Genomic DNA, 71,773 nt, shown 5'->3' on the forward strand with positions numbered 1-71,773 from the left:
AGGTCGTCCATCTGGCAAGGACGCTGAATTTAGAACCTGATTTCACCGGTGTGGAAAGGCAGATAGATCACGAAGAAGGGAAACTGACCAATCAGGACTCTCTCGGTTATCTAGTGCTTCTAAGAAAGAGAAACCACTATGGATGGCTTTCGGAGAAATGTATTCTCTCCCAGTTTAGGAGGGTACAAGTCCAAGTTGAGGGCCCCATCTTCAGGGGAAAGTTCTCTTTCTCTCTCTCTTTCTCTCTCTTTCTCTCGGTCAGCTCTTGGATTAAGATCCTCCATAACGATCTTCCCCTGGGTCTAGGCGTTTGTCAGAGAAAGGACTCTGGGTCAAAAGAGATTGACTCCGGATATAAGCTAACGCAGTATTTGAGTCCTGCCTCATTCAAATAACTGCCTCTAATCCCACCTCATTAACATCTTGGAGGGTAGGATTTACAAAACACAGTATCATAACATCCAATCAGAAAAAGGACAACCACACAATTCTGGGAACCCTGGCCTAGCCAAGTGGAGGCATAGAGGTGGGGGTGGGGGGTGGAAATGTGATCCATGATAAGGACTTAATGGATTCTGAGGATGAAAGAAATGTTAAAGAGGAAAGACCTCATGAGAGAAGAGGGAGGAGATAGACTGTCAAAACATTTGACCCTGAAAGGGTTAGCTGGGGTGTTTCCTCAACTAAATCGGGGGCTGCATGTGCCAGAAAATGTGGACCCAAATGCCGATCGATTTGATAGAGTTGACAGATTCATGAAACAGGGAGACGTTTTCGTGACATACGTGTGGGGAAAAAAAGAAATAAGGCCCCTAGCGAAAACTCTCACTCGTTTTCTGACTAGCAACCCCACGACCGTTCCCCGGGATAACCCAGATGATGGTGAAACTTCCACAAGTTCAAAGGGGAATGTCTTTTCTACTCAGAAAATGAGTGAGAGGAAAAGGAGGGAGCCGCTGAGGCCATCCTAGGACGATGTAGGCTTGACCGGTGGGGAATGGTGTTGGGTAAGGTGGTGTGCGAACTGAGCTGTGCCGTGATCCTGAGTAGTTCGGTAGATCGTTTCTTGTTTGGCAGTTCCATACTAACGCAATCATGTCCATGATGAGATGGAAGATTACGTACTGACTTCGGTGATGAGATCTGCCATGAGCAGCCAATCAGTTGAGAGGGGGATTTGTTGGAGGGGGGTGTGTGTGCGTGTGTGTGAGTGGCCTGCCTCCAGTATATAGGGGGCTGTTCGTGCAAGGCTGCCTTCACTCAGGATCCTGCATCCAGCTCGTCACCAGCTGCCCTGCGGTTCTTGGGACTTGAGGCAGCCAGCGGCGGTCTTCCCTGCTGACGTCAGATTCCTGCTCCTTCGCGGCCCGTGAGCCTGTTGCAGCGGTCTGGCCAGCAGATCTTGGGTTCTTCAGCCCCTGCAGCTACGTGAATCAGGAGAAGCCTCCAGCCTGACATCTGACCCATGAACTTTGGACTTGCCAGACCCTACCACCGTGGCTTGAAAGCAGACAGGTTTCTTTCGAAAGGCTTCTGAGGAGCTAAGGAGGGACCCAGAACACGGAGTGCTGGAGTCATCACCTTGGCTCTCCCCGAGGCCTTAGAAGACCCTTCCCGCCCAGCCCAGGTCAGGATTGCTTTTGGAGCAGATATCGATCGGCATGAGCAGCCGAAGCCCAGCCAGGCTCTTGGACCTTGCCAACCAGAGCCTGCTGCAGAACGAAGCCTTGGCCGTTGCCTCTCTGGAGTCACTGCCCGCGCAACTCTTCCTGCCCTTGTTCCTGGAGGCTGTTGCTGGGAGACACAGCGAGACTCTGAAGGCAATGGTGCGGGCCTGGCCCTTCAGTCACCTTGCCCTGGGGGCTCTGATGAAGGCTCAGCAGCCTCAGCAGGACATCTTAAAAGCTGCGCTGGATGGGCTCGATGACCTGCTTGCCCACAAGATCCGTCCCAGAAGATGGAAACTGCAAGTGCTGGATTTACGGCTGAATGCTAATACCAACTTCTGGGACGTAGCGCCTAGAACCTGGGACTGGTCCTCCGTGCGCTCGTTCGAGGAGCCGGAGGCTGCCCAGCCTAAGACGAAGAGGCCAAAGGTGGACGACTCAAGGAAGGAGGAGAAAGAGCTCTTGGCCCCTGTGCAGGTGCTCCTAGAAGACTTTTGTCTCCAGAAAGCCACCCCCGATGAATTCCTCACCTTCCTCATGAAGAGGGTCAAGCAGGGAAAAGGTCTGCCACAGCTGTGCTGTAGGAAGCTGGAGTTTCTTGATATGCCACTCGGACACATCCAGAAGATCCTGAGAATGGTGCAGCTGGACTGTGTCCAAGAGGTGGAAGTGAATGGCCACTGGGACCTGCTCACCCTGGCCAGCTTTGCTCCTCACCTCAGCCAGATGGTGAATGTGAGCAGACTGCGCGTCTCTCACATCATGATGATCTCCTTCATTCCCTGGGCGGCGGAGGAAGTGGACAAGCTACTTTCCCAGTTCAGCGCTCAGTTGCTCAGTCTGCACCAGCTCCAGGAGCTCCACCTAGACTCTGTCTTCTTCCTGGAAGGCCGCCTAGACCAGGTGCTCAGGTGCCTGAAGAGCCCTCTGGTGACCCTCTCGCTGACTAATTGCTTGCTTTTGGAGTCTGACTTGACCCACCTGGCGTCCTGCCTGAACACCAGCCACCTAAGGTACCTGAATTTGAGTGAGGTCAACATGATGGCCTTAAGTCCCAAGTTCCTCCAAGTTGTGCTAGAGAGAGCCTCAGCCACCCTCCACCGCCTGGCATTAGATGGGTGCGGGATCAGGGACTCCCAGCTCATGTCCATCTTGCCTGCTCTGGGCCACTGCTCCCAGCTCACCAGCTTCAGCTTCCGTGGAAACCCAGTCTCCGTGGCGGCCCTGCAGAGCCTGCTGCGGCACACCGTCCTGCTGAGCAGGTTCAGACTCGGACTTTTTCCTGTCCCTCTGGAGTGCTATGTGGGCCTCCAAGGCACCGTTGACCTGGGCAATCTTCGACGGTCTCTGGCCGAGCTGAGACTGATACTGCAGGACTTAGGGCGGCCCAATTCGGTCTTATTGTTCAGGGACAGCGCCTGCACCTATGATGTGATTCTCCTCTATTGCGTGGCCTGATGTCATTTTCACTTGTGCTTTAGACGAGGGCTTGCAGGGCAGACGTGTTTCTCATGAAACAATTCATACACATATTGTGTTGTGACACTTATCGCCAAGCCCACGGTACGGCAACACTCTCCCTTTCTCCACCTCGGGTATCCCGTTACCGGCTCTCCTGTCACCCCCTGCCTTCTCATTCGTGCCCCTGGACTGGTGTGCCCATTTGGTCTCCTTTGGTTTGAGGGTCAGTGGAATCTTTGGCTGAGGGGTGGACTTCGGGAGTGACTTCCATACTGAGTTGAAAGGGTGTCCGGGGGCCATCGACTCGGGGTTGTTCTAGCCTAGTAGCCTTGAAGTCCAAATTCAGGGCACCAGCTCCGGGGAAGGCTTTCTCCCTCTGTTGGCTCTGGAGGAAGATCCTTGTCATCAGTCTTCCCTTGGCCTGGGAGTTTGTCCGTGCAGGAACCCCGGGTCCAAAGCACACGCTCTCTTCCCGGCGCTGCTTTCTTGGTGCTGTGACGTGCCCGGCTCTCTGCTCGCTCGTCTCTCCTTTCATCTCTTGGAAGACAAAAGGTGACGCAGGCCCTCCCCAGGGAACCTCTCTTTCCATTGGGATCAGGATGAGATCTCAGAAAGAGTTTTACATCCCACCCTAAGCCTCCTCAACAGGGCCCAATGCTGCCTCGTTCGGCAGGGCCAGACATTAGGATTTCCAACACATAGGCCAGTTGCATCAATTCACAAAATGGAGGACAGCATCCTGGCAATCGTGGCCTAGGCAAAGTGATACACATATTCTAGGGGGACCAAAGTGAACCCCCGACACTCTGTTCTGCCCGTCGAGCTACATGTTCTCCAAGACCACGGTCCCCAGCTGTCAGCCGAGTCATTCGCTCCCTCAGGGAGTTTGGGTGTATCTAGGAATCATCCGTGACCTTTCCTTGGTCAAGCTGTGCTGCTCTCCCCAGTAGTGTGTCCAGCCTACCAAACGAACAAGCAAAGAAACAGACAAACCCCCAACCAAACCCGTTGTTCTCGAGTGGTTTCCAACTCATCGCAACCCTATAGGAAAGGGTAGAACTGCCCCATACGGCTTCCAAGGAGCCGCTGGTGGAGTTGAACTGCCAGCCTTTTGCTTAGCTGCCGAGATCTTTACCACTGGGCCAGCGGGGTTCCACCGTGTGCTGTCTTACCCTTCTCCGAAAAACAAAAGGCACCACTTATCTCTTGTCTAGTTAGTTTTTTTTCCCTTCCCGCGCCTCCCCTCCCCTCCCTAGAAGATTGTTTCTTTCTCTTGGTAAACCTTTTCATGAGTTGTTCTGGGTGTATTTATCTGTCCTTTTGGGATTGATTGATTGCACTCAACAGAATGCCTTCCACATTCATCCATGTTGTGAGAAGTGTCGCGGATGCTTCACTGTGCTTTGTCATTGCGTGCTATTCCCTTGTGTGATGTACCGGACTCATAGAGACCCCGTAGCATAGTTCTTTCAAGAGAAGTTGTGCGCATGTGATGAGTTGGAGGGAGCTGAGTCAACTTGCTCCAAGCATCAGGTGGGGATAACATGGTGGAAGAGATCGGGGAAAAGTCGTCCATCTGGCAAGGACGCTGAATTTAGAACCTGATTTCGCCGGTGTGGAAAGGCAGATAGATCACGAAGAAGGGAAACTGACCAATCAGGACTCTCTCGGTTATCTAGTGCTTCTAAGAAAGAGAAACCACTATGGATGGCTTTCGGAGAAATGTATTCTCTCCCAGTTTAGGAGGGTACAAGTCCAAGTTGAGGGCCCCAGCTTCAGGGGAAAGTTCTCTTTCTCTCTCTCTTTCTCTCTCTTTCTCTCGGTCAGCTCTTGGATTAAGATCCTCCATAACGATCTTCCCCTGGGTCTAGGCGTTTGTCAGAGAAAGGACTCTGGGTCAAAAGAGATTGACTCCGGATATAAGCTAACGCAGTATTTGAGTCCTGCCTCATTCAAATAACTGCCTCTAATCCCACCTCATTAACATCTTGGAGGGTAGGATTTACAAAACACAGTATCATAACATCCAATCAGAAAAAGGACAACCACACAATTCTGGGAACCCTGGCCTAGCCAAGTGGAGGCATAGAGGTGGGGGTGGGGGGTGGAAATGTGATCCATGATAAGGACTTAATGGATTCTGAGGATGAAAGAAATGTTAAAGAGGAAAGACCTCATGAGAGAAGCGGGAGGAGATAGACTGTCAAAACATTTGACCCTGAAAGGGTTAGCTGGGGTGTTTCCTCAACTAAATCGGGGGCTGCATGTGCCAGAAAATGTGGACCCAAATGCCGATCGATTTGATAGAGTTGACAGATTCATGAAACAGGGAGACGTTTTCGTGACATACGTGTGGGGAAAAAAAGAAATAAGGCCCCTAGCGAAAACTCTCACTCGTTTTCTGACTAGCAACCCCACGACCGTTCCCCGGGATAACCCAGAAGATGGTGAAACTTCCACAAGTTCAAAGGGGAATGTCTTTTCTACTCAGAAAATGAGTGAGAGGAAAAGGAGGGAGCCGCTGAGGCCATCCTAGGACGATGTAGGCTTGACCGGTGGGGAATGGTGTTGGGTAAGGTGGTGTGCGAACTGAGCTGTGCCGTGATCCTGAGTAGTTCGGTAGATCGTTTCTTGTTTGGCAGTTCCATACTAACGCAATCATGTCCATGATGAGATGGAAGATTACGTACTGACTTCGGTGATGAGATCTGCCATGAGCAGCCAATCAGTTGAGAGGGGGATTTGTTGGAGGGGGGTGTGTGTGCGTGTGTGTGAGTGGCCTGCCTCCACTATATAGGGGGCTGTTCGTGCAAGGCTGCCTTCACTCAGGATCCTGCATCCAGCTCGTCACCAGCTGCCCTGCGGTTCTTGGGACTTGAGGCAGCCAGCGGCGGTCTTCCCTGCTGACGTCGGATTCCTGCTCCTTCGCGGCCCGTGAGCCTGTTGCAGCGGTCTGGCCAGCAGATCTTGGGTTCTTCAGCCCCTGCAGCTACGTGAATCAGGAGAAGCCTCCAGCCTGACATCTGACCCATGAACTTTGGACTTGCCAGACCCTACCACCGTGGCTTGAAAGCAGACAGGTTTCTTTCGAAAGGCTTCTGAGGAGCTAAGGAGGGACCCAGAACACGGAGTGCTGGAGTCATCACCTTGGCTCTCCCCGAGGCCTTAGAAGACCCTTCCCGCCCAGCCCAGGTCAGGATTGCTTTTGGAGCAGATATCGATCGGCATGAGCAGCCGAAGCCCAGCCAGGCTCTTGGACCTTGCCAACCAGAGCCTGCTGCAGAACGAAGCCTTGGCCGTTGCCTCTCTGGAGTCACTGCCCGCGCAACTCTTCCTGCCCTTGTTCCTGGAGGCTGTTGCTGGGAGACACAGCGAGACTCTGAAGGCAATGGTGCGGGCCTGGCCCTTCAGTCACCTTGCCCTGGGGGCTCTGATGAAGGCTCAGCAGACTCAGCAGGACATCTTAAAAGCTGCGCTGGATGGGCTCGATGACCTGCTTGCCCACAAGATCCGCCCCAGAAGATGGAAACTGAAAGTGCTGGATTTAAGGCTGAATGCTAATACCAACTTCTGGGACGTAGCGCCTAGAACCTGGGACTGGTCCTCCGTGCGCTCGTTGGAGGAGCCGGAGGCCGCCCAGCCTAAGGCGAAGAGGCCAAAAGTGGACGACTCAAGGAAGGAGGAGAAAGAGCTCTTGGCCCCTGTGCAGGTGCTCCTAGAAGACTTTTGTCTCCAGAAAGCCACCCCCGATGAATTCCTCACCTTCCTCATGAAGAGGGTCAAGCAGGGAAAAGGTCTGCCACAGCTGTGCTGTAGGAAGCTGGAGTTTCTTGATATGCCACTCGGACACATTCAGAAGATCCTGAGAATGGTGCAGCTGGACTGTGTCCAAGAGGTAGAAGTGAATGGCCACTGGGACCTGCTCACCCTGGCCAGCTTTGCTCCTCACCTCAGCCAGATGGTGAATGTGAGCAGACTGCGCGTCTCTCACATCATGACGATCTCCTTCATTCCCTGGGCGGCGGAGGAAGTGGACAAGCTACTTTCCCAGTTCAGCGCTCAGTTGCTCAGTCTGCACCAGCTCCAGGAGCTCCACCTAGACTCTGTCTTCTTCCTGGAAGGCCGCCTAGACCAGGTGCTCAGGTGCCTGAAGAGCCCTCTGGTGACCCTCTCGCTGACTAATTGCTTGCTTTTGGAGTCTGACTTGACCCACCTGGCGTCCTGCCTGAACACCAGCCACCTAAGGTACCTGAATTTGAGTGAGGTCAACATGATGGCCTTAAGTCCCGAGTTCCTCCAAGTTGTGCTAGAGAGAGCCTCAGCCACCCTCCACCGCCTGGCATTAGATGGGTGCGGGATCAGGGACTCCCAGCTCATGTCCATCTTGCCTGCTCTGGGCCACTGCTCCCAGCTCACCAGCTTCAGCTTCCGTGGAAACCCAGTCTCCGTGGCGGCCCTGCAGAGCCTGCTGCGGCACACCGTTCCGCTGAGCAGGTTCAGACTCGGACTTTTTCCTGTCCCTCTGGAGTGCTATGTGGGCCTCCAAGGCACCGTTGACCTGGGCAATCTTCGACGGTCTCTGGCCGAGCTGAGACTGATACTGCAGGACTTAGGGCGGCCCAATTCGGTCTTATTGTTCAGCGACAGCGCCTGGACCTATGATGTGATTCTCCTCTATTGCGTGGCCTGATGTCATTTTCACTTGTGCTTTAGACGAGGGCTTGCAGGGCAGACGTGTTTCTCATGAAACAATTCATACACATATTGTGTTGTGACACTTATCGCCAAGCCCACGGTACGGCAACACTCTCCCTTTCTCCACCTCGGGTATCCCGTTACCGGCTCTCCTGTCACCCCCTGCCTTCTCATTCGTGCCCCTGGACTGGTGTGCCCATTTGGTCTCCTTTGGTTTGAGGGTCAGTGGAATCTTTGGCTGAGGGGTGGACTTCGGGAGTGACTTCCATACTGAGTTGAAAGGGTGTCCGCGGGCCATCGACTCGGGGTTGTTCTAGCCTAGTAGCCTTGAAGTCCAAATTCAGGGCACCAGCTCCGGGGAAGGCTTTCTCCCTCTGTTGGCTCTGGAGGAAGATCCTTGTCATCAGTCTTCCCTTGGCCTGGGAGTTTGTCCGTGCAGGAACCCCGGGTCCAAAGCACACGCTCTCTTCCCGGCGCTGCTTTCTTGGTGCTGTGACGCCCCCGGCTCTCTGCTCGCTCGTCTCTCCTTTCATCTCTTGGAAGACAAAAGGTGACGCAGGCCCTCCCCAGGGAACCTCTCTTTCCATTGGGATCAGGATGAGATCTCAGAAAGAGTTTTACATCCCACCCTAAGCCTCCTCAACAGGGCCCAATGCTGCCTCGTTCGGCAGGGCCAGAGATTAGGATTTCCAACACATAGGCCAGTTGCATCAATTCACAAAATGGAGGACAGCATCCTGGCAATCGTGACCTAGGCAAAGTGATACACATATTCTAGGGGGACCAAAGTGAACCCCCGACACTCTGTTCTGCCCGTCGAGCTACATGTTCTCCAAGACCACGGTCCCCAGCTGTCAGCCGAGTCATTCGCTCCCTCAGGGAGTTTGGGTGTATCTAGGAATCATCCGTGACCTTTCCTTGGTCAAGCTGTGCTGCTCTCCCCAGTAGTGTGTCCAGCCTACCAAACGAACAAGCAAAGAAACAGACAAATCCCCAACCAAACCCGTTGTTCTCGAGTGGTTTCCAACTCATCGCAACCCTATAGGAAAGGGTAGAACTGCCCCATACGGCTTCCAAGGAGCCGCTGGTGGAGTTGAACTGTCAGCCTTTTGCTTAGCTGCCGAGATCTTTACCACTGGGCCAGCGGGGTTCCACCGTGTGCTGTCTTACCCTTCTCCGAAAAACAAAAGGCACCACTTATCTCTTGTCTAGTTAGTTTTTTTTCCCTTCCCGCGCCTCCCCTCCCCTCCCTAGAAGATTGTTTCTTTCTCTTGGTAAACCTTTTCATGAGTTGTTCTGGGTGTATTTATCTGTCCTTTTGGGATTGATTGATTGCACTCAACAGAATGCCTTCCACATTCATCCATGTTGTGAGAAGTGTCGCGGATGCTTCACTGTGCTTTGTCATTGCGTGCTATTCCCTTGTGTGATGTACCGGACTCATAGAGACCCCGTAGCATAGTTCTTTCAAGAGAAGTTGTGCGCATGTGATGAGTTGGAGGGAGCTGAGTCAACTTGCTCCAAGCATCAGGTGGGGATAACATGGTGGAAGAGATCGGGGAAAAGTCGTCCATCTGGCAAGGACGCTGAATTTAGAACCTGATTTCGCCGGTGTGGAAAGGCAGATAGATCACGAAGAAGGGAAACTGACCAATCAGGACTCTCTCGGTTATCTAGTGCTTCTAAGAAAGAGAAACCACTATGGATGGCTTTCGGAGAAATGTATTCTCTCCCAGTTTAGGAGGGTACAAGTCCAAGTTGAGGGCCCCAGCTTCAGGGGAAAGTTCTCTTTCTCTCTCTCTTTCTCTCTCTTTCTCTCGGTCAGCTCTTGGATTAAGATCCTCCATAACGATCTTCCCCTGGGTCTAGGCGTTTGTCAGAGAAAGGACTCTGGGTCAAAAGAGATTGAGCCCGGATATAAGCTAACGCAGTATTTGAGTCCTGCCTCATTCAAATAACTGCCTCTAATCCCACCTCATTAACATCTTGGAGGGTAGGATTTACAAAACACAGTATCATAACATCCAATCAGAAAAAGGACAACCACACAATTCTGGGAACACTGGCCTAGCCAAGTGGAGGCATAGAGGTGGGGGTGGGGGGTGGAAATGTGATCCATGATAAGGACTTAATGGATTCTGAGGATGAAAGAAATGTTAAAGAGGAAAGACCTCATGAGAGAAGCGGGAGGAGATAGACTGTCAAAACATTTGACCCTGAAAGGGTTAGCTGGGGTGTTTCCTCAACTAAATCGGGGGCTGCATGTGCCAGAAAATGTGGACCCAAATGCCGATCGATTTGATAGAGTTGACAGATTCATGAAACAGGGAGACGTTTTCGTGACATACGTGTGGGGAAAAAAAGAAATAAGGCCCCTAGCGAAAACTCTCACTCGTTTTCTGACTAGCAACCCCACGACCGTTCCCCGGGATAACCCAGATGATGGTGAAACTTCCACAAGTTCAAAGGGGAATGTCTTTTCTACTCAGAAAATGAGTGAGAGGAAAAGGAGGGAGCCGCTGAGGCCATCCTAGGACGATGTAGGCTTGACCGGTGGGGAATGGTGTTGGGTAAGGTGGTGTGCGAACTGAGCTGTGCCGTGATCCTGAGTAGTTCGGTAGATCGTTTCTTGTTTGGCAGTTCCATACTAACGCAATCATGTCCATGATGAGATGGAAGATTACGTACTGACTTCGGTGATGAGATCTGCCATGAGCAGCCAATCAGTTGAGAGGGGGATTTGTTGGCGGGGGGTGTGTGTGCGTGTGTGTGAGTGGCCTGCCTCCACTATATAGGGGGCTGTTCGTGCAAGGCTGCCTTCACTCAGGATCCTGCATCCAGCTCGTCACCAGCTGCCCTGCGGTTCTTGGGACTTGAGGCAGCCAGCGGCGGTCTTCCCTGCTGACGTCGTATTCCTGCTCCTTCGCGGCCCGTGAGCCTGTTGCAGCGGTCTGGCCAGCAGATCTTGGGTTCTTCAGCCCCTGCAGCTACGTGAATCAGGAGAAGCCTCCAGCCTGACATCTGACCCATGAACTTTGGACTTGCCAGACCCTACCACCGTGGCTTGAAAGCAGACAGGTTTCTTTCGAAAGGCTTCTGAGGAGCTAAGGAGGGACCCAGAACACGGAGTGCTGGAGTCATCACCTTGGCTCTCCCCGAGGCCTTAGAAGACCCTTCCCGCCCAGCCCAGGTCAGGATTGCTTTTGGAGCAGATATCGATCGGCATGAGCAGCCGAAGCCCAGCCAGGCTCTTGGACCTTGCCAACCAGAGCCTGCTGCAGAACGAAGCCTTGGCCGTTGCCTCTCTGGAGTCACTGCCCGCGCAACTCTTCCTGCCCTTGTTCCTGGAGGCTGTTGCTGGGAGACACAGCGAGACTCTGAAGGCAATGGTGCGGGCCTGGCCCTTCAGCCACCTTGCCCTGGGGGCTCTGATGAAGGCTAGGCAGCCTCAGCAGGACATCTTAAAAGCTGCGCTGGATGGGCTCGATGACCTGCTTGCCCACAAGATCCGCCCCAGAAGATGGAAACTGCAAGTGCTGGATTTACGGCTGAATGCTAATACCAACTTCTGGGACGTAGCGCCTAGAACCTGGGACTGGTCCTCCGTGTGCTCGTTCGAGGAGCCGGAGGCCGCCCAGCCTAAGACGAAGAGGCCAAAGGTGGACGACTCAAGGAAGGTAGAGAAAGAGCTCTTGGCCCCTGTGCAGGTGCTCCTAGAAGACTTTTGTCTCCAGAAAGCCACCCCCGATGAATTCCTCACCTTCCTCATGAAGAGGGTCAAGCAGGGAAAAGGTCTGCCACAGCTGTGCTGTAGGAAGCTGGAGTTTCTTGATATGCCACTCGGACACATTCAGAAGATCCTGAGAATGGTGCAGCTGGACTGTGTCTGAGAGGTGGAAGTGAATGGCCACTGGGACCTGCTCACCCTGGCCAGCTTTACTCCTCACCTCAGCCAGATGGTGAATGTGAGCAGACTGCGCGTCTCTCACATCTTGACGATCTCCTTCATTCCCTGGGCGGCGGAGGAAGTGGACAAGCTACTTTCCCAGTTCAGCGCTCAGTTGCTCAGTCTGCACCAGCTCCAGGAGCTCCACCTAGACTCTGTCTTCTTCCTGGAAGGCCGCCTAGACCAGGTGCTCAGGTGCCTGAAGAGCCCTTTGGTGACCCTCTCGCTGACTAATTGCTTGCTTTTGGAGTCTGACTTGACCCACCTGGCGTCCTGCCTGAACACCAGCCACCTAAGGTACCTGAATTTGAGTGAGGTCAACATGATGGCCTTCAGTCCCGAGTTCCTCCAAGTTGTGCTAGAGAGAGCCTCAGCCACCCTCCACCGCCTGGCATTAGATGGGTGCGGGATCAGGGACTCCCAGCTCATGTCCATCTTGCCTGCTCTGGGCCACTGCTCCCAGCTCACCAGCTTCAGCTTCCGTGGAAACCCAGTCTCCGTGGCGGCCCTGGAGAACCTGCTGCGGCACACCGTCCTGCTGAGCAGGTTCAGACTCGGACTTTTTCCTGTCCCTCTGGAGTGCTATGTGGGCCTCCAAGGCACCGTCGACCTGGGCAATCTTCGACGGTCTCTGGCCGAGCTGAGACTGATACTGCAGGACTTAGGGCGGCCCAATTCCGTCTTATTGTTCAGCGACAGCGCCTGCACCTATGATGTGATTCTCCTCTATTGCGTGGCCTGATGTCATTTTCACTTGTGCTTTAGACGAGGGCTTGCAGGGCAGACGTGTTTCTCATGAAACAATTCATACACATATTGTGTTGTGACACTTATCGCCAAGCCCACGGTACGGCAACACTCTCCCTTTCTCCACCTCGGGTATCCCGTTACCGGCTCTCCTGTCACCCCCTGCCTTCTCATTCGTGCCCCTGGACTGGTGTGCCCATTTGGTCTCCTTTGGTTTGAGGGTCAGTGGAATCTTTGGCTGAGGGGTGGACTTCGGGAGTGACTTCCATACTGAGTTGAAAGGGTGTCCGGGGGCCATCGACTCGGGGTTGTTCTAGCCTAGTAGCCTTGAAGTCCAAATTCAGGGCACCAGCTCCGGGGAAGGCTTTCTCCCTCTGTTGGCTCTGGAGGAAGATCCTTGTCATCAGTCTTCCCTTGGCCTGGGAGTTTGTCCGTGCAGGAACCCCGGGTCCAAAGCACACGCTCTCTTCCCAGCGCTGCTTTCTTGGTGCTGTGACGTCCCCGGCTCTCTGCTCGCTCGTCTCTCCTTTCATCTCTTGGAAGACAAAAGGTGACGCAGGCCCTCCCCAGGGAACCTCTCTTTGCATTGGGATCAGGATGTGATCTCAGAAAGGGTTTTACATCCCACCCTAAGCCTCCTCAACAGGGCCCAATGCTGCCTCGTTCGGCAGGGCCAGAGATTAGGATTTCCAACACATAGGCCAGTTGCATCAATTCACAAAATGGAGGACAGCATCCTGGCAATCGTGGCCTAGGCAAAGTGATACACATATTCTAGAGGGACCAAAGTGAACCCCCGACACTCTGTTCTGCCCGTCGAGCTACATGTTCTCCGAGACCACGGTCTCTAGCTGTCAGCCGAGTCATTCGCTCCCTCAGGGAGTTTGGGTGTATCTAGGAATCATCCGTGACCTTTCCTTGGTCAAGCTGTGCTGCTCTCCCCAGTAGTGTGTCCAGCCTACCAAACGAACAAGCAAAGAAACAGACAAACCCCCAACCAAACCCGTTGTTCTCGAGTGGTTTCCAACTCATCGCAACCCTATAGGAAAGGGTAGAACTGCCCGATACGGCTTCCAAGGAGCCGCTGGTGGAGTTGAACTGCCAGCCTTTTGCTTAGCTGCCGAGATCTTTACCACTGGGCCAGCGGGGTTCCACCGTGTGCTGTCTTACCCTTCTCCGAAATAAAAGGCACCACTTATCTCTTGTCTAGTTAGTTGTTTTCGAGTGGTTTCCAAAACGAGGGAGCCACTGAGGGGCATGTATGCTTGAGAGGTGGGGAATGGTGATGGGTAAGGTGGTGTGCAAGCTTAACTGTTCCCTTATCCTGAGTGGTTCGGTAGATGGTTTGTAGTTTGGCAGTCATGTAATAGTACAATCATCTCCATGATGAGATCGAAGATTACGGACTGACTTCCGTGATGAGATCTGCCATGAGCAGCCAATCAGTTGACAGGGGGATTTAGAACAGAAAGCAAATTTTATCAATCGCAAAATGGATGACAGCGTACTGGGAATTGTGGCCTAGCCAAAGTGGTACAAATGTTTTTTAGGGACCAAATTCGATCCATGACACTCTGCATTGCCAGTTGAGCTACATGACCCCTGAGACCAATGTCTCCAACTGTCACACCAGTCATTTGTTTCTTCGGGGAGTTTGGATATATCTATGCAGGATCCATGGTTTTCCTTGTCAAGTTGTGCTGCTCTCCCCAGTCTGTTGAGATATCACGTATGTCATTTCTTCTTCAGTTTATTTGCTTCCTCTCTTGTTTTCCTTTTGTCAGTTTGGCCAGTCGTTTATGGATTTTGTTTATCTTTTCAAGGAACCAGCTTTTCTTCTCATTAACTCTTTCAGTTGTTTCTCTATTCATTATTACATTTAATTCCGTCAAAGTTTTATTTGCTTTTTTTGTGGTGTCGCAAGGCCTGTTTTGGTGCTGTCTTTCTATTTTTTCGTGTTGTAGGTTAATGTTTTGATTTTGTCTTTTTCTTCTTTTTGGATGTGTGCATTTATCTGTATAAATTGACCTTTGAGCACTGGTTTTGCTGTGTCCCAGAGTTCTGGTAGGATGTTCTTTCATTCTCATTTGATTTTGTGAATTTCTGTATTCCGTCCTTAATTTCTTCTATAACCCACTAGTTTTTGTTTTTCAGTTTCCCTGTACTTGATTTTTTTTCCCTTGATTTTTCTGTTATTGATTTCTACTTTCATGGCTTTATGGTCAGAAAAGATATTTTGTAATACTTGGATGTTTTGGATTCTGTCAAGGCTTGCTTTATAGCCTAATACATGGTCTATCCTGGAGAATGTTCCATGTGAGTTGGGAAGAAAGCATACTTGGCTGCTGTTGGGTGGAGTTTTCTGGATATGCCGATGAGGTGAAGTTGTTTGATTGTGGCATTTAGATCTTCCGTGTCTTTATTGAGCTTCTTTCTGGATGTTCTGTCCTTCACCGAAAGTGGTGTGTTGAATTCTCCTACTATGATTGTAGAGCTGTCTGTCTCACTTTTCAATGCTGTTAGAGTTTGTTTTATGTATTTGAAGGCCTGTCATTGGGTGCATAAGTATTTAATATGGTTATAGCTTCCCGGTATACTGTCCCTTTAATCATTCTGTAGTGTTCTTCCTTATCCTTTGTGGTAGATTTAGCTTTAACGTCTGTTTTGTCAGAAATTAATATTGCCATTCCTGATTTTTGTTGTTTGCTTGACGTATTTTTTTTCATCTTTTGACCTTTAGTTTGTTTGTGTCTCTAAGTCTAAGGCATGTCTCTTGGAGGCAGCATTCAGATGGATCATGGTTTTTAAATCCATTCTGCCACTCTCTGTCTCTTTATTGGTGCATTTAGTCCATTTACATTCAGCATAATTATGGATACATATGAGCTTTTTTTATGAGTTTAGTGCTGTCATTTTGATATCTTTTTGTGTGTGTTGTTGACAGTTTCTTTTTCCCACTTAATTTTTTTGTGCCGAGTAGTTTATCTTTATATATTGTCCTTTCCTCTTATTTGTTGTTGTTGATTTTGTTTCTGCAGAGCCTCTATTTTTTTCTTGTTTTTTTATTTTGATGTGTAGGATTGTTAGTCTCTTTTGTAGCTGCCTTTTTTAAAATATTTACCCTATTTTTCTAAGTTTAAACCTAACTTTTATTTCCTTATGTCATATTGTCTTCCTCTCCATATGAAAGATCTATGACTACATTTCTTAATCCCTCTTTATTGTTTTCATGTTGTCTTCTTTTACATAATGGCTTCACGGCTTCCCTGCTTTGAGCTTTTTTCACCTTGATTTATTTTTGTGATTCCCCTATCTGGGTTGATATCTGGTTGCCCTGTCCTGTATTCTAGTCTTGGGTCGATATCTGATATTATTGATTTTCTAACCAGAGAACTCCCTTTAGGATTTCTTGTAGCTTTGGTTTGGTTTTTACAAATTCCCTAAACTTCTGTTTATCTGGAAATGTCCTAATTTCACCTTTATATTTGAGAAACAGTTTTTCCGGGTATACGATTCTTGGCTGCCAATTTTTTTCCTTCAGTGCTGTATATAAGTCATCCCATTGCCTTCTTGCCTGCATGGTTTCTGCCGAGTAGTCTGAGCTTATTCCTATTACCTCTTCTTTGTAGGTGACTTTTCTTTTATCCCTAGGTGTTCTTAAAATTCTCTCTTTACCTTTGGTTTTGGCAAGTTTGGTTATAATGTGTCTTGGTGGCTTTCTTTTAAGATCTACCTTATGTGGAGTTTTATGAGCATCTTGGATAGATATCTTCGTATATTTCACGATATCGGGGAAGTTTTCTGCCAACAAATCTTCAAAATTCTCTCTGTATTTTCTGTTCTCCCTCCCTGTCTGGTACTCCAAGCACTCATAGGTTGTTTCTCTTGATAGAGTCCCACATGATTCTTAGGGTTTCTTCATTTTTTTAAGTTCTTTTTTTACGATTTTTCTTCAAATATGTTGGTGCCAAGTGTTTTATCTTCAAACTCACTAACTCTGCCTTCCACTTCCACAATTCTGCACCTCTGACTTTCTATTGAGTTGTCTAATTCTGTAATTTTATTGTTAATCTTCTCGATTTCTGATTGCTGTCTCTCTATCGATTCCTGTAGCTTATTAAATTTTTCATCATGTTCTTGAATAACCTTTTTAATTTCTTCAACTACTTTCTCTGTGTGCTCCTTGGCTTGTTCTGTGTGTTGCCTGATCTCCTTCCTGATCTCGTTCCTGATGTCTTGAAGGGTTCTGTATATCAATTGTTTGTATTCTGCATCTGGTAATTCCAGGAAGGCACCTTCATTCTGAAAATCCCTTGATTCTTTGTTCTGAGAGCTTATTGAAGCGATCATGGTCAGCTTCTTTCTGTGATTTTATATTGGCTGCTGTCTCCGAGCCATCTATAAGTTATTGTATTAGTTTATTTTATGTTTGCTTACTGTATCCTAGCTTCTGGCTTTGTTTTGTTTTGATATGCCCAGATAGGTTGCTTGAGTGAGCTAGCTTGATTATTTTTGCCTTTGAAGTTCTAACGTCTTGTCACCAGAGGACTAGAGCTGTTATCAGGTCTATGAACCTCGGAGTCCATTCATTTTTCTTGTATGGCTTCAGCTCAAGTGTCCAGGTGTTTGGTCATCAAGTGTGTGGTACAGGCTCTGTCCTACAGTCCTGGGTGGGGGGTTGATTGGTGTCGGTACCAGTATTTGATTGCAGCAGGAGGTCATGCTGTCAACAATGCAGGGGGCTTACAACCATCCACCAAGTGTCTGTGAGGGAAGGGCGTCCCTGTTCCCTTGAGCGCACAAGTGGCTGGGTTCTGCAGATGGATCATGGGCCCCCATTGATTTTGGTTGTAAGGACTGGGAAGTACCAGTTACCCTTGGATCCCTGTCATGGGTGGCTGGATAATGTGAGTAGTGCCACCAATCCTTAGGCACCTGATGTGGTAGTTGAGGGCCCTGTTTAATAGGCAAAGTGGTGTAAACCATCTAACACCCACCTCTTCACTGCACAGCTGAAACAGTTGAAGTCTGCCAACAGGGGCCTATTCTCCTGAAATAGGCCCACAGAGATCTACGTGGGGGGAAAGGTATTCAAAGTCTGTGGACCGTTTATGCCTGAACAGCAGCCACTGCTGTCCTGAGCTCCCCAGGTTAGTGGAGTCGTCAGATTATCTTTTCCCCTAATTGTGAATTTATTCCTTTTCCAGGCAGGGAGAATGGCTCAGGGTGCTCAGCAGAGCCTATCTCAGGCCCAGGGAAATCGATAGCCACTGAAGCTGGCTTGGGGGCAGGGAGCACAGCAAAATAAATGCAAGTACTTAGCTTTTGCCGAGAGCACCACTCTTCTCTGGTTCTGGAGGTGTGAGTAGGCTGTGTGGCTGGCTGTTTCTCCCTGAGGAAACTACAGCTGAATGCTACCACCAGCCTGTCACGGTCACTCCCAGGAATGTTGCCTGAAGGTTCCCGGTGACTCAAGTCTGGCAACCTTCACTGCTTCTGAACAATCTCTCCCTCCCCCTGCCCCTCAGTCCATTTTCTAACTTTGCCTTTTATGTTCAAGGTCCCTAGCTTGTCATAAATATAATTCTTTCACTTGTTTGTTCAGGTTTTTCTCATAAAAGGGATCCCCGAAAGCGTCTGACTACTTCACCATCTTGGCCCCCCTCAGCACTATATTTTTTTATTTCTTTATCTTTTCCCTTCTCCCTCCCACCTAGGCCAAGAGGTACCTTTGCACCTTCCTGAGGGGTCATGCCTAACCACCCAGTGAGAAAGACATCAATTTACCACCACCCCAATTCCACCCTGCACCAAACAGACCACTCACCCACCATATTTATTTATTTTGCTGCTGTTTTTATATTTCTTTTTTGTTGTTGATTGTTTTCTTCTCTCTCTTTCCCGTCTTTCTTTTCCTTCTCTGACCCACCTAGCCCCATGCACCCCTCAAGCCCCTTCTTGACAGGTTGAGCCACACTGCTCAGTTAGAGATTCATCAGTGCACAGTCTGATAGTGTATGCTTGACACACACTTGGTGAATCTCACTGTGCTACCATTTTATTTAGTTTTTTCTTATTTCCTTCATCTTTATCTTGTTTTGCTTTTGTTTCTCTCCTTTCTCTTCTTTCACTACCCACTTAGCTCTGTGCATCACATCCACTCCCTACCCTCCTGCCTACCAGCACTGCCCACTAAGCTCTGTGCCCCAGAGGAGCACTCACATAGGTTCCTGGACCCAGGCCTGCACTGCCCTTCAGTCCTGCTCACTTGGCTTCAGTTTGTGCCACGAACTATTGATCCTGGTCCCTTCCCCCACTGGACTCATCCAGCAGCACCATAGCTGAGTGATCAGCCCTGCTCACTTGGACAAGTTGTTGAGAAACATCATTCCCACAGCAAGCAAGCAACAAATCACACCCAGCCCTCATGCCCAGACATAATAGTATAAAACAAAAAGCAAGATGAAACAAATAATTCTGTAATAATAAATGAATGTCCCAGAGACAGCAGACAATATCAAAAGACTTTTTTAAAAAAGAAACGAGGACAGAAAGACGCCAGAAAGTGACCAAAATTAAACACCAGATGAACCAGCTGAAATAAAAAAAAAAAGCACAAGCAAAAGTAATTCAGCACAGAAGAATGAGAGGGACAAAGAAAAAAGTCAGCTTCACCAAAAAAGCATTACAAAATGACAGAAATAAACTTACACTTATCAATAATGACACTGAACTTAAATGTCTTAAATGCACCCAAAGACAGAGAGTCATAGAATGGATAAAAAAAAGAGAGAGAGACAGCCCATCGATATGCTGTCTAAAAGAGACACACCTTGGGAACAAAGACATAAATATATTAAATAACAAAGCATTGAAAAAATCAAACAAACAGCAACCAAAAAAAGAGCAAGAGTGGCAATATTAATTTCAGATAAAATAGACTTCAAATCAAAATCCACCATAAAAGACAAGGAAAGATATTATATAACGATTAAAGGGACAATCCACCATGAGGACAGAAGCCTACTAAATACCTGTGCACCTAATTACAGGACTCCAAAATACAAGAAAGAAACTCTAACAGCACTGAAAAGAGAAATTGACGGTTCCACAATAATAGTAGGACACTTCAATATACCACTTACGGGAAAGGACAGCACATCTGGAAAGAAATTCAACAAAGATACAGAAGATCTAAAAGCCAAAATCAGCTAACTTAACCTCATAGGAATGTATATAACGCTCCACCCAGCAGCTGCAAAGTACACATTCTTTTCAAACACACATAGAACGTTCTCTAGAATAGACCATATCTTAGGCAACAAAGGAACCCTCAAAAAATCCACAACAATAAGATAATACAAAGTGTATTCTCTGATCACAGTGCCATAAAAGTAGAAATTAACAAAAGGAAGAGCAAGGGAAAAAAATAAAATATATAGAAACTGAATAACACCCTGCTTAAAAAACACTGGGTAATAAAAGAAGTCAAAGATGGAATAAAAAAAAATTCCTAGAATCAAACAAGAATGAAAACACATCATATGAAAACATTTGGGACACAGCAAAGGCAATGCTCAGAGGTCAATTTACAGCAATAGATGCACATATCAAAAAGGGGGGTCAAAATCAAAACATTAGCTCCATGACTCAAACAAACAGAAAGAGAACAGTAAAAGAAGCCCACAGCCACCAGAAGAAAGGAAATAATAAAGATCAGAGCAGAAATAATTGAAATAGATGATAGCAAAACAATAGAAAGAATCAACAAAACAAAAAGTTGATCCCTTTGAAAAGATCAACAAAATCGATAAGCCCTTGGATAACCGTGCCTGTTCTGATCAACCCTACATAGCCCCGCCCATACAGGAAAGTAGGTGAGAACCTGCACGACACACTCAGTGACTGACTACCTAGACGCCAGAGCTGAATTCACACAAGAAAAGTAAATGGACTCCTGGCCTCACACACCTAGTAGCAGCTCTAACCACCAGGTGACAAGACATGAGAGATTCAAAGAAGCCAATAACAGAGGTAGCTCATACGCCCAGCCTATTTGGTCTCATAAAAACAAAGCAAGATTAAAAAAAAAAAAAAAAAAACTAGGACACAGTAAGCAAACATACAATAAATACAGTGACTTATTGATGGCTTGGAGACATCAGTCGATATCAAATCACATACAGAGGCAGACCATGATGGCTTCAGCAAGCTCCCAAAACAGAGAATCAAGAAATCCTTCAGAGGAAGATAATTTCTTGGAATTACTGGAGGTAGAATACAAACGGTTAATATACAGAACTCTCCAAGAGATCAGGAAGGAGATCAGGCAAATGCAGAACAAGCCAAGGAGCACACAGACAAAGCAAAAGAGAAACTTCAGAAGGTTATAGAAAAGCATAATGACAAATTTAAGAGGTTGTGAGAATCCATAGAGAGGCAGCAAATAGAAATAAAAAGATTAAAAATAAAACTTCAGAACTAGACAACTCAATAGAAAGTCATAGGAGAAGGATTGAGGCAATGGAAGTCAGAAATAGTGAGGGTGAAGAGAAAGCACTTGGCACCAATTTATTTGAGGAAAAATCAGATAAAACAATTTAAAAAAAAATGAACAAAATCTAAGAATTATGTGGGGCACTATCAAGCAGCAGAACCTGTGAGGAATTCCAGTACCAAAACAGGGGGAGATGATAGAAAATACAAAGACAATTGTTGAAGATTAGCTGTCAGAAATATTCCCTGATATCGTGATAAACGAGAAGATATCTATCCAAGAAGTTCATCGAACCCCACACAGAGCAGACTCCCAGAGAAAGTCTCCAAGACATTTTATAATCAAACTTGCCAAAACCAAAGATAAAGAGAAAATCTGAAGAGCACTGTGGGATAAACAAAAGTCACTTACAAAGGACAGTCACTAAGACTAAATTCTGACTACTCAGCAAAAACCATGCAGGCAAGAAGGCAATGGGATAATACATATAAATCCTTGAAGGAAAAGAAAATTGCCAGCTCAGAATTATACATCAAGCAACACTGTCTCTCAATATGAAGGTGAAATTAGGGCATTTCCAGATAAACAAAACTTAAGGGGGTTTGTAAAAACAAAATTACAAGAAATATTAAAGAGATTCTTCTGACTAGAGTACCAACAATATCAGATAACAATACAAGACTCTAGCACAGGACAGAACAACCAGATATCAACCCAGATAAGGAAGTCAAAAAAATAAGTTAAAGCTAAAACACTAAAAATAGGGAAACATTGATGTCAATATGTAAAAGATGACAGCATTAAAACAAAAAAAGAGGGATGAAAGAGTGCACTTACAGAGCTTTCATATGGAGAGAAAGTTAAGGCAATATCTGGTCATAAAATACTGGTTTAAACTTACAAAAATAGAGGTAAATTTTAAGGGAACCACAAATGAAATTAACAAATCTACCCATCAAAATAGAAGAAAAACATACAGACTCAGCAAATACGAAATCAACAACAATGAAAAAGATGAAAAGAAAATACGTAAAGAAACACAACTCAGCACAGAAAATTAAGTGGAACAAAGAAACTGTCAACACGACACACACACACACACGCAAATCAAAATAACAGCACTAAACTCATACCTATCTATGATACGGTAAATGTTAATGGATGAAATGCACCGATTAAGAGACAGAGAGTGGCAAAATGGATTTAAAAACACAATCTGTCTATATGCTGCTTACAAGAAAGACACCTTAGACTCAAAGACACAAACAACCTAAAACTCAAAGGATGAGGGAGATGGGACTAAGACAGCAGAGTAGTCAGATGCTTCGTAGGATCGCTCTTACACAAAGACCCCAAAAAACAAGTGAGTTGATTATATATGCCAATGTAGGAGCCCTTAACATCAAAGGCAAAGTTGAGGAATTGCACTGAGTGGCCAGGAGAGGGAGAGATGGTTTAGAGACAGCAAGAAGATGCCAGACCTGACCCAGCAGGAACCAGCACCCTGCAGGTCAGATTGGCTGGCATGCGAGGTGAGGCAAGAAGTGGCACTTGGGATGTGTTTTCCACATCGGGAGAGGCTGAGCAGCAGAGTGGCTACTCAAGCCTCAAGAACCAGTGAAAAGCGGCCTTCAGTTAGCAAAAGAGAAGTACATGAATCTAACCTACAACATGGATCAAAAAACACCCCTTTGGGAAATACCTCTTTCCCATTTACCTGCCCCTTCCCTGCTCTACATTGTGCCCTGAGCCAGCTTCAGAGATTGCCATATTCCATGGGCTGGAAGTAGGACCTGTCAAGTGCCCTGAGCCATTCACCCAGCCTTGGAGAGGGAAGAAATGAACACACATGAAAATAAATAATCTGCCAGCTCCCCTAAGCTGGAAACTCAGGGCAGGCACAGCTCCTTTGCCTAGGCACAGGTATAAAGGGCTCACAGACTTCGAATGCCTCTCCCCCCTGCATTGACCTGTGTAGGTATATTTCAACAGTGTAGGCCCTTGTTAACACAGTACAACAGGGTGTATACCTAAAGCCTAACTTCAACTGTATCAGCTATATGGTGGAGTGGGAAGTTTGTGACATTTGATACCCCTTGGCCCACTAAGGACTTTAGCAGCTGTAGCACTTAACCACTACGCCACCAGGGTTAGATGCTACAGCTGCTAACCAAAAGGTCAGCAGTTCAAATCCACCAGGCGCTGTTTGAAAACTCCATGGGGCAGTTCTACTCTGCTCTATAAGGTGGCTATGAGTTGGAATTGACTCGGGAGCAATGGATTTGGTTTTGGTTTTTCACCTACCCACATCGGGGACCTGAGGACTGGAGGCTGCACCCACGCCACCTACCCACCCACCACAGGCGTCCAAGAATAAGTCGTGCCTCCCAGTCCTTACAGCCAACAGCACTGGGTGCCCATACTCCAGCTGCAAAACCCAGCCACCTAAGCACTCTAGAGAACAGGGACACGATTTCCTCCCAGACACTCAGGGGCAGCTGTCAGCCCCTTGTCTTGCTCATCAAGTGACAGACTACTGCAACCAGATAGCTGTGTCTACTCCAATTACGCTTCCCCACCTAGGATTGTAGATGAGAGTGTGCACCACACACTTGGTGAATGACTTCCTGGATACCACAGCTGAATACATACAAGGAAAGTAAACAGACTCCTGGCCTCACACACCTACTAGTAGCTCTAACCACCAGGTGACAAGACATGAGAGCTTCAAAGATGCCAATAACCAAGGTAGCTCACTCATTCAGCCGAATGGGAATATAAAAACCAAACAAAATAAAAAACTAGGACACAGCAAGAGAACATACGATAAATGAACATAGTAACTTATTCATGGCTTGGAGACAACAGTCAATATCAAATCCCATACAGAGGCAGACCATGATGGCTTCAGCAAGCTCCCAAAACAAAGAATCAAGAAATCTTTCAGGAGGAAGAGAATTTCTTGGAATTACCAGAAGTAGAATACAAAAGATAAACATGCAGAGCTCCAAGAAATCAGGAAGGAGATCAGGCAAAATGCAGAACAAGCCAAGAAGCACATAGGCAAAGCAATAGAGGAATTTAAGAAGAATAGAGACGAGCACAATGACAAATTTAATAGGCTGCAAGAATCCATAGAAAGTAAACAGAAGATTAACAATAAAATTTCAGCATTTGACAACTCAATACAAAGTCAAAGGAGAAGAAGAGAGGCAATGGAAGTCAGAATTAGTGAGAGTGAAGATAAAGCATTTGACACCAACTTATTTGAGGAAAGATCAGTTAAATAATTAAAAAAGGAAGAAATCGTAGAATTATGTGGGATTCTATCAAGAGGAATAACCTACATGTGATTGGAGTACCAGAACGGGGGGTAACAGAAAATACAGAGAGAATTATTGAAGATTTGTTGTCAGAAAACTTCCCCAATATCATGAAAGATGAGAAGATACCTCTCCAAGACGCTTATCAACACCACACAAGGTAGATTAGAAAAGAAAGTCACCAAGACATATCGTAATCAAACTTGCCAAGACCAAACATGAAGACAGAAATTTAAGAGTGGCTCTTTATATTTTTTAGGGATAAATGAAAGTCGTTACAAAAGAGAATCAGTAAGACTAAGTTTGGACTACTCAGCAGAAACCACGCAGGCAAGAAGGCAATGGAATGCCATATATAAAGCTTTGAAAGAAAAACAATTGCCAACCAAGAATTATATATCCAGCAAAGCTGTATCTCAAATATAATGGCAAAATTAGGGCATTCAGATAAACAGAAATTTAGGGAATCAGCAAAACAAAACCGAAATTAAAAGAAATACTAAAGGGAGTCCTCCGGTTAGAAAATCAACAACATCACGTAACAACCCAAGACTAGAACACAGGACACGGTAACCAGATAAGGAAGTCACAAAAATTAGTCAAAGCAAAAACATTCCAAATAGGGAAGCTGAGACGTCAATATGTAAAAGATGACAACGTTAAAGTAAAAAAGAGGGGCTAAAAAATGTAGTCATAGATCATTCTTATGGAAAGGAAGTCAAGGCGATATAAAGAAATAAAAGATATGTTTCCGATTAGAAAAATAGGGTTAAATATTAAGGTAGCCACGAAGGAAACTACCAACCCTACACACCAAAATAAAAAACAAGAAAAACATAAAGACTCAGGCAAATACAAAATCAACACAATGAAAAGAAAATACAGAAAGAAAAACAACTCAGCACAAAAAATTAAGTGGAACAAAGAAACTGAAAAATACACACACACACAAAACATCAAAATGACAGCACTAAACTCATACCTGTCAATAATTACACTAAATGTAAATGCTCTAACTACACCAATAAAGAGACAGGAAGTGGCAGAATGGATTAAAAAAAACCACAATCCATCTACATGCGGCCTACAAGAGACACACCTTAGGCTTAAAGGCAAAAAACAGACTAAAACCTCAAATGTGGAAAAAAATATATCTCAAGCAAACGACAATCAAAAAAGAGCAGGAGTGGCAATATTAATCTGACAAAATAGACTTTAAAGTAAAATCCACCACAAAGGATAAGGAAGGACACTATACAATGACTAAAGGATCAATACATCAGGAGGGCATAAACATAATACTTACACACCCAGTGATAGGACTCCAAAATACATAAATCAAACTCTAACAGCATTGAAAAGTGAGATAGATACTGGGGCTGATAATAGTAGGAGACTTCAAAACACCACGTTCGGTGAAGGACAAGACATCCAGAAAGAAGCTCAATAAACACACAGAAGAACTAAATGCCACAATCAACCAACTTGACCTTACAGACATATACAGAACACTCCACACAACAGCAGCCAAGTATACTTTCTTTTCTAGTGCACATGGGAAATTCTCTAGAATAGACCACATATTAGGTCACAAGGCAAGCATTAGCAGAATCCAAAATAATGAAATATTGCAAAGCATCTTCTCTGACCATAAGGCCATAAAAGTAGAAATCAATAACAGAAAAAGTAGGGAAGAGAAATCAAACACTTGGAAACTGAACAATACCCTGCTCAAAAACGACTGGGTTATAGAAGATGGTAAGGATGGCATGAAGAAATTCAGAGAATCCAATGAGAATGAAAACACTTCCTATCAGAACCTTTGGGACACAGTGAAAGCAGTGTTCAGAGGTCAATTTAGATCAATAAATGCACACATCCAAAAAGAAGAAAGGACCAAAATCAAAGAATTATCCCTACACCCTGAATAAAGAGAAAGAGAGCAACAAAAGAAACCTCCAGGTACCAGAAGAAAGCAAATAATAGAAATTAGAGCAGAATTAAATGAAATAGAAAACAGGAAAACAATTGAAAGAGTTAACGAGATCAAAAGCTGGTTCTCTGAAAAGACTGACAAAACCGATAAACTATTGACCAGACTGACAAAAGAAAAACAGGAGATGAAGCAAATAATCCAAATAAGAAATGAGACAGGCGATATCGCAACAGACCCAACTGAAATTAAAAGAGTCATATCAGATTACTAAGAAAAATTGTACTCTAACAAATTTGAAAACCTAGAAGAAATGGATGAATTCCTAGAAACACACTACCTACTTCAACTAACTCAATAAACCCATAACAAAAGAAGAGATTGAAAAGGTAATTTAAAAACTCCCAACTAAAAAAAGCCCTGGTTGGGATGGCTTCACTGAAGAGTCCTACCAAACTTTCAGAGAAAAGTTAACACCACTACTACTAATGGTATTTCAGAGCACAGAAGAGGACGGAGTACTCCCAAACTCATTCTGTGAAGCCAGCATATCCCTGATACCAAAACCAGGTAAAGACAACACACAAACAGAAAATTACAGATCTATATCCCTCATGAACTTAGATGCAAAAATCGTCAACAAAATTCTAGCCAATAGAATTCAACAACACATATAAAAAAAATGCGCCATGACTAAGTGGGGTTCATGCAGGGATCATTGAATATTAGAAAAACAATCAATGTATTCCATGATATAAATAAAACAAAAGACAAGAACCACATGATCTTATCAATTGATGCAGAAAAAGTGTTTAACAAAGTTCAACAGCCATTCGTGATAAAAACTCTCAGCAAAATAGGAACAGAAGGAAAATTCCTCAACATAATAAAGGGCATTTATACAAAGCCAACGGCCAACATCATCCTAAATGAAGAGAGTCTGAAAGCATGCCCCTTGAGATGGAGAATCAGACAAGGATGGCCTTTATCACCACTCTTATTTAACACTGTGCTGGAGGTCCTAGCCAGAGCAACTAGGCTAGAGAAAGAAATAAAGTGCATTCAGATTGCTAAGGAAGAAGTAAAATTAACTCTATTTGCAGGTGACACGATCTTATACACAGAAAACCCTAAAGACTCCTCAAGAAAACTACTGAAACTAATAGAAGCATTCAGCAGAGTATTGGGATACAAGATAAACATACAAAAATCAGTTGGATTCCTCTACACTAACAAAAAGAACATCGAAGAGGAACTCACCGTATCAATACCATTTACAGTAGCCCCCCAAAAGATAAAATACTTAGGAATAAATCTTACCAGAGACATAAAATACCTATACAAAGAAAACTACAAGACACCACTCCAAGAAGCCAAAAGAGACCTGCATAAGTGGAAAAACATACTTTGCTCATTGATAGGAAGACTTACAATTGCAAAAATGTCTACTCTACCAAAAGCTATCTATAAATACAATTCCGATCCAAATTCCAACGACATTTTTTATTAACTTTTATTGAGCTTCAGGTGAACGTTTACAAATCAAGTCAGACTGTCACATATAAGTTTATTTTTTTTTACTCCGTACTCCCACTTGCTCTCCCCCTAATGAGTCAGCCCTTCCAGTCTCTCCTTTCGTGACAATTTTGCCAGCTTCCAACTCTCTCTATCCTCCCATCCCTCCTCCAGACAGGAGATGCCAACACAGTCTCAAGTGACCACTTGATATAATTAGCTCACTCTTCATCAGCATCTCTCACCTACCCACTGTCCAGTCCGTTTCATGTCTGATGAGTTGTCTTTGGGGATGGTTCCTGTCCTGTGCCAACAGAAGGTTTGGGGACCATGACCGCCGGGATTCCTCTAGTCTCAGTCAGACCATTAAGTATGGTCTTCTTATGCGAATTTCGGGTCTGCATCCCACTGATCTCCTGCTCCCTCAGGGGTTCTCTGTTGCGCTCCCTGTCAGGGCAGTCGTCAATTGTGGTCGGGCACCAACTAGTTCTTCTGGTCTCAGGATGATGTAGGTCTCAGGTACTTGTGGCCCTTTCTGTCTCTTGGGCTCTTAGTTGTTGTGTGGCCTTGGTGTTCTTCATTCTCCTTTGCTCCAGGTGGGTTGAGGCCAATTGATGCATCTTAGATGGCCGATTGGTAGCATTTAAGACCCCAGACACCACATTTCAAAGTGGGATGCAGAATGTTTTCATAATAGAATTCTTTTGCCAATTGACTTAGAAGTCCCCTTAAACCATGGTCCCAAAACCCCCGCCCTTGCTCTGCTGACCTTTGAAGCATTCATTTTATCCCGGAAACTTCTTTGCTTTTGGTCCAGTCCAGTTGAGCTGACCTTCCATGTATTGAGTATTGTCCTTCCCTTCACCTAAAGCAGTTCTTATCTACTAATTAATCAGTAAAAAAACCCTCTCCCACCCTCCCTCCCTCCCCCCGCCTCGTAACCACAGAAGTATGTGTTCTTCTCAGTTTATACTATTTCTCAAGATCTTATAATAGTGGTCTTATACAATATTTGTCCTTTTGCCTCTGACTAATTTCGCTCAGCATAATGCCTTCCAGGTTCCTCCATGTTATGAAATGTTTCATAGAATCGTCACTATTCTTTATCGACGCGTAGTATTCCATTGTGTGAATATACCACAATTTATTTAGCCATTCATCCGTTGATGGACACCTTGGTTGATTCCAGCTTTTTGCTATTGTAAACAGAGCTGCAATAAACATGGGTGTGCATATATCTATTTGTGTGAAGGCTCTTATTTCTCTAGGGTATATTCCGAGGAGTGGGATTTCTGGGTTGTATGGTAGTTCTATTTCTAACTGTTTAAGATAACGCCAGATAGATTTCCAAAGTGGTTGTACCATTTTACATTCCCACCAGCAGTGTATAAGAGTTCCAATCTCTCCGCAGCCTCTCCAACATTTATTTTTTTGTGTTTTTTGGATTAATGCCAGCCTTGTTGGAGTGAGATGGAATCTCATCGTAGTTTTAATTTGCATTTCTCTTATGGCTAATGATCGAGAGCATTTTCTCATGTATCTGTTAGCGGCCTGAATATCTTCTTTAGTGAAGTGTGTGTTCATATCCTTTGCCCACTTCTTGATTGGGTTGTTTGTCTTTTTGTGGTTGAGTTTTGACAGAATCATACAGATTTTAGAAATCAGGCGCTGGTCGGAGATGTCATAGCTGAAAATCCTTTCCCAGTCTGTAGGTGGTCTTTTTACTCTTTTGGTGAAGTCTTTAAATGAGCATAGGTGTTTGATTTTTAGGAGCTCCCAGTTATCTGGTTTCTCTTCGTCATTTTTGGTAATGTTTTGTATTCTGTTTATGCCTTGTATTAGGGCTCCTAAGGTTGTCCCAATTTTTTCTTCCATGATCTTTATCGTTTTAGTCTTTATGTTTAGGTCTTTGATCCACTTGGAGTTAGTTTTTGTGCTTGGTGTGAGGTATGGGTCCTGTTTCATTTTTTTGCAAATGGATATCCAGTTATGCCAGCACCATTTGTTAAAAAGACTATCTTTTCCCCAATTAACTGACTCTGAGTCTTTGTCAAATATCAGCTGCTCGTATGTGGATGGATTTATATCTGGGTTCTCAATTCTGTTCCATTGGTCTATGTGCCTGTTGTTGTACCAGTACCAGGCTGTTTTGACTACTGTGGCTGTATAATAGGTTCTGAAATCAGGTAGAGTGAGGCCTCCCACTTTCTTCTTTTTCAGTAATGCTTTGCTTATCCGAGGCTTCTTTCCCTTGCATACGAAGTTGGTGATTTGTTTCTCTATCACCTTAAAAAAAGACATTGGAATTTGGATCGGAAGTGCATTGTATGTATAGATGGCTTTTGGTAGAATAGACATTTTTACTATGTTAAGTCTTCCTATCCATGAGCAAGGTATGTTTTTCCACTTAAGTATGTCCTTTTGAATTTCTTGTAGTAGAGCTTTGTAGTTTTCTTTGTGTAGGTCTTTTACATCCTTGGTAAGATTTATTCCTAAGTATTTTATCTTCTTGGGGGCTACTGTGAATGGTATTGATTTGGTGATTTCCTCTTCGATGTTCTTTTTGTTGATCTAGAGGAATCCAAGTGATTTTTGTATGTTTATCTTATAACCTGAGACTCTGCCAAACTCTTCTATTAGTTTCAGTAGTTTTCTGGTGGATTTGTTGGGGTTTTCTGTGTATAAGATCATGGTATCTGCAAATAGAGATAATTTTACTTCCTCTTTGCCAATCCGGATGCCCTTTATTTCTTTGTCTAGCCTAATTGCTCTGGCTAGGACCTCTAGCACAATGTTGAATAAGAGCGGTGATAAAGGGCATCCTTGTCTGGTTCCCGTTCTCAAGGGAAATGCTTTCAGGTTCTCTCCATTTAGAGTGATGTTGGCTGTTGGCTTTGCATAGATGCCCCTTATTATGTTGGGGAATTTTCCTTCAATTCCTATTTTGCTGAGAGTTTTTATCATAAATGGGTGTTGGGCTTTGTCAAATGCCTTTTCTGCATCAATTGATAAGATCATGTGGTTTTTGTCTTTTGTTTTATTTATGTGGTGGATTACATTAATGGGTTTTCTAATATTAAACCAGCCTTGCATACCTGGTATAAATCCCACTTGGTCGTGGTGAATTATTTTTTTGATATGTTGTTGAATTCTATTGGCTAGAATTTTGTTGAGGATTTTTGCATCTATGTTCATGAGGGATATAGGTCTGTAATTTTCTTTTTTTGTAATGTCTTTACCTGGTTTTGGTATCAGGGAGATGGTGGCTTCATAGAATGAGTTAGGTAGTATTCCGTCATTTTCTATGTTTTGAAATACCTTTAGTAGTACTGGTGTTAACTCTTCTCTGAAAGTTTGGTAGAACTCTGCAGTGAAGCTGTCCGGGCCAGGGCTTTTTTTTTATTGGGAGTTTTTTGATAACCGTTTCAATCTCTTTTTTTGTTATGGGTCTATTTAGTTGTTCTACTTCTGAATGTGTTAGTTTAGGTAGGTAGTGTTTTTCCAGGAATTCATCCATTTCTTTTAGGTTTGCAAATTTGTTGGAGTAGAATTTTTCGTAATAATCTGATATGATTCTTTTAATTTCAGTTGGGTCTGTTGTGATGTGGCCCATCTTGTTTCTTATTCGGGTTATTTGTTTCCTTTCCTGTATTTCTTTAGTCAGTCTAGCCAATGGTTTATCAATTTTGTTAATTTTTTCAAAGAACCAGCTTTTAGCTTTGTTAATTCTTTCAATTGTTTCTCTGTTCTCTAATTCATTTAGTTCAGCTCTAATTTTTAGTATTTGTTTTCTTCTGGTGCCTGATGGATTCTTTTGTTGCTCACTTTCTATTTGTTCAAGTTGTAGGGACAGTTCTCTGATTTGGGCTCTTTCTTCTTTTTGTATGTGTGCATTTATCGATATAAATTGGCCTCTGAGCACTGCTTTCTTGTGTCCCAGAGGTTTTCATAGGAAGTATTTTCATTCTCGTTGCATTCTATGAATTTCCTTATTCCCTCCTTGATGTCTTCTATAACCCAGTCTTTTTTCAGGAGGGTATTGTTCAGTTTCCAAGTATTTGATTTCTTTTCCCTAGTTTTTCTGTTATTGATTTCTACTTTTATTGCCTTGTGGTCTGAGAAGATGCTTTGTAATATTTCGATGTTTTGGATTCTGCAAAGGTTTGTTTTATGACCTAGTATGTGGTCTATTCTAGGGAATGTTCCATGTGCGCTAGAAAAAAAAGTATACTTTGCAACAGTTGGGTGGAGAGTTCTGTCTAAGTCAATGAGGTCAAGTTGGTTGATTGTTGTAATTAGGTCTTCCATGTCTCTATTGAGCTTCTTACTGGATGTCCTGTCCTTCTCCGAAAGTGGTGTGTTGAAGTCTCCTACTATAATTGTGGAGGTGTCTATTTCACTTTTCAGTTCTGTTAAAGTTTATGTATCTTGCAGCCCTGTCATTGGGTGCATAAATATTTAAGATGGTTATATCTTCCTGATCAATTGTCCCTTTTATCATTATGTAGTGTCCTTCTTTATCCTTTGTGGTGGATTTAAGTCTAAAGTCTATTTTGTCAGAAATTGATATTGCTACTCCTCTTCTTTTTTGCTTAATGTTTGCTTGATATATTTTTTTCCATCCTTTAGTTTTAGTTTGCTTGTGTCTCTAAGTTTAAGGTGTGTCTCTTGTAGGCAGCATATAGATGGATCGTGTTTCTTTATCCAGTCCGAGACTCTCTGTCTCTTTATTGATGCATTTAATCCATTTACATTCAGCGTAATTATAGATAAATAATATTTCAGAGAGAGTTTTGCTGGATATATGATCCTTGGCTGGCAGTTTTTCGCCTTCAGTGCTCTGTATATGTCATCCCATTGCCTTTTTGTCTGCATGGTTTCTACTGAGTAGTCTGAACTTATTCTTATTGATTCTCCCTTGAAGGAGACCTTTCTTTTTGATGTCTTTTTATATGTGTTGTTGACCATTTCATTTTTCACTTACTTTTTTGTGCTGAGACGTTTTTCTTAGTAAATTGGGAGATCCTCATTTTCATAGTGTTTGACTTTATGTTTGTTGAGTCGTTACGTTTTTCTTGGCTTTTATCTTGAGTTATGGAGTTGTTATACATCTTTGTGGTTCCCTTAATATTTACCCTATTTTTCTAAGTAAAAACCTAACTTGTATTGTCCTATATCACCTTGTATCACTCTCCATATGGTAGTTCTATGCCACCTATATTTAGTCCCTCTTTCTGATTATTGTGATCTTTTACATATTGACTTCAATGATTCCTTGTTATGAGCATTCTTTTTTTAATTAATCTTAATTTGTTTTTGTGATTTCCCTATTTGAGTTGATATCAGGATGTTCTGTTTTGTGACCTTGTGTTGTGCTGGTATCTGATATTATTGGTTTTCTGACCAAACAATTTCCTTTAGTATTTCTTGTAGCTTTGGTTTGGTTTATGCAAATTCTCTAAGCTTGTGTTTATCTGTAAATATCTGAATTTTGCCTTCATATTTCAGAGAGAGTTTTGCCTTCATATTTCAGAGAGAGTTTTGCTGGATATATGATCCTTGGCTGGCAGTTTTTCGCCTTCAGTGCTCTGTATATGTCATCCCATTGCCTTTTTGTCTGCATGGTTTCTACTGAGTAGTCTGAACTTATTCTTATTGATTCTCCCTTGAAGGAGACCTTTCTTTTCTCCCTGGCTGCTTTTAAAATTTTCTCTTTATCTTTGGTTTTGGCAAATTTGATGATAATATGTCTTGGTGTTTTTCTTTTTGGATCAATCTTAAATGGGGTTCGATGAGCATCTTGGATAGATATCCTTTCGTCTTTCATGATGTCAGGGAAGTTTTCTGTTAGCAGATCTTCAACTATTTTCTCTGTGTTTTCTGTCCTCTCTCCGTGTTCTGGGACTCCAATCACACGCAAGTTATCCTTCTTGATAGAGTCCCACATGATTCTTAGGGTTTCTTCATTTTTTTTAATTCTTTTATCTGATTTTTTTTCAGCTATTTTGGTATTAGTTCCCTGGTCCTCCAGATTTCCCAGTCTGCATTCTAATTGCTCTAGTCTGCTCTTCTGACTTCCTGTTGCGTTGTCTAATTCTGTAATTGTATTGTTAATCTTTTGGATTTCTACATGCTGTCTCTCTATGGATTCTTGCAGCTTATTAATTTTTCCACTATGTTTCTGAATAATCTTTTTGAGTTCTTCAACAGTTTTCTCAGTGTGTTCCTTGGCTTTTTCTGCCGTTTCCCTTATTTCATTTCTGAGGTCATCCCTGATGTCTTGAAGCATTCTGTAAATTAGTTTTTTATATTCTGTATCTGATAATTCCAGGATAGTATCTTCATTTGGGAAAGATTTTGATTCTTTTGTTTGGGGGGTTGTAGAAGCTGTCATGGTCTGCTTCTTTATGTGGTTTGATATCGACTGCTGTCTCCGAGCCATCACTAAGATATAAAAAAAAAAAAAGATATAGTAGTGGTTTATTCTGTAATTGCTCACTGAGTCTTATCTTGTTTTGTTTTCTTTCAATATACGTGGATGGGCTACTAGATTGTGCTGTCTTGTTTGTTGTAGCCCTTGACTTACTTATGACCTATTACCAGCTGGTTTGGGCTGTTTCCAGATATATATGCCTGAGTCTATTCACTATTCTTGAGTAGAATCTGATTTTGGGTCATCAAGTGTGTGCTGCACCCTAACACCTATCCACCTCGAGAAGTAGTGGTGATAGTTGTGTGCACCAGATTCTATTAGCAGCTGGGGTTCACCCTCCGGGGGGGCAGGATGCTGACAGGCTTCCCCCAAGTGTCAGTGAGGTAGGTGTGTCTCTATTCCTGTAGCACCTTGGTGGGAGGGCACTGCAGCTGTACCTTAGGCCCCCAATGCAAGTACCTCTACTGATTGGTAGCTGTCACCCTCCTTAGACCCCTAAGGCAAGAGGCTAGGTGGTCTGGGGGGAGCTTCAGCCCTCAGTTCCCTGTTGTGGGTCAGTTAGGGCTCTGTTGAATAAGCAGAGATATCACACCTGGGAAACTTGTTTTTCCAGAAAATCTGCTAAAAAAAATGCAGTCAGATCCCTATCAGAACTGCCTTTGGATTATAACCGCCACCTTGTTCCCTGTAAGGATGAAAGTCCGAGATTTGGATCATATATGCTTGGCTGTAGCTGTTTCTGTGTTTTTAGTCCAATTAGGGATGGATTTTTGGTCCCTGGGTTTTTCGTTGTTCCTTCTCTCAGGCCGCAAGAATGGGTTAGTAAAAGACCAAAAAAAAAAGGGAAAAGCAAAGCCGCCGTGGAGCCGGAGCCTTCTCCCTCTGGCTCAGGAAATTCCAATGTTAATGAAGCCGCCTGGGAACGGTGGGGGAGGGTTCAGAGAAACAGGAGAGTAAAAAAAAAAAAAAAAGCACCCGGGAATATAGCCAAAGTTGCTTGTCTTGCTTGGAATGACTATTTTATCTGAGACTCCTGAGGGGCATGTCGCCTATGTGTGCTGGCTGTGTGGAGATTGTCCCCGGGGGTCTGATCCGCTGAAGACACGGTCAGATCCTCTGCCACCAGTCCAAAGCACAGCGACAAGGTTCCCCTTCTGGGACGCTTCACTCCCGGCTCCAAAATCAGTCGCTGCCTCCCAGGACTTCTCATCCCTCCAGCCGTGTCACCGCGCTGCCCCCGCGGACCGGCTGGGCCCCCTCCCGGGGTTAGTTGAGGGGAGTAGAGCTATGCCCCGCGCTTGTGCCGTGACAGTGCCCAGTCGAAAGCCCGGCGCCAAGGTTCCCTGGCTGGGACGCTGCACTCCCAGCTCCAAATCAGGTCACTGCCTCCCGGGGACTTCTCCCACCAGCCGCGTCGCCACGCTGCCGCGCCGACTGTCTGAGCCCCCTCGCAGGGTCAGTTCAGGGGGGTAGGGCTGTGCCCCTTCTTTGCACCGTCACAAGTTTTTTAAGTTCAGCTCCCCTGGGCCCAGACCTAAGCCGGCGCCAAGGTTACCTGACTGGGACGCTGGCTCCAGGCTCCGAAAACAGTCGCTGCTTCCCTGTATTTGTTCGTTCTCCGTCTCTAAGTCTGTGTTTGTTGTTCACGGTTCATAGATTGTTATGTATGTGATCGATTCACTTGCTTTTCCAAGCCTTTGTTGCAAGAGGGATCTGAGGTAGTGTCTACCTAGTCTATCTTGGCCCCGCCTCAGCCTCAAATGCTTTAAAGATCCTAGAGCTAGTGGATTTGAACTGTCCAACTTTTGGATAACAGCCAAGTTCTGAACCTTGGCATCACCGGGGCTCTAATACACATATATGTTTTTTATAAATTAAACAGAAGTTTAGTGGAAGCCTGTTAGTTCTATCCTCCAAAATCCATTCCCTTTTCTTTTGGCTGTAGCACCTGATTTTCTGCTGAAAAACAGGACCCTCCTTTCTCCCTCAATGCTCCCATTGAAAGGGGCAGTGTGAGAAAGATTGTAAGGGCCTAATGTCGTACTGTGGGGGTTTGTGTGTTGCTGTGATGCTGGAAGTATGCCACTGGTATTCAGATACCAGCAGGGTCACCCATGGAGGACAGGTTTCAGCTGAGCTTCCAGACTAAGACAGACTAGGAAGAAGGACCTGGCAGTCTACTTCTGAAAAGCATTAGCCAGTGAAACCTTATGAATAGCAGCGGAACATTGTCTGATATAGTGCTGGAAGACGAGCCCCCCAGGTTGGAAGGCACTCAAAAGATGACTGGGGAAGAGCTGCTTCCTCAAAGTAGAGTCGATCTTAATGACGTGGATGGAGTAAAGCTTCCGGGATCTTCATTTGCTGATGTGACACGACTCAAAATGAGAAGAAATAGCTGCAAACAGCCATTAATAATCGGAACCTGGCATGTATGAAGTATGAATCTAGGAAAATTGGAAATCTTCCAAAATGAAATGGAACTCATAAACATCAATATCCTAGGCATTAGTGAACTGAAATGGACTGGTATTGGCCATTTTGAATTGGACAATCATATAGTCTGCTATGCTGGGAATGACAACTTGAAGAGGAATGGTGTTGCATTCATCGTCAAAAAGAACATTTCAAAATCTATCCTGAAGTACAATGCTGTCAGTGATAGGATAATATCCATATGTCCACAAGGAAGACCAGTTCATAAGACTATTATTCATTTTATGGGCCAACCCCTAGGGCCAAAGATGAAAAAATAGAAGGTTTTTATCAGCTGCTGCAGTCTGAAATTGATTGATCAGGCGATCAAGATGCATTGATAATTACTGGCGGTTGAAATGCAAAAGTTGGAAACAAAGAAGAAGGATCAGTAGTTGGAAAATATGGCCTTGGGGATAGAAACAATGCCAGAGATCAAATGATAGAATTTTGCAAGACCAACGACTTCTTCATTGCAAATACCTTCTTTCACCAACATAAACGGCGAGTATACACATGGACCTCACCAGATGGAACACACAGAAATCAAATTGACTACATCTATGGAAAGAGATGATGGAAAAGCTCAATATCATCAGTCAGAACAAGGCCAGGGGCCGACGGTGAAACAGACCATCAATTGCTCCTATGCAAGTTCAAGCTGAAACTGAAGAAAATCAGAGAAAGCCCACGAGAGCCAAAATATGACCTTGACTATATCCCACCTGAATTTAGAGACCATCTGAAGAATAGATTTGACACATTGAACACTAGTGACCACAGACCAGACGAGTTGTGGTATGACATCAAGGACATCATCCATGAAGAAAGCAAGAGGTCATTGAAAAGACAGAAAAGAAAGAAAAGACCAAGATGGATGTCAGAGAAGACTCTGAAACTTGCTCTTGAGCATGGAGCAGCTAAAGCAAAAGGAAGAATTGATGAAGTAAAAGAACTGAACACGAGATTTCAAAGGGCCTGTTGAGAAGACAAAGTAAAGTATTACAATGACATGTGCGAAGAGCTGGAGATGGAAACCCAAAAGGGAAGAGCACAGTCAGCATATCTCAAGCTGAAAGGACTGAAGAAAAAATTCAAGCCTCGAGTTGCATAGTGAAGGATTCCATGGGGAAAATATTAAATGACACAGGAAGCAACCAAAGAAGATGGAAGGAATACACAGAGTCATTATACCAAAAAGAATTAGTCGATATTCAACCATTTCAAGAGGTGGCATATGATCAGGAACCGATGGTACTGAAGGAAGAAGTCCAAGCTGCTCTGAAGGCATTGGCGAAAAACAAGGCTCCAGGAATTGATGGACTATCAATTGAGGTGTTTCAACAAATAGATGCAGCACTGGAGGTGCTCACTCGTCTATGTCAAGAAATATGGAAGACAGCTTCCTGGCCAACTGGCTGGAAGAGATCCATATTTATGCCTATTCCCAAGAAAGGTGATCCAACCGAATGTGGAAATGATAGAACAATATCCTTAATATTACACGCAAGCAAAATTTTGCTGAAGATCATTCAAAAACGGGTACAGCAGTATATCGACAGGGAACTGTCAGAAATTCAGGCTGGTTTCAGAAGAGGGCCTGGAACCAGGGATGTCATTGCTGATGTCACATGGATCCTGGCTGAAAGCAGAGAATACCAGAAGGATGTTTACCTGTGTTTTATTGACTATGCAAAGGCATTCGACTGTGTGGACCATAACAAACTATGGATAACATTGCGAAGAATGGGAATTCCGGAACACTTAATTGTGCTCATGAGGAACCTTTACATGGATCAAGAGGGAGTTGTTCAGACAGGACAAGGCGATACTGATTGGTTTAAAGTCAAGAAAGGTGTGCGTCAAGGTTGTATTCTTTTGCCATACCTATTCAATCTGTATGGTGAACAAATAATCCAAGAAGCTGGACTACATGAAGAAGAACGAGGCATTAGGATTGGAGGAAGACTCATTAAGAACCTGCATTATGCAGATGACACAACCTTGCTTGCTGAAAGTGAAGAGGACTTGAAGCACTTACTAATGAAGATCAAAGACCACAGCCTTCAATATGGATTACACCTCAACATAAAGAAAACAAAAATCCTCACAACTGGACCAATGAGCAACATCATGATAAACGGAGAAAAGATTGAAGTTGTCAAGGATTTCATTCTACTTGGGGATCCACAATCAACAGCCATGGAAGCAGCAGTCAACAAATCAAAAGACGCATTGCATTGGGTGAATCTGCTGCAAAAGGACCTCTCCAAAGTGTTGAAGAGCAAAGACGTCACCTTGAAGATTAAGGTGCACCTGACCCAAGCCATGGTATTTTCAATCACATCATATGCATGTGAAAGCTGGACAATGAATAAGGAAGACCGAAGAAGAGTTGATGCCTTTGAATTGTGGTGTTGGTGAAGAATACTGAATATACCATGGACTCGCAAAAGAACGAACAAATCCGTCTTAGAAGTACAACCAGAATGCTCCTTAGAAGCAAGGATGGTGAGACTGCATCTTACATACTTTGGACATGTCGTCAGGAGGGATCAGTCCCTGGAGAAGGATATCATGCTTGTCAGAGTACAGGGTCGGCAGAAAAGAGGAAGACCCTCAACAAGGTGGATTGACGCAGTGGCTGCAACAATGAGCTCAAGCATAACAACGACCGTAAGGATGGTGTAGGACCCGGCGGTGTTTCGTTCTGTTGTGCATAGGGTCGCTATGAGTCGGAACCAACTCAACGGCACCTAACAACAATGTCCTGGGTATTGTAACATTGTTTCTGCATGGCTTGCATAGTTAGCTTTTACACACCCCAGGTATTTTGGGATTTGTGATTTGTTTCTTCCCTTCCCTCTCCCATCCTCCACGATTCTATAAAGTTTAAAATTAACCTATGTTCCCCTTTGAGAAGCAGAAAAACAATCAATAAGATCTGGGATGAGACAGCAAGACAATGGGGGCCACCTTGTGACTGAAACCAGGATGGCATCAGAAGACCTTACAGAAGGTCAACATGTCTGAAATGTGGCCAACATGCCCCACCCTCAAAGGGGAACTGTCACTGTCCAGATTCTTCAAGCCTAAGCCCTAACCCTAGAAAACCCTCTGGTAGGCCTCTGACAGACAGACAGACTTTGGAGGAGTCCATTCCACTCTGTCTCTTGTACACTGGTATATAATAAAGCCCTCTTGCTGCTTACCTCACCCCTGTCTCAGTATTGGCTTTGTGGCAAGCGGCTCGAATCTGTGTTTTGCGGTAACAAATATTGGCACCCAACATGGGGCTGTGCTGCTTCACACATGGTAGCCCTGAGGAGAGTCCTTGAACTGACTAACAGCCCTCCCAGTAAAGTGGCTGCAGGAGGTCCCATTCACATCCAGGGAGGCCATCGGCTGGTCCTGTGCCTGCCACAGCACCTCCAGTCCCTAACTGCCCCACACAAGGTAAGTAAAAGAGAGATTGGCTTAGGTAAAATCCCCAAGGGGTGAGTCCGAAGTTTCCCTCCCTGTTGCACTCAGGGCCAGGGCAGATAGGGCAGGCTTAGGGGAAGCCTGAACCCTTGGTTTCTGGAGCCAGTGGAGCTTCAGATGGCTGGCCTGGTGAGTAGGATCACAAAAAGGGGCTTGCGGTGACTCTAGAGTCTTGGTTTTTGGGTGTGTGACTGAGATTAGGGCTCTCGAGATTACCTCTTTCGTTCTAGGGATTGTCTGGGAGGTTGAGACTGCCAAGGCTGCCGGCATCACCTCTGTTATTCTAGGGATTGTCTGGGAGGTTGAGATTGCCAAGAGCGAGTGTGAGACCAGCCAAGGAACTGAGAGCGTACACGTATGAGCTGAGTGCATACCAGTATTATTGTCCATGTGAGGCTGGGGAGATCTCGTGTTGTCTTCGTCATCATGTTAATTATTACTTGTACAAAACCTGTCATCAGGTCAGTGAATATTTTTGGTCCCAGGTCTTTAATTGTGACAATTTGTTCCACAGGTCATCGGCCATCTACCATGCACAGGCCATTTAGAGGAACGTCTTGGGGGGGCGGCTGGGGACACAGAATAGGGATTAGGGGGGTTCTGGCAGAACTAAGTTTAATTAGAGAAGAGGCAGACTTCCAGGTAGACTGTGTAATTAACTATCATCAGGCTGAGAAGGAAAGAATTTGGCCATCAATAACCACTAAGTGTTTACAAAGGACACCGGCTATGGGGGAAGGCTCACCCCTCCTTGCTAAGTCTCCCTTAGGGTGTATACTAACAAATTGGAAAAGGTATAGCTATGAACCTATGACTGAGAAGAAGATGGTATTTTTGTGTAATAACGTTTGGCCTCAATATCAATTAGGAGACCTGGATCAGTGGCCGCAATTTGGATCTCTGGCCTTTAACACGATTCTGCAACTTGATCTGTTTTGTAAAAAAGAAAAGAAGTGGGATGAAATCCCCTACATCCAGGCTTTCACGTCTCTTTACCAAGCTCTAAACCCCTTTTCCAGAGGAAGCAAAAACCCAAGGTGCTTCCTAATTCCTCATCTGAGGACCACCTTTTTGAAAGATGGGCTCTGGTCACTGCTTTGGCTCCCTCTCCTCCTTACAGAGGAGGTGCCACGTCAGCCGGAGGACCAGGCCAAAGGAGAGCCACAAGTCCCCTCCCCCCGAAGCAGCCAAGCCTGATTCGAGTGGGGCCAGCCCACTGGGAGTTGAAAAGGAAAAAGAAGCAGAGGGAGCATGTGGTGCACATTTGGCTTTGGGTATGGTCTCCCCTTCTTGTACCCGTCAGGGTGCTTTTTTTGGTCAGGGTACCCCGGAAATCCAGGCAGGGCAATACCCTCTAAGAGAAGTTCCAGCCAGAGTAGATGTGGCACGACAGCCATGGAGACCAACGTTAGTATATACTCCATTCTCAACTTCTGATTTATGTAACTGGAAGAGTCATAATCCTCCTTACTGGAGTGATCCAAACGGGGTGGCTGAACTCTTCCTTTCTATTTTCTCTACTCACAGCCCTATCCAGGCAGACATGCAGACACTCCTTACCACCTTGTTAACCTCAGAACAATATATGGTGTTAGAACAAGCTAGAAAAGAAGCCGAGAGGTTACATGACCTAGATCCCACCAATGAGACCCAGCCCCCAAGAATAGAAGTGATTCCCACTGAGGGCCAGGCTAGGACCATAACTGTGAGGTAGGGAAAAACAGCCTTCAGCTGTATCGAGAGTGCCTAAATGTCAGATTGAGGAATGGGATCCCTAAGCCTAAAAGCTTACAAAATATCAGAGAAGTCATTCAGGGAGAGAAAGAAGATCCCTCCACCTTCCTTGAGAGGGTGACAGATGCATTTCTCCAGTACACGGCATGGACCCCGAAGACCCCAATAACTCCAGGTTTTTGAATATGACTGTCATCTCCCAGAGCACCCCTGGCATTCAGAAAAAGCTGCAAGACCTGGAGGATGGGCTGGAGGTGCCTACAGGACAGCTGCTGGAAATTGCCTTCAAGATCTATAATAATAGAGACCCAGTAGCAGAACAAAAAGAGAAACAAAAAATGAAACAAAAGGTGGCTCTGGTGGCCACCGCCTTAACCCCTTCAGGTCCAGGGCTGAAAAGAGAGATGGGCCCAGGACGCAGGGCAAAGCCACCCCTGGGATCAGCAGCTGTCCTATAGGCACCCCCAGCCCCTCCTGGGGCCCTCAGCTGGGGACGATTCAGAGTGACAGAGCTCACTGACTATCTCCCACTGTGAGCCTCGGGTAATCCTAAAGATGGGAGGGCATTCTATTGACTTCATTTTAGACACAGGAACAACCACCTCGGTTTTGAACATGGCCAAGTCTCCCCTCAGTCCACTCCCTGCACTGGTGGTAGGAATCTCTGGGAAGCTGTCTACCCATTCATTCCTCCAACCAGTAAATTGTGAAATTGAAAAAGAATTATTATATCATGAATTTATATGCCAGAGTGCCCAGTTTCCCTCTTAGGGAGGGACCTCCTGTCAAAGCTCAGGGACCAGGTCATTTTGGGGCCCTCTCGCATCTAGTCCAGACTTCACCTGCGACTGCTTGTGCACTACAAGGAACACTGCTGTGTGAGGAAGCAGTGACACCTAGTGGCATCCCTCCCCACATTCAACAGAAAGTAGATCCAGAGATCTGGGCATCAGGAAGACCTGGGGCGAGCTAAATCAGCTGCCCCGGTTAAAATCGCCCTGAAGCCCAGGGCACCCATTGTAAACCAGAGACAGTATCCGCTCCATAAGGAAGCCTTGGAAGCAATTGCACTCTGGGTGCAACAGTATATAAAAATTGGACTTTTAAAGTTTTGCCAGTCCCCATATAACACCCCTATCCTGCCGGTCTTGAAACCAGGGACAAAAGAATAACAGTTTGTTCAGGACTTGCAAAAAGTCAGCCAAATAGTAGAAGACATCCACCCAGTAGTACCAAACCCATACACCCTCCTGGTTACTATACCTAATCGATATGCCTGGTTTTCAGTGCTGGATTTAAAGGATGCTTTCTTTTGCATTCCTCTGCACCCTGAGTCTCAGCCTCTGGTTTTGAAAGGACTGACATTAAAACGGAGACTAAGAGACACTTTACATGGCAGGTTTTGGTTCAGGGATTCAAAAATTCTGCCACAATTTTTTGAGAAGTACTAGCCAAAGACCTAAGAGCATTGAAACTAAAAAGGGGTCTTGCCTTTTTATCCTAGTGGCAAGTGAGACTGAAGAGGACTCTGACCAAAATACTATTTCGGTCCTAAATCACCTGGCTAAGTATGGTTACCAGGTGTCCAAGAAGAAGGCCCAGGTTTCACAACAACGGGTAAAATATCTGAGATTTCAAATCTCCCAGGGACAGTGGAACCTTCTTTGAGATCAAAGGGAACCCATCATGTGAGTGGCACCTCCAACCTCTAAGCAACAGCTGAAAGGTTTCTTAGGAATCGCTGGGTTTTGCCAAATCTGGATATTGGGATTTGGACTTATGGCAAAACCCCTACGTGAGGCCCTTCAAGGAAAAAAAAAGAGCCCTTGTTATGGACAAAAAAGTGTAACAGGCCTTTGAAAAGATTAAGTATAAACTGATGACAGCTACAGCACAGGGGTTGCCTGGCCTCCAAAAGCATTTCAAACTATTCATACATAAAAGGCAGGGAATTGATGTGGGAGTATTAACTCAAACTCTGCGACTGGCCAGGCACCTGGTAGCTTATTTCTCCAAAGAGCTGGACAGTGTGGCCCAAGGGTGGCCCCCTTGTCTTCAACCCGTGGCCACGACCTGTGACCTGTTACAATAAGCCGAGAAGTTCATTCTTAGACAAAAGGTAACAGTGAACACACCACACACGGTTTTGCCTCTTTTAGAACAAAAAGAGGGTCTGTAGCTCATGACAGGCCGATGGGCTGATATCAGACAATCTTGTTAGATAACCCAAATGTGGTTCTGAGGGCTGTTTTCTCCCTGAACCCTGCCACTTTGATGCCCATTTCAGAAGATGCCCCCGTACATGACTGCCTGGAAATAATTGAAGAAGTTTATTCTAGAGACCAGATCTCTCAGATATCCTCCTGAGTGGCTCAGATATTGAAATATATACACATGGCAGTAGTTTTGTACATGAGGGGCACCGCAGGGCAGGATATGCAATAGTGACCCAAACTGAGGTTTTAGAGGCAGCTCCACTGCCTGCTGGGACTTCTGCTCGGAAGGCTGAGCTTCTAGCTCTTGGGCAAGCTTTGCAGCTGGAATCAGGGAGGCAACTGCGTATACTGACAGTAAATATGCTTCATCTGATCTTCTACTTGCATGGAGCCTTGTAAAAGGAAAGAGGGCTTCTGACCACTGCCAACAAAGACATAAGACACGTGCTGGAGATTCTTGGACTCCTGGAAGTAGTCAACCATTCCCTTAAGGTGGGAGTGGTGTACTGTCCTGGACACCAAACCGAAAAGAAACCAAACCCACTCCCGTCGAGTCGATTCCGACTCAAAGGGACCCTATAGGACAGAGTAGAACTGCCCCATATGGTTTCCAAGGAGCACCTGGTGGATTTGAACAGCTGACCTTTTGGTTAGCAGCCGTAGTTCTTAACCGCTATGATACCAGTGTTTCCTGGAAAGGAGAATTGCCCGAAGCTATGGGAAATTGGAAAGCATACACAGAGACAAAAAGGCTGCAATGCAAAGAGGTGAGGTAGGGAAAGAAATGACCCTAATCCCTCACCTACATCTCACTGACCTTCCTGCACCAACCTACACCACCTATCACTTGGAGAGAGCTGAAGAGTGGGGTTTTCACCCAGTTTCCCATCCCAACTGGTTAATAAACCCTGAAGAGAAGGGGCTATTGCCAGAAGCCCAAGTACATGGTGTGGTATCAGCCTTACATGATGGAACCACTATGGGAGAGACCCTAGTCTGGAATGGACTCAACAGATGGTCTCAGGGCCAAGTCTTCTCGAAGCTGTATGAGAAGTCACCAGAAGATGTCACTTATGTGCAAAGAATAATCCAAAGACTGTGCCACATGTGACAGAACCAGGTGTACAACACTGGGGAACAAACATGGAAGAAGATTGGTAAGTAGATTTCATAGTGATGCCCGGGCACCTGGAAACATCAGATACTTGTTAGTTTTTGTAGACATTTACTCAGGTTGGGTAGAGGCTTTCCCTCGTTGGACTGAGGAAGCTCGAGAGGTGACCAAGGTACTGCTTAAAGAAATCATTCCTCAGTTCGGCCTGTCACTTTCAATTCAAAGTGACATTGGGGGAGACTTTGTGGCACAAATAACTCAAGAGATCAGTAAAGCCCTTGATATAAGTTGGAAGTTACATTCTGCCTGGAGGCCACAGTCAACAGGAAAGACTGAGAAGATGAACCACACCCTAAAAAAGACCTTGGCAAAGCTTTGCCAAGAAACAAGCTCCACTTGGATACAAGTCTTATGCATTGCCCTCTTAGAATCCACGTGGCCCCTCGAGGCTGGCTTAAGTTAAGCCCTTATGAATTAGTATATGGGAGACCATTCCTCAAAATGCCCACTTTTCCCACTTCTGCAATATCTGAGGTACAGATGAGAGACTGGGTCCTCTCTCGGGGAGTTGCCGTAAACACCATTAATCAATATGCTTCTTCTAGTCTATCCTTCCCCTGTGATGTGCCCCTCCACAGGTTTCAGCCAGGAGATCAGGTCCTGTTGAAAGTTTAGAAAAACCAACATCCAGAAGATGAGCCAGGCCGCAAGTGAGAAGGACCATTCAAAGTTCTCCTGACCACTCACTCATCCTTGAAGTTGGCGGGAGTGGCGGCTTGGGTACATCACACGAGAGTGAAGACAGCCTCTCTGGAAAAAGAGGAAAGAAGTGAAGGAGCTGAAGAGTCATCATATGCTTGCACTCATATTCAAGGCTTAAAATATAAGTTCACAGAAACTCCAAAATGATGATTTTTACGTTCATTCTTCTTTTATTTCAGGCGAAGTATCACACTGCCTCAGAGAAACCGGATCAAGTGGCTGTGATTCTCCAATCCAGAAGAATCTTAACTTTACAAGTAGGAGAAACCCTGACCCTCTCATGTGTGGTCTCCTTTTTGACCCCGTTAAAAAAAAAAAAAAAAAAAAACGTTAGGCCCCATTAAATGCATCTAAGGGTTTCCAGAAGGAAGACAGTAAGTACTTTGGGAGGGCAAAACTAAGCCTCTCAGAGTTCTCCCAGCGGCTGACACAAAAGAACAAAGAAACTGAGATTTTCTATAATTGACTTAAACGTGACTCTGTCTGATATAGAGACTTAATATTGTGTTAAGTTCAAAAAGAGATTCCCAAAAGATGTTGAAGTTAGTAGGAGAAGAGGTGCTCAAGTAGTTGTCACAGGAAGCAAAGAGCCAGCCCATCTTCCAGATGGGCGGGATTGGTCGTCTAATGGCTTGGTTACCACGTCTCAATCTGTAGCCATGGGAAGAAATCTTAGTAACTGCTGGGTATGTCACCACCTACCTCCATTGGGGCCCCTTTAAGCCCTATAGCAGCCACCATCTTTGAATATAGTAGAGGTATCCTTATCCCTGACTGTACTTTAACACATCATGCCCCAAGGGCCTGATTAGAGCTCCCCTCATACAGCATCCTCTTACTGTACCCTGCTTTCTACTATCATACTTTAGGGACTAAATGGGAGATAAAATCATATCCCCCTAAAGTAGAAATAGACCAACAGGTTTTTTTGAGATTTCAGCTCCTCCTTTCTTGTAATAGATCTTCGACTGTCCTGCTTTTAATCTATCTTAATGCTAGTATTCCTGATACCACTAATAAGATCTATGCTTGTGTGCCCCATCAGTGTATACTTTTCTATGTGGTGGAAAGCCTTACCTCACCAGTGAAATCCCTGCCCCTGAGAACTTGCCTTAGACCTGGGCCATTCAGTGTCTCACTGGAATTCATTTTGTGGGACAATGTACCTTAGGGTTTTTGGTTTTCCCGACACAAGTTCACGCAACTACCACTCCATTAGTTTTCAAACATACCTGAAATAAGAGACAAATACAGTAGACCCCGTGACCCTAGAAACACGGGGTAAAGAGTATAACCCTGATCTAGAAGAAAGTGGGTTTGAGGGGTGGTTTCCACAGACAATAATACCAGGTCTGGGGATGTACCAGATAGAAATGGCTACAAAAATTTATCTGACACTATACATTTATTGGCTTTGGACACTGAGAAGGCACTGAAGGCCCAGCAGACCTCCTTAAACTTACTTGTAAAGGTGGTCTTAGATCATTGAATTGTTCTGGACTTTCTGTTAGCAAAATCAAGAGGGGCCTGCGCTGTCATAAACAAAACCTGCTGTGCATGGATAAATACTTCAGGGGAGGTCGAGGTAGGTTTAGAAGCCATCCATAAGCTACCAAATAGACCAACCCTATGTCAAGGCCACAGGAAGTGTGGAGCTGTTTTCCTAGCCTGTTTCCCTCCCTGGGGTCTTGGTTGGTTCTCTTAGCCACTATAGGAATAGTAATCATTTTAATACACATCTGTGTTCCCTGTTTTGTAAAAATCTTGACAAAAGGGACTACAAACACTCTCAAAGATGGAGAAAGCTTTGCTCTAATAAGTCGAGGCACCCCTTTATCAAATCAGAGAGATGCCCATCATTTAATCTGCCAAGACACAGCTGCCTTCCACTTTAATGTAGCCCCCAAGTATCACCCTTGACGTGTATTAGAAGTGTCTCACCCTGGTCTAAGCCTCTAATCAGCAAGAAGTAGTCCAAAAAGAGCAGTGCCCTGTTTCCCAAGATTGAGAAACTTCCAATAAAGAGGTTACTGCACAGGGCAGTGTGAGAAAGCAATTGCAGGGGCCTAACGTCCTGGGTATTGTAACAGTGTTTCTGCATGGCTTGCATAGCTATCTTTTCCATACCCCAGTGATTCTGTGGTTTGTTTCCTCCCTTCCCTCTCCCATTCTCCATGATTCTATAAACTTTAAAATTAACCTATATTCCTCTTGGAGAAGGAGAACAACAATCATTAAGATCTGGGATGAGACAACAAGACAATGGGAGCCCATCTTGTGACTGAAACCAGGATGGCATCAGAGGACCTCTAAGAATATCCACAGAAGGTTAACATATTTGAAATGTGGTCAACATGCTCCCCCTTCCCCCCAGGGGAACTGCCATTCTCCAGACTCTTCAAGCCTAAGCCCTAACCCTATAAAACCCTCTAGTCGGTCTCTGACATCCAGGCAGACTTTAAAGAAGCCCATTCCCCTGTCTCTTGTATACTGGTATACAAGAAAGCCCTCTTGCTGCTTATCTCACTGCTTGCTCCGTATTGGCTTTGCGGCAGGTGGCTTGATTCCACGTTTCACAGCAACAACATCTGACACCATCATTCCCACAAGCTACAAGGATGTTACATGACTCATGCCCAGCCAATGAGAACATTCCATCTGGAAAGCCACAGTGATTGGTCCAATGAGACTCCCGGCATTTTTTAAAATTGTGCTTTAAGTGAAAGTTTACAATTCAAGTCAGTTTCTCATACAAAAACTTATACCCACATTCTTATGTGACCCTAGTTGCTCTTCCTACAATGTGACAGCACACTCCTCTCCACCTTATATTTCCTGTGTCCATTTAACCAGCTCTTGTCCCCCTCTGCCTTCTCATCTCACCTCTGGACAGGACCTGCCCACATAGTCTCATGTGTTTAGTTGACCTAAGAAGAACACTCTTCACCACTATCGTTTTATGTCTAACATTTTCCTGAAGAGTTGGCTTCAAGCATGATTTTAACTTTGGGATAACAGAGAGTCCAGGGGCCATGACCTCTGGGGTCCATCTAGTCTCAGTCAGAACATTAATTCTGGCCTTTTTACTAGAATTTGAGGTCTGCATCCCACTTTTCTCCTTCTCCATCAGGGATTCCCTGTTCTGTTCCCTGTCAGGGCAGTCATTGGCGGTAGCCAGGCACCATCTAGTTCTTCTGGACCCAGGCTGATGGAGAGACTCCTGGGATTTTTGCCAGCACTCTGGGGAACAAATATTTATCTTTCTCCCTGAGTTTCCTATTATTAATATGTAAGCCTGATGTTGATGGAGGCTGTCTTGCCACCACATGGGCAAAAAGTTCAAAGGTCCTGAGACGAGAGAATGCCTGGGGTGTTGGAGGCCAGTGTAGCTGGAACAAAGTAAGCAGGAAGGGAAATACAAGGAGGTGAGATCAGAGAGGGTAGACTTTCTGGGTCAAAGGCAACATAGAAGAAAGCAGAGTCAGAAGAGAGAGAGAGAGAGAGAGAGAGAGAGAGAGAGAGAGAATGTTGTCTATGTTACATGACAGCCTCGGTCCCACCATGCCTGAAAGCTAGAACTCCTGACTTTTTGGTTCTATGTATTGACAAATACCTTATTCTCTCTCTCTTTTTTTCTTTTCCTTTCCTTTTGGCCATGGCAATTTCAGTTGTCTTATTTCGCACCTGAAATAGTCATGATTAATGAAAGTGCAAAAAGGAAATATATTGAAAACTAAATCATCTTTTCAACCCAAACTCCCAGTCTTCCTCCCCAGAGGCACCCTCTTTTACATGTTTTTTTGTATCCCTTCAGAGATGCCCTGTGTATATAAAATATTTACAAAATTTATGTGCATAATGTATTTCTCACCCTACAAAGGCAAGAATGTTGTTTTTAGGTGCCATCAAGTCAGTTCCAACTCATTAAAAAAAAAACAAACCTGTTGCTGTCGAGTCAATTCCGACTCATAGCGACCCTATAGGACAAAGTAGAACTGCCCCATAGAATTTCCAAGGAGTGCCCGCTGGATTGGAACTGCCAACCTTTTGGTTAGCAGCCATAGCTCCTAACCACTACACCACCAGGATTACCTCTGACTCATGGTGACACTACATACAATAGAATGAAACACTGCCCAGTCCCGTGCCATCCTCACAATCGTTGTTATGCTTGAGCCCACTGTGACAGAAACTGTCAGTCCATTGCGTTGAGGGTCTTTTTTTCGCTGACCCTCTATCAAGCATGATGTCCTTCTCCAGGGACTGATCCCTTCTGATAACATGCCCAAAGTATGTAAAATGTAGTCTCGCCATCCTAGCTTCTAAGGAGCATTCTGCTTGGACTTCATCCAAGACACATTTGTTCGTTCTTTTGCAGTCCATGGTATACCCAATATTCTTTGCCAACAGCACAATTCAAAGGTTTCAATTCTCCTTCATTCTTCCTTTTTCATCGTCCAGCTTTGCATGCATCTGAGGCAATTGAAAACACCATGGCTTGGGTCAGATGCACCTTAGTCTTCAAGGTGACATCTGTAATTTTCAACACTTTAAAGAGGTCTTTTGCAGCAGATTCGCCCAATGCAATGCGTTTTTTGATTTCTTGACTGCTGCCTCCATAGGTGTCGATTGTGGATCCAAGTAAAATGAAATCCCTTACAACTTCAAACTTGTCCCCATTTATTGTGATGTTGCTTATTGACGAGTTGTGAAGATTTTTGTTTTCTTTATGTTGAGGTGTAATCCCTAGTGAAGGCTGTGGTCTTCAATGTTCATCAAAAAGTGCTTCAAGTCCTCTTGATTTTCAGCAAGCAAGGTTGTGTCATCTGTGTAACTCACGTTTTTAATGAGCCTTCCTCCAATCCTGATGCTTTGTTCTTCTTCATACGGTCCAGCTTCTCGGGTTATTTACTCAGCTTACAGATTGAATAGGTAGGATGAAAAAATACAACCCTGACTCAAGTCTTTTTTGACTTTAAGCCATGTAGTGTTCCCTCGTTCTCTTCGAATGACTGCCTCTTGATCTATGTACAAGTTCCTTATGAACACAATGAGGTGTTCTGGAATTCCCACGGTTTGCAACGTTATTCATAATTTGTTATGATCCACACACTCAAATGCCTTTGCATAGCCAATTAAACCCAGGCAAACAACTTTCTGGCATTCTCTACTTTCAACCACGATTCACCTGACTTCAGCAATGGTATTCCTGGTTCCACATCCTCTTCTGAATCCAGCTTGAATTTCTGACAGTTCCCTGTCAATACACTGCGGCAGTCCCTTTTGAATGATCCTCAGCAAAATTTTACTTGTGCGTGATATTAATCATATTATTTGATAATTTCCACATTTCGTTGGGTCATTTTTCTTGGGAGGAGGCATAAATACAGATCTCTTCCAGTCGGTTGGCCAGAGAGGTGTCTTTAAAATTTCTTGGCATACTCATGTGAGCACTTCCAGCGCTGCATCCATTTTTTGAAACATCTCAGTTGGTCAACTCCTGGAGCCTTGTTTTTCGCCAATGTCTTCATTGCAGCTTGGACTTCTTCCTTCAATACCATAGCTTCCTGATCATACACTACCTCCTGAAGTGTTTGAAAGTCGACCAATTCTTTTTGGTAGTATTCCTTCATTGTTTAATATTCTCCCCATAGAATCCTTCGTTGTTGCAACTTGAGGCCTAAATTTTTTCTTCAGTTCTTTCAACTTGAGAAATGCCAAGCGTGTTCTTCCCCTTTGGTTTTCTATCTCCATGTCTTTCACATGTCATGAAAACACTTTGTCTTCTTGAGCCGCCTTTGGAAATTTTCTGTGCAGCTCTTTGACTTCATCATTTCTTCCTTTTGCTTTGGTTACTTGACATTCAAGAGCAAGTTTCAGAGTCTCTTCTGACATCCATTTTGGTCTTTTCTTTCTTTCCTGTCCTTTTATTGACTTCTTGGTTTCTTCATGTATAATGTCCTTGATGTCATTCCATAACTCATCTGATCTTTGGTCATTAGTGTTCAATGCATCAAATCTATTTTTGAGGTGATCTCTAAATTCAGGTGGGATATACTCAAGGTCATACTTTGGCTCTCATGGACTTGTTCTAGTTTTCTTTAGTTTTAACTTGAAGACGCATATGAGCAAGTGATGGTCTGTTCCACAGTCATCTCCTGGCCTTGTCCTGAGGGGTGATATTGAGCTTTTCCATCGTCTGCTTACACAGATGTAGCTGATTTGATTCCTGTGTATTCCATCTGGCAAGGTCCACATGTGTAGATGCCACATCTTTTTTGGTGAAAAAAGGTATTTGCCATGAAGAATTTGTTGGTCTTGCAAAATTCTGTTAAGGGATCTTCAGCATCATTTCTATCACCAAGGTCATATTTTCCAAGTACTGATCCTTCTTTGTTTCCAGCTTTTGCATTCCAATCAACAATAATTATCAATGAACCTGATTGCATGTTTGTTCAATTTCAGACTGCAGAAGTTAGTAAAAATCTTCAGTTTCTTCATCTTTGGCCTTAGTGGTTGGTGCATAAATTTGAATAGTAGTCGTATTAACTGGTTTCCCTGGTAGGCATATGGATTTTATCCTATTACTGACAGCGTTGTCCTTCAGGAAAGATCTTGAAATGTTCTTTTGGACGATGAATGCGAAAAGAAAGACCCTGAATGAGATGGATTGACATGGAATTTACCTCCCTCCCAAATAGGCCGGTTCCGTTTTCGAGTCATCTCAACTCTGATCCTGCAGTCCCCATGTGTGTCAGAGGAGGACTGTGCTCCATAGGGTTTTCAATGACTGATTTTTTTGAAAGTAGGTCACCAGGCTTTTCTTTCAAGGTGCCTCTGCATGGATTCAAACCTTCGACCTTTCAGCTATCAGCTGAATGTATTAGCTGATTGCACCGCCCAGGCACTCCTTCTCCATGCTGCTGTGCAAAGGGGAAAACAACAACAACAAACAGCCATCACCAAAAACACCCTAAACCCATTGCCATCAGGTCAACTCCAGCTTATAGAGACCCTACAGGACAGAGTTGAACTGCCCCATAGAGTTTTCAAGGCTGTAAATCTTTAAGGAGGCTGACTGCCACATCTTCCCCCCCAGAGAGGGTAATGAGTTCTAAGTGCCAACAGTTCAGTTAGTAACCAAGTGCTTGACTACTGTGCCACCAAGGCTTCTTACAAAACACCCTAAGACCCACCCAAAATGCTATCTTCTAACCAAAAGCACTTGAACTTTGGGAGTATTTTGAAAAAGCAAATGATGAGACATTCTTGAAGAGGTATTCTGTAGTTGGGGAACCTCGACTGCTGATGTGTCTACATGTCTGAGTGTGTGGCCAGAGGGCGTCAGTGGAGAAGGCGACTGTAACAGCTGAGGAATTTCAGGCTTGAAGAAGTCGATTCTTGGCCAAACTCACATGACACAAACACCTATCTAGACTCCACATACTCCCTGAAGTGTAGGGAGTGTCAGGGCACCTGCTGCGTGTCTCCCTTGGTCCCAGCAGTGAAGGTGTGACACATTCTGGAACTTTCTAGCACTGGGCCCAGTTCTGGGGATGTTTTTATGCTTGTTTTCAGCTGGGACGTTTACATTTCCCATCGAGAATGTGAACATTCGTGGGTGCAAGTTTGTCATTGAACAATTGGAATACAAAAATTTCTGATTATTTCCCCTCTCTGCCCCCCAAAGCATAACAGAAAATCTTTGGCAAGATGTAATTGACATGCCATACAATTCATCTATGTAAATTGTACAATTAAAAGATTTTCTAGTACATTCACAGGATCTTGCAAATGTCACCACACTTTTAGAACATTTTCATCACTTCAACAAGATATCCAATGCCCATTAGCCATCAGCCTGCCCTGTCCCACCACCAACTTCTAGAATCCCTCCCTGCTTCCAAAACCAGTATTCTACTTTCTGTCTCTATAGATTTTCCTATTCTGGAACATTTCATGTAAGTGGAATCAGACAATTGTGTCTAGCTTCTTTCACTCAATATTTTTTGAGATTCATCCATGTTGTTGCATGTATCAGTACTTCATTCCATTTTATAGCTGAATAATATCTCATTGTATGGAGATACCACATTTTATTTATCTATTCATCAGTGGACATTTCAGTTGTTTTCAATTTTTAGCTATTGTGAATAGTGCTGCTGTAAATATTCTTGTCCAAGGGTTTATGTTGGCATATGCTTTCATTTCTCTTTGGCATATACCTAGGAGTGGAGTTGCTGAGTCATATGGTAACTCTACATTAAACCATTAAAGGAACTATCAGACTTTTCCACAGCAACCGTACAATTTTCTATTCCTTTTAACAGAGTTTGAGGGTTCCCATTTCTCCACATCATTGTCTACACTTGTTATTACCTGACTTTTTAATTATAACAATCCTAGTGAACTGGTATGTCATTGTGGTTTTGATTTGCATTTCCCTCATGGCTAATGATGGCAAGCGTTCTTCATCTGCTCACTGGCCTTTTGCATATTGTCTTTGGAGAAATGTTTATTCAGGTCCTTTGCCCATTCCCAAGCTTTAGTATATCCTGGGTGTGCCAAGCCAAACTTGAAAAATATTACCTTATAAATTTAGCCTGGAAGATTCTAAAACAAAGTGCAATGGGAGAGTAATTAGACCTGCCAGATAGTAAAGTGTAGTGAGAGTAACAGCTAAAGAAGAGAAAGGAAAGTAAATCAACGAAACAGATTGGGAAGTCTGGAGATAAACTCAACTATGTGAGAATTTGTGATAAAAATGGGAAAAAATTCTGTGGCAAAAGAGAGATTATTCAGCAAATGGCAAGGAGCCCTGGTGGTGCAAAATGTTAAGTGGTTCACTGCTAAAGAAAAGGCTGACAACTTGAACTGACTCGGCAGCTCTACAGGAGAAAGATCTGGAGATTTCCTTCAATAAAGATTGTTGTTAAGTGCCATCTAGTGGGCTTCTACTCATAAAAAAATAATTTATTTTTCTACTCATAGCGACCCTATAAGACAGAGTAGAAATCCCCTAAAAGGTTTCCAAGGAGCAGTGGATTTGAACAGCTGACTTTTTGGTTAGCAGCTGAGCTGTTAACCACTGTTCCACCAGGGCTCCCACCCAAGGAAACTCTATGGGGCACTTTTACTCTGTCACAGATTTGCTATGAGTTGAAATTGACTTGATGACGTCCAACAACACAACAAACTTATTGTTTGGCAGAAAATATAAAGGGAGGAATCCAAGGAGAAAGGAGAAATGAAGTGAAGAAGACAAACTGAAGAATACATAGAGAGAGGGAAAGGTAGTGTGAACAGAGGAATAGAGAAAGGGAAGGAACTAAGGAAAAAAGAGTGGGGAATAGAGAAAAGGGTGGACAGAGGAAAAAACTCCAACTGCTGTGAAGTCAATTCCGACTCATGGTGACCCCATGTACTGGAGTAGACCTGCTCCACAGGGTTTTCTTGGCTTGTGGAGCTGCTGAGTAAACTCAAATCATTTGTATCACTGAGGAACAATTGCATTATAAGAAAATTAAAAGGCAAAGGACAAAAAATTACCTAAATATTTTAATTTATTTTTCCTTTATTACAATCCTATATGTATCTATATGATGAAAGATTCATGCTCCCAGTGTAAAAGGCAAATAGAAAATTGGTATTGAATATATAAAATAAAATATAACGATATGTGAAACCAATAAGAATATCTGTCTATTTAATGTTCTATAATAAAAGAGGATAAATTGAAATCTATAAAATTTAAGAAAATGTCATATTAGGCCAAGAATAGTAGCCAGCAGTTGACTGCAAAATAAATCCATATGGTCAGTAAGCATTCAATAATCCTCGACTTAGGTTTACACAAAGGAAATGAAAATTGAACGACAATGACATGGTCATTTCACTCATCAACCTGAAAAACATAAGGCTTCCACAACTGTAAATCTTTATGGGAACAGACTGCCTGATCTTTCTCCCATGGAGTGACTGGTGGGTTTTGATTGCTGACCTTTTTAGATTAGCAGCCGAGGGCTTTATCTACTGTGCTACGAGGGCTCCTATTACAAGAATTTACAAGTCATCACAAAATGGAGTATAATTTTAACAAATCACAAAAGGGAGACTATTTCACAGAAATCATGCCATAGTTCCAGGCGCTGTCACTGAACAAGATTGAGTCGGGCTGCCCTAATTCCTGCAGTATCATCCTCAGCTCAGACAGCAACCCTCGAAGATTTCCCAGGTCGAGGAAATTCTTGGATGCCCAGGAAACATTCCAGTGGGCGGGAAACATTCCGAGTCTGAACTTGCTCAGCCGGAGGGTGTGCCACAACAGGCCCTCCAAGACAGCCCTGGAGACTGGGTTTCCACTGAAGTTGAAGGTGCTGGGTGGGAGCAGTATCCCAGGGCAAGGAGGTTGGTGGTGAGCTGGGAGTTGGTGATCTCACACCCATCAAAGCTTGGGTAGTGGAAGGTGCCTGAGGTTCTTTCTAGCAGATCTTGGAGGAACTCAGGTTGACATCACTCGAACTAAGGTATCTTAAATGGGTGGTGTTTGGGCACAAGGACAGGCATGTCAAGTTGGACTCCAAAAGCAAGTAATTAGTTACTCAGATGGTCTCTAAGAGGGTCTTCAGGCACCTGTTCCAGGTGACACTTAATGAAGAGGACAGAGTCCAGGTGGTTTTGGCTTTTCCTATGTCCACCTCAGGTTCCATAATTTACTAAACGAGCCAGTAATTGCCATTCCAGATTTTTGGAAGACTCTGAGAAGTACCAGGTCTTTATTCTCACTCCAAGCTCTGCATCTTCTGATGAACAGTGTTGAGGGCACCCCATTTCAAGCCTAGTTCGTCCACTGGCAGCCTCAGCAGATCCCCGTCTTGGGAAAGAGTGAATTCTGTCCCTGTAGGTAGAGGTCCCAGCTTCTAATCCTGGGCTGGGTCCCTGGAGCCAGGCAGTGGGTCAGGGTTGAGCCAACCCTCAGCAGGGAAGACATATGCTGCCTCGGTGGCCATGGTGTAGAAGGTTTGGGTTGCTGTGTACAGCTGCCCCCGGAGCTGGGCGAGCACCTCGAGCTCCTCCCAGGTCAGCGGGGCCTGTGCCTGCTGGGCCTGAACCTGGGCCACATCCTGGTAAATGGCCTCAGACAGAGCCCGCAGGGAGGTTACCAGGCATCTCCGAAGTGGTGGCGGCTGGTCTCCTGGGGACCAGACTCGGGGCCGCTTCCTCGCTTGGAATGCGTCTTCGAGTGTTTCCCATGGTGGGTACTCTGGGTCTCATCTCCAGCATCAGGACCCTTTTCATCCTTCTTTCTGGAGATCAATGGAGAGACCCCTGTGGGGAAAGCATGTGGGTAAGGGCCTAACTGGTAACCAAAGAGGCGGCAGTATGAACCCACCCAGGGGCACCTTGGAAAAAAATGGCTGGTGATCAGCTTCCAAAAGGGTTATAGCCTTGAAATCCTATGCATCACAGTAAGACTTTACACATGTAGGTTACCTATGAATTGGAATCCACTGAATAGCAATGGATTTTTTTTTGTTTGTCTAAAAAATGAAACCCAACCAACAATGCATGACTCTGTATGCCCAACTCCAAATTTCCCTCCATCATCCTTACAAAAAGCCCAAGTCCTTACCTTGTCTCTCGGTGCTGCTCTCATTTGGCTGAGAAGAGAGTGTCTTGCCTTTTCCTTCAAACAGTTTCTCCTCTTTATCTGAGCCTTTTTCTTTTAAGGAGTGTGGCAGTGACTCCAGAGCAGGGGTGGTCAAGACCTTGTACTGAAGCAGACTCTGGTTTGTAAAGTCCAAGTGACTGGGTGGGCTCCAGCTGTTCATGTTGATGAATCTGTTCCTAAATGAATCCTGATCTGTGGTTGGCAGGGTGGTTTTGATCAGAACTCAGGGAGAGCCAAGGTGGTGACTTCAGTGCTCCAGGTTCTGGGTCCCTCCTTAGCTCCTCAGAAACCTTTATAGTCCTTTCTGGTCACACTTCTCCCCTTTCAACTCCTGCTTGTAGAAGCTGGCAAGTCTCAGGTTCTTGGTTTAGGCTTCAGGCTGGAGGCTTCTCCTGACTCAGGTAGTTGCAGGCGCCGATGAACCCAAGATGGGTACTTGTGATGGCAGAACGAAGGCTCATGTCTCAAGAAACAGAGGTCCAACTATGAGGGGCGGGACTCACGATCCAGAGTGAAGGGAGCCTTGTTGGAACATCTGTGTATATACTGAGGGCAGGCCATACCCCCAAGGAAATCCCCTTTCAACTGATTGGCTCCTCTTAGCAGATCTCATCAAGGATGTGATTACGTTGTATTAGATCCCATCATGGGGGGGGATTATATTACATCAGATCTCATCATGTAGGTGGTTACATTGTTATGCCAAACTACATCATAATTGCTGAACTGATAGGCAACGCAGCCAGGAGCTGCTTATCCATTAGCAAGCAAGACTGCTCCTCCTGGCCATTAGGAAACAAAACCTGAAGTGATAGTGATGGGTGTGGCTCAATTAGTAGCTGCTCAGGTCAAGCAGAAATTTCTCCCTCCTGTCTATTGTTCTCAAAGACTGTTGTGAGGTTCAATCAAGTCAAACCCAATGTACTAGCGTACGTGCCAAAAAAAAAGAAAGAAAGAAAATGCAACTTGCCTTACTGAGCCTATGCACCGTGATAACCTACGCAGTTCGTGTTCTTATGTACTTCCTTGTGAGAGATGGTATAAAAGCTTCTGCCTGCCTTCATTCGGGAGCTTGATTTGAGGTATACACATCCTTGCTCCTTGCCTGCATACTTGCAATAAATGCTCTTCCTTCCTCTTCACATTGGTTTCTCTTTATTGACGAGAAGCTGCACTGAGCAGGAACTGCCTTGGGCAATAAAATCCGGAAGAACCATGGTCCAGCCATGTTGACACACAACCTTAACATGACAGTTCCCTCAGTGGAAGCTTAGTTCATCAAATGAAAGCGTCATTTGCTCCCTGTCCTGGAAAGTAATGGACCTGGCTAGTGTGAACAGGTCCCAGGAGCCACTCACTTTCCCCTCCTGGATACAGCCTAGCTGCACCATTTTCAAGATCTTGCAAATACACAGGAGTGGCATATCAACAAACTCCAGCTTCCTACAGCACAAGGGATGCAGACCTCTTCTCTGCTTGACCATCTTAATGAGGAAGGTGAGGAATTCATTCACATGTGGATGGCTTTAAGAGAAACGTATTCTCTCACAATTTAGGAGGCTACAAGTCCAGATTCAGGGTGCCAGCTACAGGATAAGGTTCTCTGTCTGTCACCTCTGGTTATAAGGTCCTCACCATTTATCCTTCCGTGGGTCCAAGAGTTTCTCAGAGCAGGGACTCCGGGTGAAAAGAATTGACTCAGGATACAACCTAATCCAGTAGTTGAGTCCTGCCTCATTAAAATAACTGCCTCTAATCCCACCTCATTAACATCTTGGAGGGTAGGATTTACAAAACAAAGTATAATCACATTGTATCACAAAATAGAGGACAACCAAGCAAGCCTAGGAATCATGGCCTAGCCAAGTTGACACATATTTTGGGGGTAGCAGGGGAGGAGACACAATTCGATCCATGACAAGGACTTAATGGATTTTGAAGATGAAAGAAATGTTGAAGAATAAAGACATAATGAGGAAGAGGAAGGAGAAAATAGTGAAAAGATTAGCTGGAGTGTTTCCTCAACTAACTTGGGGACTTCATGTGCTCGAAAATGTGGACCCAAGTGTTTATGAATTTGCTACAGTCGATAGGCATATCGACTGTAGCAAATTCAGGAAAGAGTGAGATGTTTCAGTGAAACATATGTAGGAAAAAAAAGGATCATACGGAAAACTTTCACTAATTTTCTGACTAGAAACAGCACGACCGTTCCCAGGGATACTCCAGATGATCCCGAAACTTCCACAAGTGGAGTTATTTCAAATGGTGATGACATTTCTGGTCAGAAAATGAATGAGAAAAAAATTAGGGAGTTACGGAGCCCATGGTATGATGAACTATGCTTGACCAGAGAGGACCGTGATGGTTAAGTTGGTGTGTGAACTTAGCTGGGCCGTGATTGTCAGTGATTTGATAGATAGCTTGTAGTTTGCTAGTGATGTAATAATGCAACGACCTCCATAAGGAGATCTAATATAAGGCAATCTCCTCCATGATGAGATACAATATGATGTAACTACTTCGGTGATGAGATCTGCCATGAGCAGCCAATCAGTTGAGAGGGGGATTTGTTGGCGGGGTGTGTGTGTGCGTGTGTGTGAGTGGCCTGCCTCCAGTATATAGGGGGCTGTTCGTGCAAGGCTGCCTTCACTCAGGATCCTGCATCCAGCTCGTCACCAGCTGCCCTGCGGTTCTTGGGACTTGAGGCAGCCAGCGGCGGTCTTCCCTGCTGACGTCGGATTCCTGCTCCTTCGCGGCCCGTGAGCCTGTTGCAGCGGTCTGGCCAGCAGATCTTGGGTTCTTCAGCCCCTGCAGCTACGTGAATCAGGAGAAGCCTCCAGCCTGACATCTGACCCATGAACTTTGGACTTGCCAGACCCTACCACCGTGGCTTGAAAGCAGACAGGTTTCTTTCGAAAGGCTTCTGAGGAGCTAAGGAGGGACCCAGAACACGGAGTGCTGGAGTCATCACCTTGGCTCTCCCCGAGGCCTTAGAAGACCCTTCCCGCCCAGCCCAGGTCAGGATTGCTTTTGGAGCAGATATCGATCGGCATGAGCAGCCGAAGCCCAGCCAGGCTCTTGGACCTTGCCAACCAGAGCCTGCTGCAGAACGAAGCCTTGGCCGTTGCCTCTCTGGAGTCACTGCCCGCGCAACTCTTCCTGCCCTTGTTCCTGGAGGCCGTTGCTGGGAGACACAGCGAGACTCTGAAGGCAATGGTGCGGGCCTGGCCCTTCAGCCACCTTGCCCTGGGGGCTCTGATGAAGGCTCAGCAGCCTCAGCAGGACATCTTAAAAGCTGCGCTGGATGGGCTCGATGACCTGCTTGCCCACAAGATCCGCCCCAGAAGATGGAAACTGCAAGTGCTGGATTTGCGGCTGAATGCTAATACCAACTTCTGGGACGTAGCGCCTAGAACCTGGGACTGGTCCTCCGTGCGCTCGTTGGAGGAGCCGGAGGCCGCCCAGCCTAAGACGAAGAGGCCAAAAGTGGACGACTCAAGGAAGGAGGAGAAAGAGCTCTTGGCCCCTGTGCAGGTGCTGCTAGAAGACTTTTGTCTCCAGAAAGCCACCCCCGATGAATTCCTCACCTTCCTCATGAAGAGGGTCAAGCAGGGAAAAGGTCTGCCACAGCTGTGCTGTAGGAAGCTGGAGTTTCTTGATATGCCACTCGGACACATTCAGAAGATCCTGAGAATGGTGCAGCTGGACTGTGTCCAAGAGGTAGAAGTGAATGGCCACTGGGACCTGCTCACCCTGGCCAGCTTTGCTCCTCACCTCAGCCAGATGGTGAATGTGAGCAGACTGCGCGTCTCTCACATCATGACGATCTCCTTCATTCCCTGGGCGGCGGAGGAAGTGGACAAGCTACTTTCCCAGTTCAGCGCTCAGTTGCTCAGTCTGCACCAGCTCCAGGAGCTCCACCTAGACTCTGTCTTCTTCCTGGAAGGCCGCCTAGACCAGGTGCTCAGGTGCCTGAAGAGCCCTTTGGTGACCCTCTCGCTGACTAATTGCTTGCTTTTGGAGTCTGACTTGACCCACCTGGCGTCCTGCCTGAACACCAGCCACCTAAGGTACCTGAATTTGAGTGAGGTCAACATGATGGCCTTAAGTCCCGAGTTCCTCCAAGTTGTGCTAGAGAGAGCCTCAGCCACCCTCCACCGCCTGGCATTAGATGGGTGCGGGATCAGGGACTCCCAGCTCATGTCCATCTTGCCTGCTCTGGGCCACTGCTCCCAGCTCACCAGCTTCAGCTTCCGTGGAAACCCAGTCTCCGTGGCGGCCCTGCAGAGCCTGCTGCGGCACACCGTCCTGCTGAGCAGGTTCAGACTCGGACTTTTTCCTGTCCCTCTGGAGTGCTATGTGGGCCTCCAAGGCACCGTTGACCTGGGCAATCTTCGACGGTCTCTGGCCGAGCTGAGACTGATACTGCAGGACTTAGGGCGGCCCAATTCCGTCTTATTGTTCAGCGACAGCGCCTGGACCTATGATGTGATTCTCCTCTATTGCGTGGCCTGATGTCATTTTCACTTGTGCTTTAGACGAGGGCTTGCAGGGCAGACGTGTTTCTCATGAAACAATTCATACACATATTGTGTTGTGACATTTATCGCCAAGCCCACGGTACGGCAACACTCTCCCTTTCTCCACCTCGGGTATCCCGTTACCGGCTCTCCTGTCACCCCCTGCCTTCTCATTCGTGCCCCTGGACTGGTGTGCCCATTTGGTCTCCTTTTGTTTGAGGGTCAGTGGAATCTTTGGCTGAGGGGTGAACTTCGGGAGTGACTTCCATACTGAGTTGAAAGGGTGTCCGGGGGCCATCGACTCGGGGTTGTTCTAGCCTAGTAGCCTTGAAGTCCAAATTCAGGGCACCAGCTCCGGGGAAGGCTTTCTCCCTCTGTTGGCTCTGGAGGAAGATCCTTGTCATCAGTCTTCCCTTGGCCTGGGAGTTTGTCCGTGCAGGAACCCCGGGTCCAAAGCACACGCTCTCTTCCCAGCGCTGCTTTCTTGGTGCTGTGACGTCCCCGGCTCTCTGCTCGCTCGTCTCTCCTTTCATCTCTTGGAAGACAAAAGGTGACGCAGGCCCTCCCCAGGGAACCTCTCTTTGCATTGGGATCAGGATGTGATCTCAGAAAGGGTTTTACATCCCACCCTAAGCCTCCTCAACAGGGCCCAATGCTGCCTCGTTCGGCAGGGCCAGAGATTAGGATTTCCAACACATAGGCCAGTTGCATCAATTCACAAAATGGAGGACAGCATCCTGGCAATCGTGGCCTAGGCAAAGTGATACACATATTCTGGGGGACCAAAGTGAACCCCCGACACTCTGTTCTGCCCGTCGAGCTACATGTTCTCCGAGACCACGGTCCCCAGCTGTCAGCCGAGTCATTCGCTCCCTCAGGGAGTTTGGGTGTATCTAGGAATCATCCATGACCTTTCCTTGGTCAAGCTGTGCTGCTCTCCCCAGTAGTGTGTCCAGCCTACCAAACGAACAAGCAAAGAAACAGAAAAACCCCCAACCAAACCCGTTGTTCTCGAGTGGTTTCCAGCTCATCGCAACCCTATAGGAAAGGGTAGAACTGCCCCATACGGCTTCCAAGGAGCCGCTGGTGGAGTTGAACTGCCAGCCTTTTGCTTAGCAGCCGAGATCTTCACCACTGGGCCAGCGGGGTTCCACCGTGTGCTGTCTTACCCTTCTCCGAAAAAAAAGGCACCACTTATCTCTTGTCTAGTTAGTTTTTTTCCCCTTCCCGCGCCTCCCCTCCCCCCCCTAGAAGATTGTTTCTTTCTCTTGGTAAACCTTTTCATGAGTTGTTCTGGGTGTATTTATTTGTCCTTTTGGGATTGACTGATTTCACTCAACAGAATGCCTTCCACATTCATCCATGTTGTGAGAAGTGTTGCGGATGCTTCACTGTGCTTTGTCATTGCGTGCTATTCCCTTGTGTGATGTACCGGACTCATAGAGACCCCGTAGCATAGTTCTTTCAAGAGAAGTTGTGTGCATGTGATGAGTTGGAGGGAGTTGAGTCAACTTGCTCCAAGCATCAGGTGGGGATAACATGGTGGAAGAGATCGGGGAAAAGTCGTCCATCTGGCAAGGACGCTGAATTTAGAACCTGATTTCGCCGGTGTGGAAAGGCAGATAGATCACGAAGAAGGGAAACTGACCAATCAGGACTCTCTCGGTTATCTAGTGCTTCTAAGAAAGAGAAACCACTATGGATGGCTTTCGGAGAAATGTATTCTCTCCCAGTTTAGGAGGGTACAAGTCCAAGTTGAGGGCCCCAGCTTCAGGGGAAAGTTCTCTTTCTCTCTCTCTTTCTCTCGGTCAGCTCTTGGATTAAGATCCTCCATAACGATCTTCCCCTGGGTCTAGGCGTTTGTCAGAGAAAGGACTCTGGGTCAAAAGAGATTGAGCCCGGATATAAGCTAACGCAGTATTTGAGTCCTGCCTCATTCAAATAACTGCCTCTAATCCCACCTCATTAACATCTTGGAGGGTAGGATTTACAAAACACAGTATCATAACATCCAATCAGAAAAAGGACAACCACACAATTCTGGGAACCCTGCCCTAGCCAAGTTGATGCATAGAGGTGGGGGTGGGGGGTGGAAATTTGATCCATGATAAGGACTTAATGGATTCTGAGGATGAAAGAAATGTTAAAGAGGAAAGACCTCGTGAGAGAAGAGGGAGGAGATAGACTGTCAAAACATTTGACCCTGAAAGGGTTAGCTGGGGTGTTTCCTCAACTAAATCGGGGGCTGCATGTGCCAGAAAATGTGGACCCAAACGCCGATCGATTTGATAGAGTTGACAGATTCATGAAACAGGGAGACGTTTTCGTGACATACGTGTGGGGAAGAAAAGAAATAAGGCCCCTAGCGAAAACTCTCACTCGTTTTCTGACTAGAAACCCCACGACCGTTCCCCGGGATAACCCAGATGATGGTGAAACTTCCACAAGTTCAAAGGGGAAAGTCTTTTCTACTCAGAAAATGAGTGAGAGGAAAAGGAGGGAGCCGCTGAGGCCATCCTAGGACGATGTAGGCTTGACCGGTGGGGAATGGTGTTGGGTAACGTGGTGTGCGAACTGAGCTGTGCCGTGATCCTGAGTAGTTCGGTAGATCGTTTCTTGTTTGGCAGTTACATACTAACGCAATCATCTGCATGATGAGATGGAAGATTATGTACTGACTTCGGTGATGAGATCTGCCATGAGCAGCCAATCAGTTGAGAGGGGGATTTGTTGGCGGGGGGTGTGTGTGCGTGTGTGTGAGTGGCCTGCCTCCACTATATAGGGGGCTGTTCGTGCAAGGCTGCCTTCACTCAGGATCCTGCATCCAGCTCGTCACCAGCTGCCCTGCGGTTCTTGGGACTTGAGGCAGCCAGCGGCGGTCTTCCCTGCTGACGTCGGATTCCTGCTCCTTCGCGGCCCGTGAGCCTGTTGCAGCGGTCTGGCCAGCAGATCTTGGGTTCTTCAGCCCCTGCAGCTACGTGAATCAGGAGAAGCCTCCAGCCTGACATCTGACCCATGAACTTTGGACTTGCCAGACCCTACCACCGTGGCTTGAAAGCAGACAGGTTTCTTTCGAAAGGCTTCTGAGGAGCTAAGGAGGGACCCAGAACACGGAGTGCTGGAGTCATCACCTTGGCTCTCCCCGAGGCCTTAGAAGACCCTTCCCGCCCAGCCCAGGTCAGGATTGCTTTTGGAGCAGATATCGATCGGCATGAGCAGCCGAAGCCCAGCCAGGCTCTTGGACCTTGCCAACCAGAGCCTGCTGCAGAACGAAGCCTTGGCCGTTGCCTCTCTGGAGTCACTGCCCGCGCAACTCTTCCTGCCCTTGTTCCTGGAGGCCGTTGCTGGGAGACACAGCGAGACTCTGAAGGCAATGGTGCGGGCCTGGCCCTTCAGCCACCTTGCCCTGGGGGCTCTGATGAAGGCTCAGCAGCCTCAGCAGGACATCTTAAAAGCTGCGCTGGATGGGCTCGATGACCTGCTTGCCCACAAGATCCGCCCCAGAAGATAGAAACTGCAAGTGCTGGATTTGCGGCTGAATGCTAATACCAACTTCTGGGACGTAGCGCCTAGAACCTGGGACTGGTCCTCCATGCGCTCGTTGGAGGAGCCGGAGGCCGCCCAGCCTAAGACGAAGAGGCCAAAAGTGGACGACTCAAGGAAGGAGGAGAAAGAGCTCTTGGCCCCTGTGCAGGTGCTCCTAGAAGACTTTTGTCTCCAGAAAGCCACCCCCGATGAATTCCTCACCTTCCTCATGAAGAGGGTCAAGCAGGGAAAAGGTCTGCCACAGCTGTGCTGTAGGAAGCTGGAGTTTCTTGATATGCCACTCGGACACATTCAGAAGATCCTGAGAATGGTGCAGCTGGACTGTGTCCAAGAGGTAGAAGTGAATGGCCACTGGGACCTGCTCACCCTGGCCAGCTTTGCTCCTCACCTCAGCCAGATGGTGAATGTGAGCAGACTGCGCGTCTCTCACATCATGACGATCTCCTTCATTCCCTGGGCGGCGGAGGAAGTGGACAAGCTACTTTCCCAGTTCAGCGCTCAGTTGCTCAGTCTGCACCAGCTCCAGGAGCTCCACCTAGACTCTGTCTTCTTCCTGGAAGGCCGCCTAGACCAGGTGCTCAGGTGCCTGAAGAGCCCTGTGGTGACCCTCTCGCTGACTAATTGCTTGCTTTTGGAGTCTGACTTGACCCACCTGGCGTCCTGCCTGAACAAGAGCCACCTAAGGTACCTGAATTTGAGTGAGGTCAACATGATGGCCTTAAGTCCCGAGTTCCTCCAAGTTGTGCTAGAGAGAGCCTCAGCCACCCTCCACCGCCTGGCATTAGATGGGTGCGGGATCAGGGACTCCCAGCTCATGTCCATCTTGCCTGCTCTGGGCCACTGCTCCCAGCTCACCAGCTTCAGCTTCCGTGGAAACCCAGTCTCCGTGGCGGCCCTGCAGAGCCTGCTGCGGCACACCGTCCTGCTGAGCAGGTTCAGACTCGGACTTTTTCCTGTCCCTCTGGAGTGCTATGTGGGCCTCCAAGGCACCGTTGACCTGGGCAATCTTCGACGGTCTCTGGCCGAGCTGAGACTGATACTGCAGGACTTAGGGCGGCCCAATTCCGTCTTATTGTTCAGCGACAGGGCCTGGACCTATGATGTGATTCTCCTCTATTGCGTGGCCTGATGTCATTTTCACTTGTGCTTTAGACAAGGGCTTGCAGGGCAGACGTGTTTCTCATGAAACAATTCATACACATATTGTGTTGTGACATTTATCGCCAAGCCCACGGTACGGCAACACTCTCCCTTTCTCCACCTCGGGTATCCCGTTACCGGCTCTCCTGTCACCCCCTGCCTTCTCATTCGTGCCCCTGGACTGGTGTGCCCATTTGGTCTCCTTTTGTTTGAGGGTCAGTGGAATCTTTGGCTGAGGGGTGAACTTCGGGAGTGACTTCCATACTGAGTTGAAAGGGTGTCCGGGGGCCATCGACTCGGGGTTGTTCTAGCCTAGTAGCCTTGAAGTCCAAATTCAGGGCACCAGCTCCGGGGAAGGCTTTCTCCCTCTGTTGGCTCGGGAGGAAGACCCTTGTCATCAGTCTTCCCTTGGCCTGGGAGTTTGTCCGTGCAGGAACCCCGGGTCCAAAGCACACGCTCTCTTCCCAGCGCTGCTTTCTTGGTGCTGTGACGTCCCCGGCTCTCTGCTCGCTCGTCTCTCCTTTCATCTCTTGGAAGACAAAAGGTGACGCAGGCCCTCCCCAGGGAACCTCTCTTTGCATTGGGATCAGGATGTGATCTCAGAAAGGGTTTTACATCCCACCCTAAGCCTCCTCAACAGGGCCCAATGCTGCCTCGTTCGGCAGGGCCAGAGATTAGGATTTCCAACACATAGGCCAGTTGCATCAATTCACAAAATGGAGGACAGCATCCTGGCAATCGTGGCCTAGGCAAAGTGATACACATATTCTAGGGGGACCAAAGTGAACCCCCGACACTCTGTTCTGCCCGTCGAGCTACATGTTCTCCGAGACCATGGTCCCCAGCTGTCAGCCGAGTCATTCACTCCCTCAGGGAGTTTGGGTGTATCTAGGAATCATCCATGACCTTTCCTTGGTCAAGCTGTGCTGCTCTCCCCAGTAGTGTGTCCAGCCTACCAAACGAACAAGCAAAGAAACAGACAAACCCCCAACGAAACCCGTTGTTCTCGAGTGGTTTCCAGCTCATCGCAACCCTATAGGAAAGGGTAGAACTGCCCCATATGGCTTCCAAGGAGCCGCTGGTGGAGTTGAACTGCCAGCCTTTTGCTTAGCAGCCGAGATCTTCACCACTGGGCCAGCGGGGTTCCACCGTGTGCTGTCTTACCCTTCTCCGAAAAAAAAGGCACCACCTATCTCTTGTCTAGTTAGTTTTTTTCCCCTTCCCGCGCCTCCCCTCCCCCCCCTAGAAGACTGTTTCTTTCTCTTGGTAAACCTTTTCATGAGTTGTTCTGGGTGTATTTATTTGTCCTTTTGGGATTGACTGATTTCACTCAATAGAATGCCTTCCACATTCATCCATGTTGTGAGAAGTGTTGCGGATGCTTCACTGTGCTTTGTCATTGCGTGCTATTCCCTTGTGTGATGTACCGGACTCATAGAGACCCCGTAGCATAGTTCTTTCAAGAGAAGTTGTGTGCATGTGATGAGTTGGAGGGAGCTGAGTCAACTTGCTCCAAGCATCAGGTGGGGATAACATGGTGGAAGAGATCGGGGAAAAGTCGTCCATCTGGCAAGGACGCTGAATTTAGAACCTGATTTCGCCGGTGTGGAAAGGCAGATAGATCACGAAGAAGGGAAACTGACCAATCAGGACTCTCTCGGTTATCTAGTGCTTCTAAGAAAGAGAAACCACTATGGATGGCTTTCGGAGAAATGTATTCTCTCCCAGTTTAGGAGGGTACAAGTCCAAGTTGAGGGCCCCAGCTTCAGGGGAAAGTTCTCTTTCTCTCTCTCTTTCTCTCGGTCAGCTCTTGGATTAAGATCCTCCATAACGATCTTGCCCTGGGTCTAGGCGTTTGTCAGAGAAAGGACTCTGGGTCCAAAGAGATTGAGCCCGGATATAAGCTAACGCAGTATTTGAGTCCTGCCTCATTCAAATAAATGCCTCTAATCCCACCTCATTAACATCTTGGAGGGTAGGATTTACAAAACACAGTATCATAACATCCAATCAGAAAAAGGACAACCACACAATTCTGGGAACCCTGCCCTAGCCAAGTTGATGCATAGAGGTGGGGGTGGGGGGTGGAAATTTGATCCATGATAAGGACTTAATGGATTCTGAGGATGAAAGAAATGTTAAAGAGGAAAGACCTCGTGAGAGAAGAGGGAGGAGATAGACTGTCAAAACATTTGACCCTGAAAGGGTTAGCTGGGGTGTTTCCTCAACTAAATCGGGGGCTGCATGTGCCAGAAAATGTGGACCCAAACGCCGATCGATTTGATAGAGTTGACAGATTCATGAAACAGGGAGACGTTTTCGTGACATACGTGTGGGGAAGAAAAGAAATAAGGCCCCTAGCGAAAACTCTCACTCGTTTTCTGACTAGAAACCCCACGACCGTTCCCCGGGATAACCCAGATGATGGTGAAACTTCCACAAGTTCAAAGGGGAATGTCTTTTCTACTCAGAAAATGAGTGAGAGGAAAAGGAGGGAGCCGCTGAGGCCATCCTAGGACGATGTAGGCTTGACCGGTGGGGAATGGTGTTGGGTAACGTGGTGTGCGAACTGAGCTGTGCCGTGATCCTGAGTAGTTCGGTAGATCGTTTCTTGTTTGGCAGTTACATACTAACGCAATCATCTGCATGATGAGATGGAAGATTATGTACTGACTTCGGTGATGAGATCTGCCATGAGCAGCCAATCAGTTGAGAGGGGGATTTGTTGGCGGGGGGTGTGTGTGCGTGTGTGTGAGTGGCCTGCCTCCAGTATATAGGGGGCTGTTCGTGCAAGGCTGCCTTCACTCAGGATCCTGCATCCAGCTCGTCACCAGCTGCCCTGCGGTTCTTGGGACTTGAGGCAGCCAGCGGCGGTCTTCCCTGCTGACGTCGGATTCCTGCTCCTTCGCGGCCCGTGAGCCTGTTGCAGCGGTCTGGCCAGCAGATCTTGGGTTCTTCAGCCCCTGCAGCTACGTGAATCAGGAGAAGCCTCCAGCCTGACATCTGACCCATGAACTTTGGACTTGCCAGACCCTACCACCGTGGCTTGAAAGCAGACAGGTTTCTTTCGAAAGGCTTCTGAGGAGCTAAGGAGGGACCCAGAACACGGAGTGCTGGAGTCATCACCTTGGCTCTCCCCGAGGCCTTAGAAGACCCTTCCCGCCCAGCCCAGGTCAGGATTGCTTTTGGAGCAGATATCGATCGGCATGAGCAGCCGAAGCCCAGCCAGGCTCTTGGACCTTGCCAACCAGAGCCTGCTGCAGAACGAAGCCTTGGCCGTTGCCTCTCTGGAGTCACTGCCCGCGCAACTCTTCCTGCCCTTGTTCCTGGAGGCCGTTGCTGGGAGACACAGCGAGACTCTGAAGGCAATGGTGCGGGCCTGGCCCTTCAGCCACCTTGCCCTGGGGGCTCTGATGAAGGCTCAGCAGCCTCAGCAGGACATCTTAAAAGCTGCGCTGGATGGGCTCGATGACCTGCTTGCCCACAAGATCCGCCCCAGAAGATGGAAACTGCAAGTGCTGGATTTGCGGCTGAATGCTAATACCAACTTCTGGGACGTAGCGCCTAGAACCTGGGACTGGTCCTCCATGCGCTCGTTGGAGGAGCCGGAGGCCGCCCAGCCTAAGACGAAGAGGCCAAAAGTGGACGACTCAAGGAAGGAGGAGAAAGAGCTCTTGGCCCCTGTGCAGGTGCTGCTAGAAGACTTTTGTCTCCAGAAAGCCACCCCCGATGAATTCCTCACCTTCCTCATGAAGAGGGTCAAGCAGGGAAAAGGTCTGCCACAGCTGTGCTGTAGGAAGCTGGAGTTTCTTGATATGCCACTCGGACACATTCAGAAGATCCTGAGAATGGTGCAGCTGGACTGTGTCCAAGAGGTAGAAGTGAATGGCCACTGGGACCTGCTCACCCTGGCCAGCTTTGCTCCTCACCTCAGCCAGATGGTGAATGTGAGCAGACTGCGCGTCTCTCACATCATGACGATCTCCTTCATTCCCTGGGCGGCGGAGGAAGTGGACAAGCTACTTTCCCAGTTCAGCGCTCAGTTGCTCAGTCTGCACCAGCTCCAGGAGCTCCACCTAGACTCTGTCTTCTTCCTGGAAGGCCGCCTAGACCAGGTGCTCAGGTGCCTGAAGAGCCCTTTGGTGACCCTCTCGCTGACTAATTGCTTGCTTTTGGAGTCTGACTTGACCCACCTGGCGTCCTGCCTGAACACCAGCCACCTAAGGTACCTGAATTTGAGTGAGGTCAACATGATGGCCTTAAGTCCCGAGTTCCTCCAAGTTGTGCTAGAGAGAGCCTCAGCCACCCTCCACCGCCTGGCATTAGATGGGTGCGGGATCAGGGACTCCCAGCTCATGTCCATCTTGCCTGCTCTGGGCCACTGCTCCCAGCTCACCAGCTTCAGCTTCCGTGGAAACCCAGTCTCCGTGGCGGCCCTGCAGAGCCTGCTGCGGCACACCGTCCTGCTGAGCAGGTTCAGACTCGGACTTTTTCCTGTCCCTCTGGAGTGCTATGTGGGCCTCCAAGGCACCGTTGACCTGGGCAATCTTCGACGGTCTCTGGCCGAGCTGAGACTGATACTGCAGGACTTAGGGCGGCCCAATTCCGTCTTATTGTTCAGCGACAGCGCCTGGACCTATGATGTGATTCTCCTCTATTGCGTGGCCTGATGTCATTTTCACTTGTGCTTTAGACGAGGGCTTGCAGGGCAGACGTGTTTCTCATGAAACAATTCATACACATATTGTGTTGTGACATTTATCGCCAAGCCCACGGTACGGCAACACTCTCCCTTTCTCCACCTCGGGTATCCCGTTACCGGCTCTCCTGTCACCCCCTGCCTTCTCATTCGTGCCCCTGGACTGGTGTGCCCATTTGGTCTCCTTTTGTTT

At 46.1% G+C, this 71,773-nt stretch overlaps 1 protein-coding gene across 1 annotated transcript; it reads left to right on the forward strand.

Annotated features, from left to right (window-relative positions):
- The first annotated feature begins 11,047 nt into the window (after window positions 1–11,047).
- Window positions 11,048–42,802, forward strand: LOC126086246 (PRAME family member 12-like). Its single transcript, XM_049902411.1, has 7 exons — window positions 11,048–11,482; window positions 11,861–12,348; window positions 35,418–35,482; window positions 40,406–40,530; window positions 41,296–41,377; window positions 42,048–42,220; window positions 42,740–42,802. Exons 1-7 carry the CDS (start codon window positions 11,048–11,050, stop codon window positions 42,800–42,802), a joined length of 1,431 nt encoding a protein of 476 aa, XP_049758368.1.
- The last annotated feature ends 28,971 nt before the right edge of the window (window positions 42,803–71,773 follow it).

The sequence above is a fragment of the Elephas maximus genome, chromosome 11, assembly GCF_024166365.1.
Source record: "Elephas maximus indicus isolate mEleMax1 chromosome 11, mEleMax1 primary haplotype, whole genome shotgun sequence".
Classification (NCBI taxonomy): domain Eukaryota; kingdom Metazoa; phylum Chordata; class Mammalia; order Proboscidea; family Elephantidae; genus Elephas; species Elephas maximus.

Excerpts from the sequence above, each read along its gene's own strand:
- LOC126086246 (XM_049902411.1), top strand. The coding sequence starts at position 11,048 with ATGAGCAGCCGAAGCCCAGCCAGGCTCTTGGACCTTGCCAACCAGAGC. Across the intron at positions 35,483-40,405 it reads CGGCTGGGCCCCCTCCCGGG|GGATTGTCTGGGAGGTTGAG; the intron begins GTTAGTTGAGGG and ends CTTTCGTTCTAG. Across the intron at positions 42,221-42,739 it reads TCTATAATAATAGAGACCCA|TCCAGACTTCACCTGCGACT; the intron begins GTAGCAGAACAA and ends TCTCGCATCTAG.